This window comes from Myxine glutinosa, chromosome 2, assembly GCF_964187855.1.
Source record: "Myxine glutinosa chromosome 2, kmMyxGlut1.1, whole genome shotgun sequence".
NCBI lineage: Eukaryota > Metazoa > Chordata > Myxini > Myxiniformes > Myxinidae > Myxine > Myxine glutinosa.
Window position 1 is genome coordinate 98,693,661 of NC_136262.1, and position 72,089 is coordinate 98,765,749.

The 72,089-nt window shown below is 43.1% G+C and overlaps 3 protein-coding genes across 9 annotated transcripts in view; 1 reads left to right on the forward strand and 2 right to left on the reverse strand.

Annotated features, from left to right (window-relative positions):
* LOC137421530 (immunoglobulin superfamily DCC subclass member 4) overlaps positions 1-1,208 on the reverse strand; it is a 178,498-nt gene extending 177,290 nt beyond the window's left edge. For all 5 annotated transcript variants that reach the window (XM_078771338.1, XM_078771340.1, XM_078771337.1 and 2 more), the window contains exon 1: positions 842-1,208. In XM_078771338.1, coding sequence (XP_078627464.1) covers positions 842-899 — 58 coding nt within the window. In that variant the 5' untranslated portion in view covers positions 900-1,208. The remainder of the gene's footprint in view (positions 1-841) is intronic.
* A 13,749-nt stretch (positions 1,209-14,957) lies between these two features.
* GLMP (glycosylated lysosomal membrane protein) lies at positions 14,958-44,715 on the forward strand. The gene is made up of 6 exons (XM_068107672.2): positions 14,958-15,234; positions 22,347-22,616; positions 27,980-28,153; positions 37,147-37,362; positions 40,808-41,070; positions 41,167-44,715. Exons 1-6 carry the CDS (start codon positions 15,145-15,147, stop codon positions 41,339-41,341), a joined length of 1,188 nt encoding a protein of 395 aa, XP_067963773.2. The 5' UTR covers positions 14,958-15,144; the 3' UTR covers positions 41,342-44,715.
* LOC137421528 (GDP-fucose protein O-fucosyltransferase 4) lies at positions 44,487-52,084 on the reverse strand. 3 transcript variants are annotated; one of them, XM_068107671.2, is made up of 6 exons: positions 51,837-52,084; positions 49,200-49,531; positions 46,042-46,373; positions 45,523-45,876; positions 45,113-45,384; positions 44,487-44,958 (listed from the first exon to the last, which is right to left on the reverse strand). In XM_068107671.2, exons 2-6 carry the CDS (start codon positions 49,327-49,329, stop codon positions 44,838-44,840), a joined length of 1,209 nt encoding a protein of 402 aa, XP_067963772.1. In that variant the 5' UTR covers positions 49,330-49,531; positions 51,837-52,084; the 3' UTR covers positions 44,487-44,837. The 3 variants fall into 3 exon arrangements, with proteins under 3 accessions (XP_067963772.1, XP_067963769.2, XP_067963771.1); XM_068107668.2 differs by having other exon boundaries at positions 44,487-44,968; positions 46,042-46,405; XM_068107670.2 differs by having other exon boundaries at positions 46,042-46,405; positions 51,837-52,072.
* Positions 52,085-72,089: the final 20,005 nt, after the last annotated feature.

Consider the following 72,089-nt stretch of genomic DNA (forward strand, 5'->3'; position numbering starts at 1 on the left):
TTTTCTGTGGGCGCGTCTGCCGCTGATGATATAACCAGTTATCTGGTACTCATTTTTCCGACCTCGGAAGGATGACAGGCCGAGTCAACCCCACCTGGTGTTAATTGAACGGGATTCGAACTCACGACTTTGGGATCCCAAGCCCGCCACCCTAACCATTAGGACAGGTCTATGGTATAAAGTAATGTCCACAAAGTTTGGTGATTCAGCCCGACTGCATGAATGAGCTAGTTTCATCAGCGCTCGTGCTGGTAGACCCTGATGTGTGGATGGAAGTTTGCAATATGACAACATTATACAGTTCAGTCGCTGCACAAGCAAGATGCTGCATTATAGAGCATGCCATTCATTGGAAAGTTCAGTTTTAGCTGGCTATCCCAGGGGTGTGTTCACTTACCAACCAGCCAGCGAGCGCTTGCCAAGCCAGCCGTTCCTTATCAACGGTTTTGAATGGAGTGCTTGCTTTGTTTGAGTGGTTAAACCACTTGGCGAGCTCTCTATAGGAAGCTTGGTAACCGCATACACCCCCAGGTATATCACGTGAACGTTAAATATGTTTACCTTTGGAAGAGGAGCATTGCTTTGGAACAGTACCTTGATAAGACCTGATTATAAAAATATGCGATATAAAGTCACAACAACCACAACAACAACTCCGTACATTGTTGTTTTCCCACGTTTTGGCGCAAAAACTCGTTCAGAGATCAGATCAAAACGGACTGACCACAGGGTCCTGGCCCGACTCATTTCAGGTACTTTCGGGACCTCACCGTGCCGACGGTCATCGGTCTGTTAATGAGGACCTAGCCGGTAACCAACAGGTAACCGAACAGGAACCCACCTGCAGAAACGGCGAGCATGAGCAGAGGCACCACGAGAGCACGGACTTTCGTCGCCATGACCTTCTATTCGTCCTGCTCCACGTACGGGATGATGGAGCCGGATCCGTGGAATCGACGGAAATTCCAAGCTCAGGGCAAGTGATCCATATGTCCCCAATCACGCAGCACGCCAAGCACGGTTTGCATCCGCACGGTTTGCCAGCCGCACGGTTTGCACCCCGCACGGTTCCCTCTCGCTGCACTCTGCGCTCGCGGCACGTTGTGCACGTTTCACTCTCGAGCCAAGAACATTATTCGGTCGCTACACCTACTTGAACGCTCGATGGACTTTATAAATATAGGGAGAAGGGATTAATTTTGCTCTGCCCCTCCCCCGAATTTGTATATCCTCTATCCCCCCCACCCCCCACACCCTTTACCCGCGTCGTGTCCTCTTCCACAACCCCCCATATGTGCCCCCCACCTTTTCCCCAACATCGTTCCCCCCCCCCACCCCCAGACCTTTCCCCACCCCCCCACCCCTAGACCTTTCCCCACCCCCCCCACCCCTAGACCTTTCCCCACCCCCATCTTTCCCTCGCACCGCTCCCTCCTTGCCCCCCCGCCTTTTCCCCGCACCGTTCCCGTCCTCCACACAATTCGCACACATGGTGCTCAACGCCAGCCAGAGGATGTTGTGCGCATCACACCTGGACGTGCATCTTGGATCACCTTTAAACTGAGGGTCCGTGCGTCTTGGGATCAATTATAAACTGAGGGTTTATGCGTCTTGGGATCAATTTTAAACTTAGGGTTTATGCGTCTTGGGATCAATTTTAGACTTAGGGTTTATGCGTCTTGGGATCAATTTAAAACTGAGGGTTTATGCGTCTTGGGATCAATTATAAACTAAGGGTTTATGCGTCTTGCGATCATTTTTAAAATGAGGGTTTATGCTTCTTGGGATAAATTTAAAACTGAGGGTTCATGCATCTTGGGATCTATTTTAAACTGAGGGTTCATGCGTCTTGGGATCACTTTTAAGCTAAGGATTTATGCGTATTGGGATCAATTTTAAACTGAGGGTCCATGCGTCTTGGGATCAACTTTAAACTGAGGGTTTATGCATCTTGGGATCAATTTTAAACTGAGGGTTTATGCATCTTGGGATCAATTTTAAAATGAGGGTTCATGCGTCTTGTGATAAATTTTAAACTGAGGGTTCATGCGTCTTGGGATAAATTTTAAAATGAGGGTTCATGCGTCTTGTGATGAATTTTAAACTGAGGGTTTATGCGTATTGGGGTCACTTTTAAACTGAGGGTTCATGCGTCTTGGGATCACTTTTAAACTGAGGGTTTATGCGTCTTGGGATCAATTTTAAACTTAGGGTTTATGCGTCTTGGGATCAATTTTAGACTTAGGGTTTATGCGTCTTGGGATCAATTTAAAACTGAGGGTTTATGCGTCTTGGGATCAATTATAAACTAAGGGTTTATGCGTCTTGCGATCATTTTTTAAATGAGGGTTTATGCTTCTTGGGATAAATTTAAAACTGAGGGTTCATGCATCTTGGGATCTATTTTAAACTGAGGGTTCATGCGTCTTGGGATCACTTTTAAGCTAAGGATTTATGCGTATTGGGATCAATTTTAAACTGAGGGTCCATGCGTCTTGGGATCAACTTTAAACTGAGGGTTTATGCATCTTGGGATCAATTTTAAACTGAGGGTTTATGCATCTTGGGATCAATTTTAAAATGAGGGTTTATGCATCTTGGGATCAATTTTAAACTGAGGGTTTATGCATCTTGGGATCAATTTTAAACTGAGGGTTTATGCATCTTGGGATCAATTTTAAACTGAGGGTTCATGCATCTTGGGATCAATTTTCAAGTGAGGGTTCATGCATCTTGGGATCAATTATAAACTGAGGGTCCATGCGTCTTGGGATCAATTAGAAACTGAGGGTTTATGCGTATTGGGATCACTTTTAAACTGAGGGTTTATGCATCTTGGGAACACTTTTAAACTGAGGGTTTATGCATCTTGGGATCAATTAGAAACTGAGGGTTTATGTGTCTTGCGATCAATTTTAAACTGAGGAACCGTGTGTCTTGGGATCAATTTTAAACTGAGGGTTTATGCGTCTTGGGATCAATTTTAAACTGAGGGTTTATGCATCTTGGGATCAATTTTAAACTGAGGGTTTATGCGTCTTGGGATAAATTTTAAAATGAGGGTTCATGCATCTTGTGATAAATTTTAAACTGAGGATTGATGCATCTTGGGATCACTTTTAAACTGAGGGTTTATACATATTGGGATCAATTTTAAACTGAGGGTTTATGCATCTTGGGATCACTTTTAAACTGAGGGTCCATGCATCTTGGGATCAATTTTAAACTGAGGGATTATGCGTCTTGGTATCAATTTTAAACTGAGGGTTTATGCGTCTTGGGATCAATTTTAAACTGAGAGTTTATGCATCTTGGGATCAATTTTAAAATGAGGGTTCATGCGTCTTGTGATCAATTTTAAACTGAGGGTTCATGTGTCAGTGGATCAATTATAAACTGAGGGTTCATGCATTTTGGGATCACTTTTAAAATGAGGGTTTATGCGTCTACGGATAACTTTTAAACTGAGGGTTTATGGGTCTTAGGATAAATTTTAAATTGAGGGTTTATGTGTCTTGGGATCAATTTTAAACTGTGGGCCCGTGTGTCTTGGGATCAATGTTAAACTGATGGTTTATGCGTCTTGGGATCCATTTTACACTGAGGGTTTATGCGTTTGGGATCAATTTTAAACTGAGGGTTTATGCGTCTTGGGATCAATTTCAAAATGAAGGTTCATGCGTCTTGTGATAAATTTTAAACTGAGGGTTTATGCATCTTGAGATCAATTCTAAACTGAAGGTTTATGCGTATTGGGATCACTTTTAAACTGAGAGTTTATGCGTCTTGGGATCACTTTTAAACTGAGGGTTTATGCTTATTGTGATCACTTTTAAACTGAGGGCTTATGCGTCTTGGGATCACTTTTAAACTGAGGGGGTTTATACGTCTTGGGATCAATTTTAAACTGAGGCTTTATGTGTCTTGGGATCAATTTTAAACTGAGGGTTTATGCGTCTTGGGATCAATTTTAAACCGAGGGTTTATTCATCTTGGGATCACTTTTAAACTGAGGGTTTTATGCGTCTTGGGATCAATTATAAACCGAGGGTTTATGTGTCTTGGGATCAATTTTAAACTGAGGGTCCATGCGTCTTGGGATCAATGTTAAACTGAGGGTTTATGCGTCTTGGGATCAATTTTAAACTGAGAGTTTATGCGTCTTGGGATCAATTTTAAAATGAGGGTTCATGCGTCTTGTGATCAATTTTAAACTGAGGGTTCATGTGTCAGGGGTTCAATTATAAACTGAGGGTTCATGCATTTTGGGATCACTTTTAAACTGAGGGTTTATGCGTCTTCGGATAACTTTTAAACTGAGGGTTTATGGGTCTTGGGATCAATTTTAAACTGAGGGTTTATGCATCTTGGGATCAATTTTAAAATGAGGGTTTATGCATCTTGGGATCAATTTTAAACTGAGGGTTTATGCATCTTGGGATCAATTTTAAACTGAGGGTTTATGCATCTTGGGATCAATTTTAAACTGAGGGTTCATGCATCTTGGGATCAATTTTCAAGTGAGGGTTCATGCATCTTGGGATCAATTATAAACTGAGGGTCCATGCGTCTTGGGATCAATTAGAAACTGAGGGTTTATGCGTATTGGGATCACTTTTAAACTGAGGGTTTATGCATCTTGGGAACACTTTTAAACTGAGGGTTTATGCATCTTGGGATCAATTAGAAACTGAGGGTTTATGTGTCTTGCGATCAATTTTAAACTGAGGAACCGTGTGTCTTGGGATCAATTTTAAACTGAGGGTTTATGCGTCTTGGGATCAATTTTAAACTGAGGGTTTATGCATCTTGGGATCAATTTTAAACTGAGGGTTTATGCGTCTTGGGATAAATTTTAAAATGAGGGTTCATGCATCTTGTGATAAATTTTAAACTGAGGATTGATGCATCTTGGGATCACTTTTAAACTGAGGGTTTATACATATTGGGATCAATTTTAAACTGAGGGTTTATGCATCTTGGGATCACTTTTAAACTGAGGGTCCATGCGTCTTGGGATCAATTTTAAACTGAGGGATTATGCGTCTTGGTATCAATTTTAAACTGAGGGTTTATGCGTCTTGGGATCAATTTTAAACTGAGAGTTTATGCATCTTGGGATCAATTTTAAAATGAGGGTTCATGCGTCTTGTGATCAATTTTAAACTGAGGGTTCATGTGTCAGTGGATCAATTATAAACTGAGGGTTCATGCATTTTGGGATCACTTTTAAAATGAGGGTTTATGCGTCTACGGATAACTTTTAAACTGAGGGTTTATGGGTCTTAGGATAAATTTTAAATTGAGGGTTTATGTGTCTTGGGATCAATTTTAAACTGTGGGTCCGTGTGTCTTGGGATCAATGTTAAACTGATGGTTTATGCGTCTTGGGATCCATTTTACACTGAGGGTTTATGCGTTTGGGATCAATTTTAAACTGAGGGTTTATGCGTCTTGGGATCAATTTCAAAATGAAGGTTCATGCGTCTTGTGATAAATTTTAAACTGAGGGTTTATGCATCTTGAGATCAATTCTAAACTGAAGGTTTATGCGTATTGGGATCACTTTTAAACTGAGAGTTTATGCGTCTTGGGATCACTTTTAAACTGAGGGTTTATGCTTATTGTGATCACTTTTAAACTGAGGGTTTATGCGTCTTGGGATCACTTTTAAACTGAGGGGGTTTATACGTCTTGGGATCAATTTTAAACTGAGGCTTTATGTGTCTTGGGATCAATTTTAAACTGAGGGTTTATGCGTCTTGGGATCAATTTTAAACCGAGGGTTTATTCATCTTGGGATAACTTTTAAACTGAGGGTTTTATGCGTCTTGGGATCAATTATAAACCGAGGGTTTATGTGTCTTGGGATCAATTTTAAACTGAGGGTCCATGCGTCTTGGGATCAATGTTAAACTGAGGGTTTATGCGTCTTGGGATCAATTTTAAACTGAGAGTTTATGCGTCTTGGGATCAATTTTAAAATGAGGGTTCATGCGTCTTGTGATCAATTTTAAACTGAGGGTTCATGTGTCAGGGGTTCAATTATAAACTGAGGGTTCATGCATTTTGGGATCACTTTTAAACTGAGGGTTTATGCGTCTTCGGATAACTTTTAAACTGAGGGTTTATGGGTCTTGGGATAAATTTTAAATTGAGGGTTTATGTGTCTTGGGATCAATTTTAAACTGACGGTCCGTGTGTCTTGGGATCAATGTTAAACTGATGGTTTATGCGTCTTGGGATCAATTTTAAACTGAGGGTTTATGCGTCCTGGGATCAATTTTAAACTGAGGGTTTGTGCATCTTGGGATCACTTTTAAACTGAGGATTTATGCGTCTTGGGATCAATTATAAACTGAGGGCTTATGTGTCTTGGGATCAATTTTAAACTGAGGGTCTGTGCATCTTGGGATCGATTTTAAACTGAGGGTTTATGCATCTTGGGATCAATTTTAAACTGAGGGTTTATGCGTCTTGGGATCAATTTTAAAATGAAGGTTCATGCGTCTTGTGATAAATTTTAAACTGAGGGTTCATGCATCTTGAGATCAATTTTAAACTGAGGGTTTATGCGTATTGGGATCACTTTTAAACTGAGGGTTTATGCATCTTGGGATCACTTTTAAACTGAGGGTTTATGCGTATTGTGATCACTTTTAAACTGAGGGTTTATGCGTCTTGGGATCACTTTTAAACTGAGAGTTTATACGTCTTGGGATCAATTTTAAACTGAGGGTTTATGTGTCTTGGGATCAATTTTAAACTGAGGGTTTATGCATCTTGGGATCAATTTTAAACCGAGGGTTTATTCATCTTGGGATCACTTTTAAACTGAGGGTTTTATGCGTCTTGGGATCAATTATAAACCGAGGGTTTATGTGTCTTGGGATCAATTAAAAAAACTGAGGGTCCATGCGTCTTGGGATCAATTTTAAACTGAGGGTTTATGTGTCTTGATATCAATTTTAGACTGAGGGTTTATGCATCTTGGGATCAATTTTAAACTGAGAGTTTATGCATCTTGGGATCAATTTTAAAATGAGGGTTCATGCGTCTTGTGATCAATTTTAAACTGAGGGTTCATGTGTCAGGGGATCAATTATAAACTGAGGGTTCATGCATTTTGGGATCACTTCTAAACCGAGGGTTTATGCGTCTTCGGATAACTTTTAACCTGAGGGTTTATGGGTCTTGGGATAAATTTTAAATTGAGGGTTTATGTGTCTTGGGATCAATTTTAAACTGAGGGTCCGTGTGTCTTGGGATCAATGTTAAACTGATGGTTTATGCATCTTGGGATCAATTTTAAACTGAGGGTTTATGCGTCCTGGGATCAATTTTAAACTGAGGGTTTGTGCATCTTGGGATCACTTTTAAACTGAGGGTTTATGCGTCTTGGGATCAATTATAAACTGAGGGCTTATGTGTCTTGGGATCAATTTTAAACTGAGGGTCTGTGCGTCTTGGGATCAATTTTAAACAGGGTTTATGCGTCTTGGGATCAATTTTAAACTGATGGTTTATACCTCTTGGGATCACTTTTAAACTGAGGGTTTATGCGTCTTTGGATCAATTTTAAACTGAGGGTTTATGTGTCTTGGGATCAATTTTAAACTGAGGGTTTTTGTGTCCTGGGATCACTTTTAAACTGAGGGTCCGTGAGTCTTGGAATCCATTTTAAACTGAGGGTTTATGCATCTTGGAATCAATTTTAAACTGAGCATTTATGCATCTTGGGCTCAATTTTAAACTGAGGGTTTGTGCGTCTTGGGATCAATTACAAACTGAGGGGTTATGTGTCTTGGGATCACTTTTAAACTGAGGCTTTAAGCATCTTAGGATCAATTTTAAACTGAGGATTTATGCATCTTGGGATCAATTTTAAAATGAGGGTTTATGCGTCTTGGTATCAATTTTAAACTGAGGGTTCATGCGTCTTGGGATCAATTTCAAACTGAGGATTCATGCGTCTTGGGATCACTTTTAAACTGAGGATTCATGCGTCTTGGGATCAATTTTAAACTGTGGTTTTATGCGTCTTGGGATCAATTTTAAACTGATGGTTTATGCGTCTTGGGATCAATTATAAACTGAGGATTTATGCATCTTGGGATCAATTATGAACTGGGGGTTTATGGGTCTTGGGATCAATTATAAACTGAGGGATTGTGCCTCTTGAGATCAATTTTTAACTGAGGGTCTGTGCGTCTTGGGATCAATTTTTAACTGAGGATCTGTGCGTCTTGGGATCAATTTTAAATTGAGGGTCTGTGCGTCTTGGGATCAATTTTAACCTGAGGGTTCATGCGTCTTGGGATCACCTATAAACTGAGTGTCGTGCGTCTTAGGATCAATTTTAAACTGAGGGTTCATGTGTCTTGGGATCACTTTTAACTGAGGGTTCATGCGTCTTGGGATCACCTTTAAACTGAGTGTCGTGCGTCTTAGGATCAATTTTAAACTGAGGGTTCGTGTGTCTTGGGATCACCTTTGAAGATCATTGGAAGTTGCAACATGACGAATTTTAGGGTTACCACACTTCCAGAGTCCAAAATCCCAACCCACCACTGTTGAACTTTAAGACATGGATTTCTGAAATGCCAGATAATATATTGTTACGTTGGTGGGGGGTGGAGATGAAATACCTTCGGAAAGTTGGCCTCTTTAGCATGGACCATGTGACGCGAAGAAGCCCACCACGATGTACATAAGTAGGGAATCTGTAGAGAATAAGATCGTATATGTGTCTCCATTTGAGGGGTGGAACTATGCTAATTAGGTAGGGTTTAAGGATAATCCCCCGTGTGTAATATTGCCCTCCTGTGATTTTCCCGTTTTACCGAATCAAAAAGGGCCCCATTACAACAACAACCACGATTGCCGAGAGTACCCGAACATTCCATCGGGCAAGTAAACCCCGCCCAGCCGAACATTTCAGAATGGTGGCTCCACTCCGCCTTGATGACTCATAACGGAGAAACCACGCCCCGAGCTTCGTGACTGGTTAAGGAGCCATGGGATGATGTAATGGGACATCAGGATTGGTCAGGGAGAAAGGAGGTTGCATCCCCCCTCCCCGCGCTCTCTCTTGGTCCTGGTGTGCGTGACGAACGGTCACATTTTTTGACTCTCCTTGGTTCTGGTGATCAGATCGGGCGGTCGCTTTTGTTCTTTGTCCCTAGCTTGGCTGTTCCTGGCTCGTGTGTGATCGTGAAGAGGAGGAGGAAAAGCGCACTCTCTGTCTCTCTCTTGTCGGCTTTGGGATCGAACGGGGGACGTTTTGCATCTGTTAAAAAATTAGATGGGGTTGGGGAAGGGTTGCCAGACAGTCCTTTCAGAGAGAGAGAGAGAGAGAGAACCAGTGTGAGAGTTGTCTGGATTGAAAGACATATTCCAAGTGTTTGGCCACCTTGTAATTTTGTCAAGGTCTGAAGAGGGGAGAGGTTGCTGCCTACCTGTAGGAAGGATGAGGCATGCCACTGCAAAGGTTGGAGTCATGAGCAAATAGTAGTGTCCTTCCTGAGTTATGGTGACCAAAACTGTACACAATATTCCAGATGAAGCTTCGCTAAGTTCCTGTACAATGTTAAAACAACCTTTAATTTGGACGTTAAAGATCTCACGACATACTTAAAGAGAGGAGACCATTGGGTGTCGGTCTCATGATCGATTTCCTTCGCTGCTTGAAACGCAGCACCTGGCGAGGTGCGGCATATTGTACACCGCTCCTTTCCTATGCCATCTCCAGGCATTGCAAATCGTCATTGCTGGGCACCGAAAGGGGCTCGGCAGTGACGCACGCTGAAAGAGAGTACTCAGTTTTCACTCTGGTTGTTTGTTTTCTTGCTTTCTTGTTTGTTTGTTGTACACCGCTCCTTTCCTATGCCATCTCCAGGCATTGCAAATCGTCATTGCCGGGCACCGAAGGGGGCTAGGCAGTGACGCACGCTGAAAGAGAGTACTCAGTTTTCACTCTGGTTGTTTGTTTGTTTGTTTGTTTGTTTTCTTGTTGTACACCGCTCCTTTCCTATGCCATCTCCAGGCATTGCAAATCGTCATTGCCGGGCACCGAAGGGGGCTTGGCAGTGACACACGCTGAAAGAGAGTACTCAGTTTTCACTCTGGTTGTTTGTTGTACACCGCTCCTTTCCTATGCCATCTCCAGGCATTGCAAATCGTCATTGCCGGGCACCAAAGGGTGCATCTTGGGCTGCAAACAACAGTGACGCACGCTGAAAGAGAGTACTCAGTTTTCACTCTGGTTTCTTGTTGTACACCGCTCCTTTCCTATGCCATCTCCAGGCATTGCAAATCGTCATTGCCGGGCACCAAAGGGGGCTCGGCAGTGACGCACGCTGAAAGAGAGTACTCAGTTTTCACTCTGGTTTCTTGTTTGTTTGTTTTCTTGGTTGTCCGGGCGATATCTCAGCCATCCTTCAAGCTAAGAAGCTGAAATTTCGGCACAATAGTGAGCAAGTCCTTTGTCAAAAACGGTATTTTTTGTTTTTTGATTAATCAATTAATTGAGGAGTTATTTAATTATTAGCGTTTAATTAAGTACTTATTTAATTAATTAAATTTCATTTCTCTTCTGACCATTATTAACTCAGGCACCTTTTGAGTTAGGAAGCTGATATTTGGACATGCCAATGACCAGGTGATTTGGCTGCAAAGGATATTTTTGATTTATTAATTAATCAATTAATCGATTAATTATTTAATTATTCGATTAATGACCCAAAAAATTTTTTTTTTTAAGTTACAGATTCTGATGAAATAGTGGTAGTTTATGTGTTCTCTGACCAAATTGATTACCAATTTAATTTTTTTATGATTATTATTTATTTATTTTCATTATTAATCATTTATTTATTTTCTTTCTCATTTGGCCAATATCTCAGGCACCTTTTGAGCTGGGAAGCTAATATTTGGACATAAGTGACCAAGTGATGTGGCTATCAAGGATATTTTTGATTTATTGATTAATCATTTCATCTATTAATTATTTATTGATTAATCGATTAATTATTTATTGAGTAATCAATTAATTATTTAATTTTTTATAAATGACTTATTTAATTAAATTTCTAAAAGATACATCTTCGGATGAAGCACTAGTGGTTTAGTTATGCGATTAGCCAATTGATTATGAAAATATTTTGTGATAATCTTTTATTGATTTTAATTATACAATTAATCAATCAATTAGTGTACACCTCTCCCTCCCAATGCAGCCTCAATGAGCTGCACTGCGGTATTGCCGGGCGCCGGAGGCGCCCCAGCAATGCCGCGCTGCAGCATATTTAATTATTTGGCATGGGGCGGTGTACTTTGAATGTATGTGTACTTGTTTGTTTGTTTTCTTGCTTTCTTGCTTGTTTGTCCGGGCGATATCTCAGCCATCCTTTGAGCTAGGAAGCTGAAACTTCGGCACAATAGTGAGCAAGTCCTTTGTCAAAAACGGTATTTTTTTTTTTGATTAATCAATAAATTGAGGAGTTATTTAATTATTAGCGATTAATTAAGTACTTATTTAATTAATCAAATTTCCTTTCTCTTCTGACCATTAACTCAGGCACCTTTTGAGTTAGGAAGCTGATATTTGGACATGCCAATGACCAGGTGATTTGGCTGCAAAGGATATTTTTGATTTATTAATTAATCAATTAATCGATTAATTATTTAATTATTCGATTAATGCCAAAAAATTTTTTTTTAATTCTGATGAAATAGTGGTAGTTTATGTGTTCTCTGACCAAATTGATTAATAATTTAATTTTTTTATGATTATTATTTATTTATTTTCATTATTAATCATTTATTTATTTTCTTTCTCATTTGGCCAATATCTCAGGCACCTTTTGAGCTGGGAAGCTAATATTTGGACATGAGTGACCAAGTGATGTGGCTATCAAGGATATTTTTGATTTATTGATTAATCATTTCATCTATTAATTATTTATTGATTAATCGATTAATTATTTGAGTAATCAATTAATTATTTGATTTTTTATAAATGACTTATTTAATTAAATTTCTAAAAGATACATCTTCGGATGAAGCACTAGTGGTTTAGTTATGCGATTAGCCAATTGATTATGAAAATATTTTGTGATAATCTTTTATTGATTTTAATTATACAATTAATCAATCAATTAGTGTACACCTCTCCCTCCCAATGCAGCCTCAATGAGCTGCACTGCGGTATTGCCGGGCGCCGGAGGCGCCCCGGCAATGCCGCGCTGCAGCATATTTAATTATTTGGCATGGGGCGGTGTACTTTGAATGTATGTGTACTTGTTTTCTTTCTTGTTTTCTTTCTTGTTTGTTTGTCCGGGCGATATCTCAGCCATCCTTTGAGCTAGGAAGCTGAAATTTCGGCACAATAGTGAGCAAGTCCTTTGTCAAAAACGGTATTTTTTTTTTTGATTAATCAATAAATTGAGGAGTTATTTAATTATTAGCGATTAATTAAGTACTTATTTAATTAATCAAATTTCCTTTCTCTTCTGACCATTAACTCAGGCACCTTTTGAGTTAGGAAGCTGATATTTGGACATGCCAATGACCAGGTGATTTGGCTGCAAAGGATATTTTTGATTTATTAATTAATCAATTAATCGATTAATTATTTAATTATTCAATTAATGACAAAAAAATTTTTTTTTTTAAAGTTACAGATTCTGATGAAATAGTGGTAGTTTATGTGTTCTCTGACCAAATTGATTAATAATTTAATTTTTTTATGATTATTATTTATTTATTTTCATTATTAATCATTTATTTATTTTCTTTCTCATTTGGCCAATATCTCAGGCACCTTTTGAGCTGGGAAGCTAATATTTGGACATGAGTGACCAAGTGATGTGGCTATCAAGGATATTTTTGATTTATTGATTAATCATTTAATCGATTAATTATTTATTGATTAATCGATTAATTATTTATTGAGTAATCAATTAATTATTTAATTTTTTATTAATGACTTATTTAATTACATTTCTGAAAGATACATCTTCGGATGAAGCACTAGTGGTTTAGTTATGCTATTAGCCAATTGATTATGAAAATATTTTGTGATAATCTTTTATTGATTTTAATTATACAATTAATCAATCAATTAGTGTACACCTCTCCCTCCCAATGCAGCCTCAATGAGCTGCACTGCGGTATTGCCGGGCGCCGGAGGCGCCCCGGCAATGCCGCTCTGCAGGATATTTAATTATTTGGCATGGGGGCGGTGTACTTTGAATGTATGTGTACTTGTTTGTTTCTTGGTTGTCCGGACGATATCTCAGCCATCCTTTGAGCTAGGAAGCTGAAATTTCGGCACAATAGTGAGCAAGTCCTTTGTCAAAAACGGTATTTTTTGTTTTTTGATTAATCAATAAATTGAGGAGTTATTTAATTATTAGCGATTAATTAAGTACTTATTTAATTAATCAAATTTCCTTTCTCTTCTGACCATTAACTCAGGCACCTTTTGAGTTAGGAAGCTGATATTTGGACATGCCAATGACCAGGTGATTTGCCTGCAAAGGCTATTTTTGATTTATGAATTAATAAATTAATCGATTAATTATTTAATTATTCGATTAATGCCAAAAAATATTTTTTGTTTTTTAGTTACAGATTCTGATGAAATAGTGGTAGTTTATGTGTTCTCTGACCAAATTGATTAATAATTTAATTTTTTTATGATTATTTATTTATTTTCATTATTAATCATTTATTTATTTTCTTTCTCATTTGGCCAATATCTCAGGCACCTTTTGAGCTGGGAAGCTAATATTTGGACATGAGTGACCAAGTGATGTGGCTATCAAGGATATTTTTGATTTATTGATTAATCATTTCATCTATTAATTATTTATTGATTAATCGATTAATTATTTATTGAGTAATCAATTAATTATTTAATTTTTTATAAATGACTTATTTAACTAAATTTCTAAAAGATACATCTTCGGATGAAGCACTAGTGGTTTAGTAATGCGATTAGCCAATTGATTATGAAAATATTTTGTGATAATATTTTATTGATTTTAATTATACAATTAATCAATCAATTAGTGTACACCTCTTCCTCCCAATGCAGCCTCTATGAGCTCCACTGCGGTATTGCCGTTGCCGGGCGCCGGAGGCGCCCCGGCGATGCCGCGCTGCAGCATATTTAATTATTTGGCATGGGGCGGTGTACTTTGAATGTATTTGTACTTGTCCAGAATTCGTTGTCGTTCCTCGCTCTGACAACGTTTCCAACTTGCCGTGGTTGTTTTGATGTCCCCAAATCGTGTGTGGAAAAACAAAGAGGAACCTGTAGTGCAGCCTCCGGAAGATGATGCGACCAAGCAGCAAAAGGAAGGAGGCAGGAGGGTGATTCATCGATGTGGGTGCCTTCCCTCGGATGCACGTTAAGCTGGTTGTCCCATCTGCCAGCATTTGTTGGTGCACGGTTAAAAAAAAAAAAAAAAAAAAAACAACAACAACGGTGTCCTTCATGAAGAGTAGGGAAGCTATCGCCGGCGCCATGAACAAATAATTAGAAATTCCTGCCCAAAATACTTAGTCGAATGCGATTCGTGAAAGACTTCCCACGGCCAACCTGACATGTGGGAATAATTATGACTGAAATGAAAAAGAAGAAGAAAAATAAAAAGAAGAAGAAGTATTAACGACAAGATTATGGCGGTGTAGCTGAGGGCAGAACAAGATCGTATTTGAGGTGTCGTTATTTATATATTTTTGTTTAGAAGAAGATTATCCTTTTGGAGAAGTTGCTTTTTTGTTTAACTTCGAAATAATCGTGTTAATTTCTTTAGCATCGCTGTTATATATCGTGGAATTTAAAAAAGTTATTTAACACCGTTAACTTATTACAATGTCCCACTAATATGTTAGGTACATTAACGTCTTAGATTGAAACACAACCAAGCAAGATCAATTTTTTATACACTCAGAAAAAACAACAACAACGACAACGAGCAATCATCATCTCACGTGCTGCTAATATAATACGTTTCCCCCCCATCTGAGTCACTGTTTACCCGCTGCTACTTTACGATTCCTCTCCGTCTGGTGTATTTCTCTTTTCTTTTCTTTCTTTCTTTTTTTTTTGTTTTGGCTTCCAGCCGTCCAACCATGAATCGCCCTGTCTGGCTTGATGTGGCGATCTGCTTGGTTTTTACTGCTGCGGTGGTGCAGTCTAAACAACAGGGTTTTCGCAGGAACGTGAGTACCGTGTCGTACCGTACCTTGTCGTGACGTGTGACGTGAGACGTGACGTGACAATTTGTAAGGAAATGGAACTTCACCTGTAAAAGGAGAAGTGTCACCCATGTAGGTCGTGGTCGTTTGTGCAAATAACTTGGAGATATATATATATATATTTAATGAGGCTTTTGGGCCCAACATACCTGCGATTTGTTAGCACCATATTTCATGGAGTGGAGAGGACAGTGGGACAGGAACGGGCACATCAGTGTTTTCAGTTTTTGGGGTTGAGAGGTTTGGAATGAACAAAAACTGACGGTGCATTCACCTTTTAATGAGACCTTCTCATTGACGTCGCAATTACTAAACGTATATCCAATCACCGATCCATATCGAAGGTACCTCCCAATTTTGCCAATGTCCATGTACCCATCTATCCCCAATCATACCAATCTCGCCAGGGGAGGGGGTATCATGTATTAGCTCTTCCATGAGCCTCAACTCTATGCATACAAAACTAGAGCAATGCGTCTGTCGCCAATATGCCTCCACGTAGTCCCTGTCTGGGACAATGGGTAGATGCCCTCGTTCACTTTCCTAAAAATTAAAAAATTGTGGTTTAAATCCCTTCAGTTGTTTTGAAGTATCACATTTGTACCACAGGACAGGTTTCACATCGACCGGTGAAGCGTTTTCAGAGAAGGGATTTTTTTAAATATAGGATTTCAAGCTAATATGGCTGCCATACCACTTGACATATGACATAAAAACATGTACACTCTGCATATGTATGGGTAGGGGATCATGTTTGTGAAGTTTTGTTTTGAATGGATAAGGATAGTTCTTATATCCAAGATGGCTGCCAAACCACGTGAGGTACATCATTTTCAAACTATATGCAACAATGGTGTTACATGGCATTTGTAAAATTGTGCATTGATAGGGTAAGTGGTTTCAGAGATATAATTCTTTCATATGGGCTTCAATCCAATATGGCTGCCAAACCATGTGACCTATGATGTCATAAATTTAATATTTCAATGCAAATGGGTCAGAGATCATGTGTATGCAATTTCAGATTTTTTAGGACAACGCATTCGACTAAAACATTTTTGGCTGGTATACCACTTCACCTATGATGTCGTCATTATCGATATTTTGTTCCCCATGGGGAGTACTTGACAATGTGGCAAGTTTCAAATTTTTCTATTCAGCGGTTCCTGAGAAATACTTTTAAAATTATTTGCGTTTAATCCAATATGGCTGCCATACCATGTGACCTATGGCGTCACAATTGTCGTAAAAACATTCTGCATGGGTGTCACTACTACCCTGAAAGTTTAGTCTCAATTGGACATGTCATTGCTGAGAAAAACAAGGTTTAGCCCGTACGGACGGACAGACAACCGGAAAACACAATGCGGTCGTTTGCCGCTGCATTTGCCGCTTTGCCTCCTCAACCTTGGCCTCGTGCTCGTCTCTTCGCTCCTGTCTGCCCTCTGCATGGTCCCGGCTCTGCTCCTGGCTTCACCTGCTCGGCTCCTTCGCTGTTTCCTCGGGCCCACTCCCGTGGGTTGTGTCGATTGTTTCGCCTCCTCACCCTTGGCCTCGTGCTCGTCCCTTCGCTCCTGCTGGCATGGCTCTGCGGTACTCCGCCGCAAGGCTTCTCCTGCTTAAAACCCGCTCCACCCCATCATGCATCTCTGCAATCAAATCGAATGGACTCCTGCGTCGACCCAGGTACATTCACCGTGGCTCCGGTCGTAAGTTTGTTTATTTACAATCGGGTCACTCCATCCCCATCCTCTGGTCGGCTCAGCGCACTCCCACTCATCGTCCCAACACACCTGGTCACAAAATCGCACCTCCTGTCTGCGAACCCTGGCCAAATCACCTGGATTCATACCCGCCGTACAAAACAACATCAAGCTCACCCTGTTCAATACCCGGTCCCTCAACAACAAATGCCTCATCCTGAACGACTACATCCTGGAAAATAAACTGGACTTTCTCTGTCTCACTGAGACCTGGCAACAACCACTGGACTACTACACGCTCAACCTCACCACACCCAATGGATATTCTTACATCAATAAACCACGCTCGGAGGGCCGAGGTGGTGGAATTGCCGTTATTCACCGACAAGACATCAAGACCAACCTCATCTCCATCTCATCTGCTCCATCATTTGAACACCTGGCTTTTAAACTCTCTGGTCACACACAGTCAGTCATGGCTGTTGTCTACCGCCCTCCCAAACCACACCCATCATTCCTGTCTGACTTCTCCTACTTTCTGACCCAGCTATGTTCCCTCTCCCCCTCAATCCTCCTCCTTGGTGATTTCAATATCCACATGGACTCCACTGACTCCACGCTAACCACTGAGTTCACTGATTTACTCACCTGCTTTAACCTCACTCAACATGTCAACTTTCCTACCCATAACCGTGGTCACATTTTGGACCTTGTCTGCTCTACTGGACTAATTTTGCACCATCTCTCTGGCTCCGACCTCACTCTCTCTGACCACCTAGCCATCACTCTGACCATCAACATCCCCACCCCAGCACCAAGGCATTATCGCACTATCAACTTCCGTAAGCTAAACGCTCTTTCACCTGCCTCATTCTCATCGACCCTCTCTGAAAAAATGTCCACTTCTCCCTTCGTTGACCTCCACACCCCTTCTGACCTCACTGACTACTACAACCACACTCTCTCCTCCTGCCTTGACCAACTTGCGCCTATAAAAACCAAAACAGTTTGTTTCACCCATTCTGCTCCCTGGTTTACCCCTGAACTCCGCCTGATGAAAACTCGTGCTCGCCAACTTGAAAGACTCCGCAATAAAACAGGTCTCACAGTTCACTCCCAGGCCTACAAGGACCACATACAACACGATAAAGATGCCCTCTCCCGCGCCCGCTCCGCCTACTACTCTCAAATTATCCACTCTGGCTCCGGAAACCCAAAAGCACTCTTCTCTACAATAAACAAACTCCTCAGCCCCCTGAACACCACCACCCAGTCATTCACAATAGACAACTGCATCTCCTTCCTTTCATTCTTCCAACGCAAAATTGAAAACATCTACAACAGCTTGACCACCGCCGCACCCGCTCCCCCTCAAACCACCTGCCCCCCCTTATCCTGCCATCCCCTGTCTCAATTCTCCCCAGTCTCCCCTACTGACCTCTCTGAACTCCTCATCGGAATGAAAACTGCCACCTGCACTCTTGACCCCATCCCCTCCAGCTTTGTCAAGGCCTCCCTTCCTGCTCTCTCTCCACTTATCATTGCAACAATAAACTCCTCCCTGTCTACAGGCATCGTCCCACCAACCCTCAAAATTGCTGCTGTTACCCCCATTCTGAAAAAACCTGGACTAAACCCTGACACCCTAAATAACTTCAGACCCATCTCCAACCTACCCTTTCTGTCAAAGGTTTTGGAACGCGCTGTAGCCACTCAACTCAAACATCACCTCTCTGCCAATAACCTGTATGAAACATTCCAATCCGGATTCCGCTCCAACCACAGTACTGAAACTGCTCTCCTCAAAATCACCAACGACCTTCTCCTCTCCTCTGACGCTGGCAACCTCAACATTCTCATCCTCCTCGACCTCAGCGCCGCCTTTGACACCATCGATCACACCATCCTCCTCACCCGACTTGAAACCACCTTTAACATTACCGGCACTGCCCTCTCTTGGATTAAATCATACCTCTCTGACAGACGTCAGTTCATCTCCATCAATAACTGCAAATCCCCCACTGCTCCCCTCCCCCAAGGTTCAGTTCTTGGCCCCCTCCTCTTCATCCTTTACCTGTCCCCCCTCGGTCACTTAATCCGCCGTCATGGTCTCCAATTCCACTGCTTCGCCGATGACATCCAGCTTTTCATCTCCACCGCCACCCACTCTATCCTGACAAACTGCATCACTGAAATAAAATCCTGGCTTCAAATCAACTTCCTCAAACTTAACTGTGATAAATCTGAAATAATCATCATTGGCCCAAAAACGCTCACCAAGTCCACCCATAACTTTGCCCTCAACATCGACGGTTTCCCAGTATCCACCTCCCCTCACATCCGGAATCTTGGCATCATCTTTGACCAAACCCTCTCCTTCGACAAATACACTAAACAGATCACAAAGACAGCCTTCTTTCACCTGAAAAACATCGCCCGTCTCCGTCCATCCCTCTCCTCCGTGGCTGCAGAAACCCTCATCCACGCCTTCATCACTTCCCGTCTGGACTACTGCAATAGCCTCCTTTATGGTTCACCCTCAACAATCACCAATAAACTCCAATACATTCAGAACTCCGCTGCCCGTCTACTCACCCATTCCCGGACCCGTGACCACATCACCCCCATCCTTTACAAGCTTCACTGGCTCCCCATCTCCCTGAGAATCCAGTACAAAATCCTCCTCTTGACCTACAAAGCCCTCCATAACCTGGCCCCATCCTACCTGGCTGACCTCCTCTCCAGACACACTCCCACCCGCAACCTCCGCTCTGCTGGTACCAACCTCCTGACCCCCCCCATCCGGACCAAATTTAGATCCTGGGGGGACAGGGCCTTCTCCATCGCTGCTCCCACCCTCTGGAACTCGCTACCTCACACCATCAGAGACTCCTCCTCACTCACCACATTCAAAACATCACTCAAGACCCACCTGTTCAACACTGCATTCAACATTTAACCCACAGCATCTAACCCCTGACTATCTCCTCTCCTTCTCCCTCCTTTGTGCTTTGAATATTTCCCTATTGATTCTTCTTTTTTTGCAATTGTCTTTATGTTTTGCTATGCATTATGTTTTGCACTCTGTCAAAGCGTCTTTGGGCTTCCTGAAAAGCGCTATATAAAATAAATGCATTATTATTATTATTAATGCCTCCAGCCACCTTCGGGGGTGGAGCTATAAAAACGTATGAAAAAGTACATTGATGATGACTAATGGTTTCGTCCTGCATGCGATTTACGTATAAGCTTCCCAGTTGAGCCTCCGATAAAGGTAAAAACAAACGGAAAAAGCAAAATGACACAATATATGGCTGAATTATGTCATGGTATCAAGAACGATTACATGCTTGTAATACCTTTATCTCCCTCCTCAACAAAAGGTGGATGGAGGTTATGTTTTCACCCCTGTCTGTTTGTCTGTCCGTTTGTGAACAAAATATCTCAACGTTGTGGACGGATTTGGACGAAATTTGGCAGAGAGGTAGGGTATGTCACAAGGACGAAATGATTAGATTTTGGTGATGTCCCCAAAGCATTACTGCAACCCTAACTTTTAACAACTCGTTATTGGAAAAAAAAAAAAAAACGTGAAGAATGGCAACTCATTACATTTGGATCCTAACTTGCCGTGTGATTAAAAACCCATTGAATATAAAAGTTTTCACATTTTTCACATACAAAAGTATTCACAAAAATAGCTTTGCCACAAACTTGGAAACTAACATGTCCACATTATTAATTATATCCTGCGCTTCTTATTTTGTATATTGCATATGGCTGTGGCCTGCGGGTAGAAACGTTTTGTGCGGGTGAAGCTGTCCTGTTGATGCAGTGCCCCCCCTGTAGGTTGGAGCAGGTATTTCTAATTTGTTCCAGGGTGCCGGCAGTAGTTCGCCTACTCTTCACGATGGACACCGCAGGATCTTTAACGTGCACAAAATAATGCTAGCAGATGGGACACCCAGTTTAACATCCCTACAATGGTTGGAGACATTGATGAAAATTTCCCTGCCTGCGAAGCACCAGTGTTACGTGCTCCTCCCCGACCCCCTGGTCACGGTGTACCTCCGAGCCCTGAGAGGAGTCACTGCAGAAAAATGTGTTATTCTGTATGTCAAAGATCAATGGAGAAGCCACCCCAATTGTTACTCACAAACAAATATTGTATTGAGATCACACAAGAATAACAATACAACAATAATATGAATCAAAAGTACAATCAATATCCTATGATGGTACCATCAGTTTTATAATATATAACTCACTGTGCTCCAAGTGAGTGAAACAAGAACATCCCCAATGTCTCTTATTCCCGGCTTCAAGCCACAGTTGATTCGCTCCAGCGATCGCCAGAACGATGTCCAATCGAGATCAGAATCCCGTCGGCTGGCAAGAACAGTCCCGCTGCCAATGCGGGGGCACAGGCGCCCTCAAGGCGACTGTGAAATCCAAAGGCGCCCTCCAGGCGACTGAGAGATCACACCCTCGGGTATGGACGAATTAACCTTCAAAAAGCCACGTCACACACACGCCCCAGATCGACGTCTGAATGCGGTGGAAATGGTCGAAAAGAGACGAAACAGTGAGGGAAGCACGTCCTGCGCGAGTCAAAATGGCCGACGACCCGTTCTTGAGATGTAACGGCCCGGCGATAATTCTCCTCGGAATCCACCGCCAAAAACCTGGCACGCAGCGATGACAACTCTGTCGCAGGAATCCCTTTCCCGGAAACCCGAAAGTTCGCTAGTGACTCTTGCTCGCCAACGTTCGCTCCAGACCGCAAGTAGCTCGGCTACTTGTCCAACTCACTCGCTCCACCCCATTTTCCCCCCTCTTCTTCCTCTTCATCATCCGGTTCCCGTTCCGGTTTCCTGTTTCTTTTAACATTAACATTTTTACCTTTTGAAAACAGTTCATGGACAATAAACCTTTTGAAAACAATAATAGTACATGGAATCAGAAATATTTCCAGTGGATGCAAACTACCACAATGGAAGTGACAAATCCGTAACACCAGGATGACAGTTTATAGCGGGGCCAAGATTCAAACCCAACCGATGCGACTCGGAGACGAGTGTGCATGCCACTAGATAATGTTGCTAGCCCATCCTGGACTTCCTTGCAATTTTCTAACATCAACAGCAAATGGTTGCGATACGGCATACAATAATTAAAAACATGGTGGGATAAGGATTAAAGTTGACACCATGTTTTTTTGCATACGTAATATGTAGATGTGTACCTGGGGTGCACATATCGGCATATGTGGATCTCAGCACAAAGTGAGGCCTTGCTTTACTCTGCTTTCTTTATCTGTTCCTGACCCCTGCTCTCAGCTACATATCATTTTTCTGTTGATCCTCTCCGCAGATCACACTTGAAGTTAACCCTGGTTGCAAATATAATTTTGGACATGCAAACCTGGTACATCTACGAGCTGCAGGCCCACACGACACTCTCCATTACGTTTGGAGCACAATTGGTGTTCCAACGCTGCTTATCATCCATTCTCTGAGCAATGAGAGCAAGCTGGTCGTGAACTGGGCATCTAGTTGTGGATTCTCGAACCAAACCCCAGAGGCTATCACCGTGCACCCTGAAAAGGATGTGGACATCTCCATGGCTCTAGCGCTGACCAAGGCAAGAAACACTCCTGTGATTTTACATTGTGCTAGCAGATTTGCTCGGTTTTGGAGGGCTATGTTAATGCCGTTGTCATCATATAAGCAATGTGTTGAGCTTGATGGGTTTTCTGTGCATGCACAGCACAATACACGTTGCACTGTGCTTTAATATGGAACGAGCCGTGCCTAACCCATAACTTCGCTGACGGGATTAATCAAAGAGCATGTTGCACTTCACAAACATATTGCACGTCTATCTGTGAGTTGGTTCGATGACGAGAACAAGCCAATTCGATTTTGGTTCATGACCGGATCCAGTTCCGAACTATTGATGACGTACAAAACGTAAACTGTTCATCGTAGCGGAGGTTTGTGCTCTACCAAATGCTGTTCTAGTTGATGCTGGCTTTTCTCGTCGTGGCTGTGGTGGTTGTTTGTGTGCTCTTGTGTTCTATAATCTATTTTCCTATTGCTTTGAGGTATTACTATATATAATTTTGTGTGCTCCTTCCTTTTCCGTCATGCTTTATTCAAAAGCTGTTGCACCGTTGGAACCACTATACTACATTAAAGCTCCAAGTCCTGCTTCTTCCTCTTCCCTCCCAAGAAGATGGGCATTTCAAAATGGGAAATGTAATAATTAAAGACAAATTGAGTTCCAAGTAAATCCATTAATAGCTTTCCAACAGTACCATTTTCCTCATCCACAAGAGCAGGAACGCTTTGGAATAAAGTGTGATGAGCATGTATCTCTCTCTCTCTTCTCTCTCTCACTCTCTCTCACTCTCACTCACACACACACACACACACACACACACTTCTCCTTTTAGTAATATATTACGTAATTAAATGAAGTCGAACTGAGTTCCCCCTAAAAATTCAGCAATGCCACATTGGTGTCCTCAGCAAGGACATTAATATAAACTGCTTGTTACATTTCCTTAAGTTCAACTACTCGATCTGCCATGATGCAGGCTGGCAGGATGGCCTATAGGTACGTGCACTCCCCTCTAAGCTCTCTTGCATGGTTTGAATCCCGCGTAGCTATAAACTGCCACCCAGTGTTTCACAGGCAGGGTGATTCATCAATGTGTGTGCCGTCCCTCAGAGATGGCATTAGTTGGTGGACGTTAAAGATTCCATGGCGTCCTTCGTGTAGAATAGGCGAGCATTCGCTGGAACCATGAACAAATTACAAATTCCTGCCCTAACCATTAGAGGGCATTGCATAAGCATTACTGCCATGGCCTCAGCCAATGATGCAACCCCGCAGCCTTGTTAGTCAGGTTCACTATGTTGACAAATATAATTTCGTTCAAAATTTTGGGAGATTAGCAAACCTATACATTTTTGGAATCGGAGCATGGAGAATCCGAAAATCAATGTTGGCATTTGCAGAGACACAGATTTTGGATTTTCAAAATGGCCGCCATAAAATACATATTTTGCGCTATCTCGGCTTCTACTCGACCTAGAAATGAAATATGCTAATCCTGTGTTTTCTTTGCAAGTCCTTTGAAGTTATAGGTATGGGTTTATAAAGCAAGAAAGCAGCCTTGTTAGTATCAGATTGAACTATAAGTCCTATACACAGGATCTACTAGGTCTATACCGTTCAGGAATATGCTTTTACAGATCTTCATCACTGTCCTGAGTGTCATTTTCGCAAAGGTGTCTACGCAAATGTAAACATTAATTTTTGGATTCCTCATCGCTGAATATTCCAAAAATGTATAGTTTTGCTAATCTCCAAAAATTTTGAACGAAAAAACATGAACACACTATAGAGATAGAGAGCCAGGATGCAAATACTTGATTTTCTCTGGTGGGAAAACTACCAGTTACATTATTCTTGTATTAATAATAGTAACTTTTTTAAACATTTATTCCGCTTGACAAGTAGCTGATACTTGTAAAGTTTGACTTGAATAGCTTTGGCAGTTTCAGAGAAGTACTTATTTCTTTATTTTCCTTTGATCCAACATGGCTGCCCAGACCATGTGACCTATGATTTATTCAAAACACCCTGGTATTCCCAAGCTTTGGGGAACATGTGTGTGAAGTTTCAACACGACCTGTCCAGCCGTTCTGGAGGAGTTAATTTTTAAAGGTGTAGTCTTCAAAAAAATGATACCTGCCAGACCATGTGACCCATGAGCTTAAAATGTACATTGTACACCCTATATTTTCCAAGTCCAGTAGATCATGTGCATGAAGTTTCTTATCAACCTGGTCAGACGTTCTGGAGAAATTGAATTTGAAAGTTTTTATATTCAATCCAATATGGCTGCCGACCCACGTGACCTATGTCGTTATTTATTTTACATTCTCTTCTAGTATTGTTGTGGAGAACATGTATAAAAGTTTAATTTTTCTTTGTGCTCTGCTCTCATTCAGTCACTTGCTCTCACTCATTCCTTTTTGCCATATTATGCACAAACACTTTGTGGTGAGGATAAATGTAGAAATCCCTTATTCTGTGGTTTCATCAACCCCTAAAACTCTATTGAAGACTCATAGATACATTTGATTCAAAACACCTGCTGAAAGGGTAACTCGATTGAGGATGGATAATTCCTTCTCGATTCCTTCTTTCTCTTCTCCAGGTCTTTCCCTAGCTCCAGATAACTTAAATGCCAATTAAACTCCATCACCTGACACCTGCAGAGATTGTCCCTTACAGGCCAACACCATAGTCATAACGTCTCGTCTTTGTTGGGAAAGAGACTGACTTGAGTGTTCTCCTGAAAATGACTTGTACAGGGTGCTCCTCCTAAATTAAATTTCTTGTTACCTCCGCCACCAAAGGTGGATGGAGGTTATGTTTCACCCCTGTCTGCCTGTCCGTTTGTCTGTCTGTTGTGGACCGTATCTCAAAGTTGTGGACGGATTCGGACGAAATTTGGCAGAGATGTAGCGTTGTAGCGTATGTGACAAGGTTGAAATGATTAGATTTTGGTGAAGATCCGGGTTCGGATCCGGCTACTAGAATTTTTAAAGTGATTCTTCACCATTGGGAGATTGGGCCAAAAACTATACATAGCAGTATATCTCAAAAAGTTGTGGACGGATTTGGACGAAACTTGGTGGACCGGTTGGGTGTCTGACAAGGACAAATAGATTCGATTTTGGTGAAGATCTGAATATGGATTCGGATATGATAATTATTTAATTTCTCAAGTGATATCAATTTGGTTTCAGACCAGGTCATTCTACTCTGGACATGCTGCTTTTGCTGTCTCAACAATGGATGGAGGTCCTCAATGCCAAACAGGAAATCAGAGCTGTCTCCCTTGACATATCACATGCCTTCGATTATGGTCTGGCACCCTGCTCTGCTCACCAAACTCTCCTCTTATGGTATCCATGGAAATCTCCACGGATGGCTTGCGGACTTCCTCTCTCGTCGTAGTCAACGTATGGCTCTGAATGGATTTCTCTCATCTCCCCTTCCTGTTCAGGCTGGAGATCCCCAAGGCAGTGTTCTGGGCCGTGCTTTTTCTGGTCTTCATCAATGATCTCTCTGTGTCTTTGCTAATGACTCCACTCTCTGCCGCTCCATTCCTCATCCCTCAGATCAGCAGTCTGCAGCCTCCTCACTCTCTGCAGACCTGGACAAAATCACAGACTGGGCAAACAAGTGGAACATGTCTTTCAATCCTGACATCTCACACTCTCACGAAATCTCTCTGAAAAGACCGACTGGACAACCCTCCCATCTACTTTCTGAACAATCCTCTCCAAGAAGTTATGTCAGTTAAGCTTTTGGGTCTCTCTATCTGCCATGATCTTACCTGGGAAAACCACATTTCCAACCTGGCCTCCAAAGCCATTTGCCGACTGGGCATCCTCCGTCGTGCAAAGTCCTTACTTGGCACACCTGAGCTCCTCACCACATACAAGGCTTTCATCCGCAGCTCAATGGAATACTGTTCTCCCCTCTGGGCGGGTGCTCCTGCCTCACGCCTAGCTCGGCTTCACGCTGTTGAAACCAAAGCTTTCCGAATCATTGGAATCTCCCGGGATGAAGCTAACTCTGAGGGCCTTTCACTTACTCGCCGCAGGCAGGTCGGTGGTCTTTCTGTCTTCTACCGACTCATTTTCCGGCCTAGCTCCCCCTGCTCTATCTGTGCTCTGTCCCCCAAATATTCCTACAGGTCGCACAAGATCTGCCAGTAACCCTCTTATGATGAAACTGCCAAAATCAATGCTCTCTGCTCACCTTCACTCTTTCATTCCTCTTTTCTCCTACCTCTAGAACAAACTCCCTCACTCTCTTCAATCCCACTCCTCCCTCCAGGTCTTTAAAACAGCTGTTCACCACCATCTCTTATCTTCCCCCATCCAAAACCTTGATCTTTTCTACCCCCGTTCATTCACCCCAGATCCTTTTTTTTTTAATACCGACTTCTTTACCGGAAGTCCTAGTAGTGTCCATGTGTTTTATACTTCTCCCAACGCCCCCCCCCCCACCTCCCATTCCCATGCCTCCTTCCCCCCTCCCCCCTCATTCCCATGCCTCCTCACCCCAAGCCCTCTCCGTCCCACAGATCTCCCGATGTCCATGTTCTCTACTGTTGTACTTGTGTGCTTCCCTCTCTCGCCCCATCTTGTCTCCAGCTCCCTTTATTATATGTTTTATGTGTCGGGTTTTTTTTGTCATTGATGTTAGCTCTTACATGAGTCTCGATCTTGTATACAAAATAATAAATAAAAAAGTGATTCTTCAACATTGAGAGATGGGGCCAAAAACTATACAAAGCAGGATATCTCAAAAAGTTATGGATGGATTTGGACGAAACTTGTTGTACAGGTTGTGTGTGTGACAAGGATGAATCGATTTAATTTTGGTGAAGTTCCGGATCCAGCTAGTAGAATTTTTTAATCGATTGTTCACCATTGAGTGATATGGCCAACCAGGCAGAGGTATGCTCTCTACTGAGTGCCGTTCTAGTTTTTAATGTAAATTTTAAAAATAGCTAATAGACATACAAGCACGCAGTTTGCTCCATCTTAAAGCCTAACTCGAAGAGTTTTTCTTGACATGTCAGTATACTTCCAGATGTCCACCATTAGTGACCCTCAGAACATCCGATTTTGGTCCACGTTCGTCCCAACACATCCATGGTCACACATTTTTTGCAGGTTGTAACATTTTTCGAGGTTACTCTACACACTAGAGAGACACCTGCAAGAAAACTGCAAATAAGAATTCCTTGAGTTGGATGGGCTACGAGCTGGTGCAAACGGCATGATTGTATGTTTACCAGTTATTATTTTTTTACATGCATTAAAATAAGAAAGCTCATTTTGGGAACACACTGCATTTGCATGTGTTGGAATTGACTGGTTCCTGCGTTTGCCTTCCTTGCTTTACAGCTTTTTGAATTTGATGATGCTAACACGACAGGAAATCTGACTACTGCAACCAGGGTATTCCCACCGTACCTGCTCGAGGACTTTCTGTGGGATGATGTCACACACACGGTGAATTGCTCGACCCACACAGCCACATTTAGTGGACACCTGAAGAACGCCTCCTTAAACATCACGGTGAGTCTGGCTGGTGGTTAAATGGTATCACTTTGGGGATTTTTTTTCCCCTGTATACATAGTCGAGGCCATGTATAGATCGGGGGCACCTCTGGGGACACAAAGGTGATCCCGGGGGAGGAGGCTGTTTCACAGCATCACTTGGTTGTCTGCGACATAAGGGGTGAAAGGTGCGAGGAGAGCTCAGGCGGGTAAAGTACCAACCGAGAGTGGAGGTTGAAAGAGGACACTGAGGGAGGCATTAAAAGAGAGGCTGAGTATGGTGGAGGATGATGTGGTTGAGCTTGAAAGTGGTTGGATGTCAATGAAAGATAGTCTGCTGGGAGCCGTTGGTGAGGTATGTGGATGGACAAAAGGACCACCGAGGCACTCGGAAACATGGTGGTGGGATGATGAAGTTGGAAGGAGGATTGACGAGAAGAGGAAGAAGTTCAAGGAGTGGCAGAAGGCGAAGGACACGGGGGTAGAAGAGACGGAGCATGAAAGTTATAAGGCAGCCAAGAGGGCTGCAAAGAAAGAGGTAGCAAAGGCGCAGGAGGCATGTAGGAAAATGATCGGAGAACGCTTGGAATCAGAAGAGGGTCAGAGAGCGGTATTCAAGATTGCAAAGCAGATAGCGAAAGAGGTGCAATGTGATAGGGGTGAGTTGCTTGAAGGATGAAGTGCGACAAATCATTGTGGACTCAGATGGAATTAAAGGAAGATGGAAAAGATGTATGGAAATGCTGTTGAATGCAGAGAATGAATGGGATGGAAACATAGAGATTAACCCAGTTTTAGGACGGGCAGAGAGGATAACCGAGAAGGAAGTTGAGGAAGCGATAAAAGCAATAAAGAGTAGAAAAGCGGGTGGGCCGACGGGAGTTGTGGGAGATATGTTGAAGGCAGCGGGAAGTTGGGGTGTGAAGAGAAAGACAGACATCTGTAATCTGGTGGTGAAAGAAGGCCGCATTCCAGTGGATTGGGAACTGAGTACCCTCGTCCCTCTATACAAGGGGAAAGGTGACACTGGAGTGTGGCTCGTATAGAGCGACAAAGTTATTAGACAATGGAATGAAGGTATTGGAAAGGGTGTTGGAGAACAGAAGAGGATAAGGAAGAAAGTGGATATCGACAAAATGCAGTTTGGATTTATGCCAGGAAGAGGAACGACACTCGCTTTTTATTGTAAGGCAGGTGCAGGAGAAGTACATGGAGAAGAGGAACAAGTCGTTTCTTGGGTTTGTTGATCTGGAGAAAGCAATCGATAGGGTTCCACGCGAAGTAGTGACATGGGCATGGAGGAAGCTAGAAGTGGAGGAATGGTTGATCAGAGTGGTGAAGGCAATGTACAAAAGAGCGCGCACAGCTGTAAGGATGAAGGACGGGAACAGTGGTGAGTTTGAGGTGAAGGTGGGAGTGCATCAGGGGTCGGTACCAAGTCCACTACAATTTGTAGCTGTGATGGAGGTGCTGGCTCGGAATGTAAAGGAGGGTTTACCGTGGGAGTTGTTGTATGCAGATGATCTGGTGTTGATTGCGGAAAGTATGGATGGACTGAAGGAGAAGATGAACAAGTGGAAGGAATGTATGGAGACAAAAGGTCTGAAGGTGAATATAGGAAAGACGAAGGTGATGGCAAGTGGTAAAGCATGTGGTGAGGTGGAAAGAACTGGGAAGTGGTCGTGTGCTGTGTGCAGGAAGGGTGTCGGAGTGAACTCGATTCAATGTACAATGTGCGCTGAGTGGGTTCATCAAATATGTAGTGGTCTGATAGGGTCATGAACCAGTGTGGCAGCTACATTCAAGTGTAAGGTGTGCACAGAGGGAGCTGCACATTGAGGAAATGTCGAGTTGGATCTTGGAGATGGCGTGAAGTTGGAAGGTGTGAAAACATTTTTCTACCTAGGAGACATGCTGCATGGAGAAGGTGGATCAGACCAACGGTTGCTCGAGTGAGATGTGCATGGAAGAAGTTTCAGGAACTGAGTGGTGTGCTGACGAGGAGGGGAGTGTCGTTGAAGCTGAAGGGAAAGGTGTATGCTGCCTGTGTGAGAAGTATTGTGATTTATGGGAGCGAGACGGGTAATGAACGTAAAGCAGCAACGAAGGCTGGAAATGGTGGACATGCGAATGGTTCGGTGGACTTGTGGAGTATCGTTGAGAGAGAGGAAGACAAATGATGAATTGCGAAAGATGATGGGAATAGAGCCTGTGATGGATGCTGTGAAGAGAAACAGGTTGAGATTGTTTGGTCATGTGTTGAGGAAGGATGAAAGTGACTGGTTGAGAAGAATGATGGAAATGAATGTAGAAGGCAGTAGAGGACGGGGAAGACCGAGAAAGACTTGGCTTAAGGTGGTGGAAGAAGAAATGCGGGCAAGGGGGTTAACAAGGGGAGATGTAAAAATAGGGCAAAATGGAGAAGATTGTCATGGGGACCGCAAGGCTAACCCCTGCCTGAATAGCAGGGTAAATGGCCTGAAAATGCATGTTGTTGTATACATAGTCGTGGCTCATGTAAGAGCTAGTATACTGAACGGTTTAGGACATAACCGGACAAAATGAACAGTTGAGAAATGTGGGAAACACCAACAGCAGAGTTGAAGGCCAATATATAGGGCAGACTTTGACAAGCAACGGGTGTGGGGAGAAATGAGGGGCAGGAAAGGACAAGATGGACACATAAGGAAACTCGGAAGGGAAAAACTGGAAGTTTGGAAGAGGAAGGAGAAGGGTGGGGCGTGGAGGTTAGCGAGGGTAAAAATGACCATGGTTTTGGATTGGGTATGATCTGAGATGGTGGTGCACGGCTGTCTTGAAGACCTGGAGGGAACAATTGCCGTACAAGTCGATACGTTTTCCTGGAAGTCTGGGCAACGGATTGTACTCAGAATTGATTTATCTATATTTTAAAACATCGAATTCCACAAATGAAACAAATTGTAAGGTTTTTTTTTTTTTCTGAAATAAATTGTACAATTGGGAATTAAAACACGACACTACTACAGCAAGTTTCCACTGAGCATCGTGCATGCATTCACAGAAAGTGCGACATGAAGCAAAATGACGTTAAGCAGATGATGTATTCCTATAGGCGTAGTGTTATAGTGGGGACTGGTGGGATGCATTCCCAGGGTACATCTTTGGTCACACGAACGTAACTTAAACCTCACTTCACTGCATATTAGAGACAAGTATATTTGTCTCCCCCACCCCCTTATCCTCCCCTTCCCATGCCTCCCCCTTCCCTCCCCCTCCTCCCCCCATTCCCATGCCTCCTCCCCCCCAAGCCCTCTCTCTCCCACAGATCTCCCGATGTCCCTGCTCTCCATCTTGTCTCCCGCTCCCTTTATTATATGTTTTATGTGTCAGTTTATCTTTTTGTGATCAATGTTAGCTCTTACACGAGCCTCAATCTTGTATCCAAAAAAAAAAGAAAAAAGTATTGAACAAATCAATAGAGAACATGAATGAAATACAAAAATGGACAATTAAATGAGCAGTTACAGGGTTAATCACCAAAATGTAGGACCCAGATTGCTGGTCTGGATGGGAGAGGTGCAGATGAAGTGAAGAGGTTACAGGGAGGGAGATCAGACAATGTATCTGGAACGGACTGCTCGGATAATTTGTGGGCTGGAAAGGCTAATGGAAGGTTATCCCGGAGCGATACAGCACTGCCCTCGCCCTGATCGGGATTTCGGGTGAGTTGTGCGGACAATCTGGAATTGAAGAATCTCGAATTGAGCTATCGAGCAGGCCACGTGAAGAAGTCACCGAGTCGCTGTGAGATTGATGATATGAGTGCCAGGAAGTGAGTATCTGTAAGAAGATCAATATTGTGTTTTGAGAAAACCAAAAAGTGCTAATTGCGGCTGCAAAGCTAGGTGGACAAACATTGAGTGTTTTACAATAAGTGTCACCTGTTCACTTTTATTAAGGAGCAGTGAACTGTGGCAAAATGTAATGTGCTATGAGCCAGTGCTGATAATGATTCTGCAGCTTGCTTTAAATAATGAACCTTCATATGATAAAAAAAAGAAGTTGAAAAACTATTTACATTCCGAAGTCGTCCCACAAAATAATTCAAATCGTAAACACAAAACAACTCATTGATATTCATGACCCTGAAAATACCGTAGCTAGCGATTGCATTGTCAGGGAGGTATTAACACCTCTATTGTTTTGACTGACTGTTTTGCGAACTACCGTAGTTTATTTTGCTTCATCTTGTTCTCCAAATTGATTTAGCTATGAATGAATGAAGGAAAGAAAGTGGGGGAAATTAGCCAATTTGACTTGTACTCCATTAGACTCGTACACCAAAAGATACAACTACCGTATTTTCCGGTCTATTGACCGTGACTATGTATTGATGTGCCCCACTGTTTTTATCAAAACAACAACAACAGGCATTTTAAGGTCATTTTCCCTGCTAGAGCGGAGGTTAGCCTTGCGGGCCCCATGACAATCTTCTGCATTTTGCCCTATTTTCTGCATCTCCCCTTGTTAACCCCCTTGCCCACAATTCTTCTTCCACCACCTTTAGCCAAGTCTTTCTCGGTCTTCCCCGTCCTCTACTTCCTTCTACGTTCATTTCCATCACTCTTCTCAACCAGTCACATTCATCCTTCCTCAACACATGACCAAGCCATCTCAACCTGTTCCTCTTCACAGCATCAATCACAGGCAATATTCCCATCATCTTTCGCAATTCATCATTTGTCCTCCTCTCTCTCAACGATACTCCGCACATCCATCGAACCATTCGCATTTCCACCCTTTCCAGCCTTCGTTGCTGCTCTACGTTCATTACCCATGTCTCGCTCCCATAAATCATAACACTTCTCACACATGCAGCATACACCTTTCCCTTCAGCTTCAGCGACACTCTCCTCCTCATCAGCACGCCACTCGGTTCCCGAAACTTCTTCCATGCACATCTCACTCGAGCAACCGTTGCCGAGTCTGATCCACCTTCTCCATTCAGCATGTCTCCGAGGTAGCAAAATGTTTTCACACCTTCCAGCTTCACGCCATCTCCAAGATCCAACTCAACATTTCCTCCATCTGCAGCTCCCTCTGTGCACACCTTACATTTGAATGTAGCTGCCACACTGGTTAATGACCCTCTCAGACCACTACATTTTTGATGAACCCACTCAGCGCACATTGTACACTGAATGGAGTTCACTCCGACACCCTTCCTGCACACAGCACACGGCCACTTCCCAGTTCTTTCCACCTCACCACATGCTTTACCACTTGCCATCACCTTTGTCTTTCCGATATTCACCTTCAGACCTTTTGTCTCCATACATTCCTTCCACTTGTTCATCTTTTCCTTCAGTCCATCCATACTTTCCGCAATCAACACCAGATCATCTGCATACAACAACTCCCACGGTAAACCCTCCTTTACGTTCTGAGCCAGCACCTCCATCACAGCTACAAATAGTAGTGGACTTAGTACCGACCCCTGATGCACTCCCACCTTCACCTCAAACTCACCACTGTTCCCGTCCTTCGTCCTTACAGCTGTGCGTGCTCTTTTGTACATTGCCATCACGACTCTGATCAACCATTCCTCCACTCCTAACTTCCTCAATGCCCATGTCAATACTTTGCGTGGAACCCTATCGAATGCTTTCTCCAGATCAACAAACCCAAAAAACAACTTCTTCCTCTTATCCATGTACTTCTCCTGCAACTGCCTCACAATGAAAAGCGCATCTGTCGTTCCTCTTCCTGGCATAAATCCAAACTGCATTTCATCTATCTTCACTTTCTTCCTTATCCTCCTTTCCAACACCCTTTCCAATACCTTCATTCCATGCTCCAATAACTTTATCGCTCGGTACGAGCCACACTCCAGAGGGTCACCTTTCCCCTTGTATAGAGGGACGAGGGTACTCAGTTCCCAATCCACTGGAATGCGGCCTTCTTTCACCACCAGATTACAGATCTCTGTCATTCTCTTCACACCCCAACTTCCTGCTGCCTTCAACATATCTCCCACAACTCCCGTCGGCCCTCCCGCTTTTCCACTCTTCATTGCTTTTATCGCTTCCTCAACTTCCTTCTCAGTTATCTTCTCTGCCGGTCCTAAAACTGGGTTACTCTCTATGTTGCCATCCCATTCATTCTCTGTATTCAACAGCATTTCCATATATCTTTTCCATCTTCCTTTAATTCCATCTGGGTCGACAACGATTTGTCCCACTTCATCCTTCAAGCAACTCACCCCCATCACATCACACCTCTTTCGCTATGTGCTTTGCAATCCTGAATACTGCTTTCTGACCCTCTTCCGAATCCAAGCGTTCTCCAAACATTTTCCTACATGCCTCCTGCGCCTTTGCTACCTCTTTCTTTGCAGCCTTCCTGGCTGCCTTATAACTTTCATGCTCTGCTGTTTCTGCTCCCGTACCCTTCGCCTTCTGCCACTCTTTGAACTTCTTCCTCTTCTCGTCAATCCTCTTTCCAACTTCAACATCCCACCACCATGTTTCCGAGTGCCTTGGTGGTCCTTTTGTCCATCCACATACCTCACCAACGGCTCCCAACAGACTAGCTTTCATTGACATCCAACCACTTTCAAGCTCAACCACATCATCCTCTACCCTACTCAGCCTCTCTTTTAATGCCTCCCTTACTGTCACCTCTTTCAACCTCCACACCTTCATTCTCGGTTGGTACTTCACCCGCCGAGCTCTCCTCGCACCTTTCACCCTTATGTCGCAGACAACCAAGTGGTGCTGTGAAACAGCCTCCTCCCCCGGGATCACCTTTGTGTCCCGGAGGTGCCCCCTATCTCGCCTACGCACCATCAGGTAGTCAACGGTTGTCGTCGACCCACCTGACGTGTATGTAACAAGCTTATTGTCCTCTTTCTGGAACTGAGTATTACAAATCAACAAATCAGCTCCATCAGCAAACTCCAAAATCCTTTCACCTTCTCCATTTCTCACACCATATCCGTAACCCCCATGAACTCCCTCAAAACCGTCCATACTCCTTCCCACATGTCCATTTAGGTCTCCTCCCACCACAACAACTTCCTCATCTTTCACGTTTTCCATCAGCTTCTCTATCGCACACCAGAACTTGTCCTTCTCTTCATCGCTTCGACCAACCTGCGGAGCATATCCCGAGATGACGTTCACCAAGAGCTTTCCAATCATCATTTTCACCATCATCAACCTATCACTCACTCTAGTCACACTCACCACACTGTCTACAAACTCCTGAGAAAACAGGACACCAACACCATTCACGCCCTCCGGGCACCCTTGCCACACAAACTTGTATTTCTGTCCCTGCCTACCCTTCACCATTCTCACACCACTTCCCTTCCATCTCGTCTCTTGCACACAACATATGTCCACTCTTCTTCTGACCAATACTTCCACCACTTCTCCTGATCTCCCTGTCATTGTCCCTACATTCCATGTCCCAAACCTCAGAAACCGATCTCCACTTCGGGCTGCACCCTGCCCATATGTACTTGTGATTGTGATCTATAGGGAGGCCCCATCACCCTCCCCCATCACCCTGCCATCACCCTCCCATCACCCTGCCATCACCCTCCCATCACCCTTTATTGGACCATTTGACTTCTATAGGGTTGGTTTTCTAAGGCTTATATCAAAAGATTAACTTATATCAAATAAGTCTTTTAAGATGGAAACGCGATGACGTCACCGTGTCACACGGCATGAATGATTCCATTGTGCATGCTTTCGTTTTATTTCCAAATTAAAATCTGTTTTCACTTTTGCCGTAAAAATGACATCAGTGCAGCGAGTGTGGTATCTTATTTGGTGAAATTCGGTCGATTTGAAGTGGTGAAAATAAAATGCCATCACCCTGCCATCACCCTCCCATCACCCTTTATTGGACCATTTGACTTCTACAGGGTTGGTTTTCTAAGGCTTATATCAAAATATCAATTTATATCAAATAAATCTTTTAAGGTGAAAGCGCGATGACGTCACCACGTCACGCGGCACGAATGCGCGCCTGTGTCGTTGGAGGTATTGACTTATATAGGGTTAGTTTTCTAAGGCTGTAGGCCGCACCTCATTTTGTCGAATAAAGTGGTATTCGGGTGGTTCCGGTATTTGGGACCGCAGGGACGGAAAGTGCAGGTACGGGGTGCTTGGCACTCCCCAGCCGGCCCGCTCTGAAGGTTCGGATCGGGACACCGGGATTCATTCCGGTCGCCCGGTCGGCCCGGAGGTGGGGGTGCGGGGCCTGTCACGGAATGTCAAAACAAACGGCCTGCCGGGGCCGCCGAAAAGTCGGGCGTGAGGGGCGCGTCCACTAATGGAACGCCTCTCGCTTCCCAGATCGAGGGCCACGTGGTCAGGAGAACCTCGTCCCTTCTGGTTGCCCTGCCGTCCCACCGGGAGCGCTGGCAGGGTGTACTTCAAACTAAGCTTAAGTGTCAAGTGTTAAGTTCCTCCTTGCCCTCGCAAGGGAAAGGCTAGGGTCAAGCTCTTCCAAATTTCCAAACACTAGAAATCGGACGTCTCAAATTAATTAATCATTTGTTAATACATCTCAGTCGCCCGCGACCTCTCTAGCGCGGGCGTCGAACCAGTACGTTCTACGTTTGGAGCACTCCCAACGTTCAACTTTTTTGCCATTCAAAAAAGCGCAGTTAATACACCGGTAAAAAAGCTATTCTGTACATTCCAGAGCCTGCAGTGCTTGGGTGGAGGGCTTTCATCCACCAGGTAGGATCTACACCATAATTTGCCGTTTGTTCGTCTCTTTGGAGATAATGAACGAACTTTTCCCGCAAGGCTCTGTGTTAATTATAGCATTTGGTGAATAGTACTTTATACTTAAAATCAACATCCGCTTCACTCGAGTAAACCGATGCCCTGGATAGACCCATTTCATGTTTGACCTTTTTTTTTTTTTAACGTTTGGATTAAAAAATGTTTTTGTTGTTGCATTAAATCTGACCCTCATTCAATCGGAGGAGAAATTGTTGTCTACAGGTGAAAGGCTTGGAAACAGATGGCCGTGATGCCAGTCTACCTCACCTTCTCCACAATGCAAACTGTTCACAGTTTGAGGTGTGCATCAGTGGATTTGAACCACAAGGAAATTATACGCGCTTTGCCATCGAGTTGATGCTCTTCAACCAAGTGAATAATTATTCTTCCGACGTCGTCAAGTCAATAGATGATGAATACACACCGACCATCTTTAAGGTAACACCAAAGCAGTATAATTAATTCTGAATCCTTGCACCAAGTATGTTTGTCGAGTGATATTGATAATAATTTGTGCAAATTGTGGGGTCAAGGGGGAGGGGAGAGATAGGAGAGATTCAAATAAGCAGTCTACCATCTAGCATTTGAGTCTGTTTATCTGTTTGTTTGTCCGCACAGAATAAATATGATTACCTCTGCAACCATTGGTCCGATTGACAGGAAATTTTCACCATAGGTGCAACTCCACCTGTATAAATTTTTAATAATTATGTCATAGGTCACATGCTACAGGCGCCATCTTGGAAAAAACGAAAAACTTTGCACCTCTATGTTAGAAAGTGCTGCGTAGAAAAATTGAGACATGGCTCATTGTAAAGAACTCTCCATGGGGAATAACATGTTAATTATGATGTCATAGGTGCCTCCATTATGATGTCATAATTCGACACGTACAAAACTTCAATCAATATGAAATTTTAGGGTCATCTCGGGATAAATTTGTGGAGAAAAAGAAAAAATGAGGGTGACTGCATCGGTCATGTGGTGAGGCCACCATCATGGAAAAACCGAAAAACTTTGCACCTCTATATCTCCGAAAGCGCTGCACAGAAAAAATCGAGACATGGCTCATAGTTAGCCAGCCAACCCCACAAAAAGTGCCGAAAAACTGGTTTGATGGCATCTCTGTTACAAGCAAACTAACTACCCAGATGTATTCGTTAGGTATCCGGGATCATCACCTGGGTGGATGTCAGTTTTGTAAGTCGTCATTTCCGGTATAAAATGACGTCATTCAAAATGGGTATGCTATATGGCAAAGCAATAATCATGAGATTTTGTAATTTTGACTGACAAAAGACGCGTGTTTGTGCTGTATGTATTATCATTTGATATATATGTATATGTGTAGTATATGTATGTGTGTAGTATATATTTGTATATGTGTATGTAGTATATTTGTATATGTATATGCACTTGGAATGTATATGTAGCCACATTGCTCGTACTTTCGGAGAATGTCGTTGGCAATACTTGTCTATTCGGCGTACTGTCAATGCCGATCCTATGTCCAGCTGCATGAAAGAGGTTCACCAAGTTCTCAGACCGCGTAGCTTGGTGAAGGGCGAGACCAAGTCCTATATGCTTTGGTGTCATCTTTTTGCTCTGACGCCGTGAATATAATGTCTTGAGCAATGCTACAAATCTTTGTGTGTATTCCTTCATTCATAGTCTGCTCCTCCTCATCTGTGTATCCCAATACCTCTTCTCCTCCAAAGAGTACGCACAGAAATAGATACAATTATCTCTGTAACATGGTCATTGTCGATTCCATGGCACTCTCTGGTGTGTCCATGTTTGTCCCGAAGATCAGCACGTAGTTGTAATGCTGTGTGTACGATTTCCTCAAGTGGTGTATCTTCCAGAGCCCATGGTTGTTGTGTGTCCTCTGATGCTTGGGAGGAAGAATCTGATTCTTCATTGACAGCTCTTTGGAAGTGTCGAGGCTATGGTCATTGTCTTCAGATCACTTGGGTACAACAGCAGCGGCGACTTTGGATCAAGAGGACGGACAGTGCAGCAACTCGGGCCACTAACCTTCTCAACACCATCATAGAAACTCTGCCTTCTTGATGCATACTTGTCAGGAATGTGGTGTCCACTCACAGAACAAAGGTCTTCATACCGATGCCACACATGAGACATGTCGTACACATGCCCACTTGATAGTCCCTGTATAATATCCAAGCAGATCTCATCTAAGTGTATGTCATTAACATCGCTGGTTCCTGATTGGCTCCGTTTTTCAACAGCTCGCTGAAAGTTTATCCAACAGTTCAGATGATACTTGCCTTCGGCAGCACATAGGTCTCCTACAACACCCGCCAACCTATCGCTCATGGTGACATCATTGACAGCCATGTTGAGTACCTTCTGAGACATGCTCAGTGCTCACGGTAGATATATTCCGTATATCTTCTTTTCTCTCATCAACTTGGTAAAATATACACCATTCCCAGTTCATGGACGACATGGACGACATGGACGACATGGAAGATCTGGATTGGCGCGATTGTCCCTCGCACACTTCTCCGGGCGTTTCCATGGGATCGATGGTGCCTGTATTTGATTTCTGGCATAGTCGTTCCAGTTTAGTTTCAGTACTAAAACTCCCATATAGCAGGATTTATGCCAAACAAATGTACCGTCAGACTAATCGTTGTCATTCAGATCAGCCAACCTTTGCACTATTTCTGATTCTGGCAAGTCCACGTCTTTTAAGCCGACCAGTTCATTAACAACCTCTCGAATTGGCGTCTTTCCCTGCTCTGTGCTCTGTCGTAGTTTGGTCTCTCCTTTTCGTGACTTTTTCTCACAGAATAGACACGAATTTCCTGATGAAACGGGACCCTTCCGCATGGGTTTTAAAACTGCTACGGGTTCCATGTTTCATCGATCCTCATAGAGCAGATTTAAACCTGTGGAAAGACAAAAAATAATACTGGTGAAGTCATTTAATTAAAACGTGTTCTAAACAAATGTTGTATATTTATTTACAAGACTGACGCAAATATATCAAACAATAACCATTCGGAATATAAACATTTTGGATTTCACAAATTCTTCCAGCAACCTGCAAATGATCTAAATTACCATAATAAGTAATCTAATCAGCAGAAATGTTAAGCTCCTATATTTTTTGCCGTTTCCCCCATCCTGCAGGATTAACATACAATCGCAGGGGAGGGGTTTCTTTTGGAGATCTCCAACACAAGTGCGAAATATTCATACAAAAACGTTTTTTCCGATGCCCCTGCTTTTGAGAATTATATTCATTACTTTACTCACAAAAAACAATTTTATACTCGCAGTAGAGTGTTGAATTGAAAAAAAAACTGTCAAAAAGATGATTTAATGGTAGTTTTGGCCGCCATTTTGTTTTTTCGCTTTTTGACACTTTAACGGCCAAAGCCAAACTGACGTCCACCCTGGTGATGTTACATAGGACCCATAGAACGTGCCTGTCTAGTTAGTTTGTAACAAAGATGCCATCAAACGACACAATAGCCTGTGTTGGCTGGCTGACTATCATTGTAAAGAACTTTCCATGGGGAATAATATATGTTAATGACAGTCTTAGGTGCCTCCATTATGATGTCATAATTCGACAACTACAAAGCTTCATACGATGAGAATGAAATATCTTGGCCATCTAGAGATAAATTTGTGGGGAAAAAAATATATATAATGATGACGTCATCGGTGACGTGGTTAGGCTGCCATATTTTAACACAAGCCTTAAAAACCACTAAAAACACATCCTGGTGAGGGTCTGCAATCTCTGATTGCTCTTTCCTGTTTTGTTTTTGATTTAATAGATTTTGGTCCCTTTTATTATTATTATTGTACAATATTTACTGGAGTATTAAAATGTACCGCACAGGTCTTATCTACAACCCTCCGAAATGAAGACTCGCAGACTTACATACAGTGGAAGCCAGTTTCTTACAACAAGCGCTTGAAGAATCGCGAGGCATCGGTTCCCTGTAAATACTATGGTGGTTCTTCGCCAGACAAGAAACAAGAGCCCAACAGAACCATCGCTTACATTTTCTACAAGGGAGTCCTGAGTCACGTGCAGGCATTCAACATCTCGTTTGGAATTGGGAAAGAGGACTTTTATAACGTCACTAATTTTATTAGCTGGTGAGTCTTCGCTTCTCAAATTTAAATAGCAGTAAATGTATGCCATGTTTGCATCGGCACTTCCTGTCTCATAATCCCTCGTTTATATTTTGACAGGACTGCGCTGGTTGGCTTTGGCAAACCCCCACTGGAATCCATATCCGAGCTGATGTTCATATTGATCTTCGTCTGCCTGGGCCTACCTGCCCTGTTGTTGTTGCTCAGTATTGTACTTGCTTTGTGGCACCAACAGCAGTGGCATGGCTACCTTCCCATTGGTGAAACGCACTGAGTGTCTCCAGCCACGGCTCACACTGCCTTTTTGTTGTGCACTTTTTTTTGTTTTTTTGGGTTTTATTATTTTGGGCTTTAACCACAAGTAATGGATTCAAATTGGTTTAATGAAGAGCTTTTGGGTGAGAATGGGTTGTGGGTTTGCTACGTCGATCAATAGTTTCTTAACGAACATGTCCCATATGAGACAGACCAGGCCGGGCTAACACAGCTGAGAATATCTTCTTCATACGAGGCCTCACCAAAGCAGTACAGTGGACCAATGAACACACTTTCTTGGTGTTTTGTTAAGGTTGTGAACCCTCAGGTTTATAAATAAAAGGGTTTGAGAGTGGGTCTTTGGAATGATGACCTCTAACAATGTCGAACTTTAAGGTTAATTTGTGGTAATTTTAATACACAATTTGGGATATCTTCTTCAATATTGCATTCTTCATCTTTGTCATTTTGGTTGCTAAGGAAGCCTTCTTCTTCTTATCGTGTCCACGGACAGTCTATACATGGCCCAGCCAAAACTGGACACATTTATGTACCTTGTTGTTGAATTCGGCAAGATCTGCAACAGTGCAGGGTTCCTCTAGCGATGGACATTGCAGGAGATGTTGCATGGTCTGTGGCTCAGTGCCACATTCGCAAATTGTCGGGCTGGTTGTATATCCCCATTTATTTAGTGACACCTTTGAACGACCTACACCAGTCCTAAGTCTATTGAGGCACTTCCATGTTACCCAGTTGCAATTAGCTCCTGGGGGAAGGCTTTCATCAGGTAGAATTTCCATCGCTGGGGGTTGTTGCAGAATAGCAAGTTGCCGGTCTTTCCACAAAGCGATGCAGGCTTCAGATGGGGTTGAGTGTAATGAAACAACACTGTTCATGAAGCTCGTCCTTGACTTTAGGCGGCTGAGTGTAGGTGTATGACCATGCAGAGAGTGCCTCTCGTGAAGCCATCACAGCAGATATGACCATGACGCCATCACAGCAGATATGACCATGAAGCCATCACAGCAGATATGACCATGAAGCCATCACAGCAGATATGACCATGAAGCCATCACAGAAGATATGACCATGAAGCCATCACAGCAGATATGACCATGACGCCATCACAGCAGATATGACCATGAAGCCATCACAGCAGATATGACCATGAAGCCATCACAGCAGATATGACCATGAAGCCATCACAGCAGATATGACCATGAAGCCATCACAGCAGTAACGGTGATGTCTGAGACCGATGTTCATACAAGTATGAAAATCCACACGACCAGCGTGCACTGCCCTTGCTGGGCCTTGGAAACCACTGTGCTGATCTCGTTCTTATCTTTATTCTTTTCTCTTCTGTATCTTTGTCTTGTGTCTGACCATGGGAACATGTATTCTGAATGGGTTGTGGTAATGCGTATCCTTATTTTGTGAGATTCTTTGCGAAAGCTTGTTCAAAAACCCATTTTAAAGCTAAAAGTGAAGAACATTATGATCAAAAAAAAAATTGCTTTTCACAAGCCAACTCTCCCTACATTTTCCAATGGGTTGTGCAAAAAAGTTTCAAAATCCACTTTAGGCTAGCTCTGCGACTTCATGATGATGGTTGTGACGGCGGTGTGCAATCGGTTAAAAATGGAAGAAAATGCTTTCTACTGCAATGACCTGGTCACTCGATATTTGTTGAGTCCGTTATTGAATGAAAAGTGCGTTCATATGAACCATGTGTTGAGATGTACCATAATCTGTTACAGAACATAGGTGCTGCCAACAATTTATTGTTAAATGTTATGCTGAGTGGTTTGCCATTGCCTTCCCAGCATTCAATGTGGGCAGGAATTTGGAATTTGTTCAGGGTGCCGGCGATGGCTCACCTACTTTACACGAGACACGGATTTTTTGACATGCACTAATAATGCTGGCAGACAGGACACCCGTTTAACGACACCCGTTTTATCCGAAGGACGTGTGCACTTTTGATCGATAAATCATCCTGCCTGTGAACTACCAGGATGACAGTTTACAGATGGATCGAGATTCAAACAGAGGTGAGTAGTATGGGCTATACGGTGTATAATAATAAAATATAACCACCTTTAGAGGCCATTTCTCCCCGCAAACCGGGGGTTGGCCTTTTTCGGGAACCGTGGTTGTTGTTGTTTTTCGGTCCCCTTTTTGAAGGGGACCGAAACCACGGTGTATGCCTGCGTATATATGAATATTAAATATAGTTTTCAGACAAAGGAATGCAACTGCATCTCCCTCACCTCAGATACTCTTCCATAAGTGCAGTTATGGTTCTGGAACATTCTATGCTCTGATTCACCATTAGGTGGCAGTCTCGTAATCTTAAATCGCTTGGTTTGGACATCGGAATAGGTGAACTTGAGCACAGGCTGAGAAAAACAGTGTACAATTTACAAGCTTTTAATTTGTTGATCATTAAAGTATTGGGTATTATTTAACCCCTGTTTTCCATGCTTTGAGTTTATACAAATGTTTTTGGTTTTTTAAGGGTACCAATTGTTTGCATGAGATGTGTTGTAAATGATTTTATAACCTTTGGGAAACGTTTGTCCAATCTATTTTTGTGGTGAATGTTCTTGGAAAAAAAGAAAAAGAAAAATATTTTGAATTTTTTTTTTAAATACGTTAATTATTTTCATTAATTAATTACTTCGTTATTATCCTTTTTTTTTTTTCCCCTTAAATAATTTTCATGTCTTGGGCCCACCATTATTCCTTGGGACAATTCCAGGGTTAACATCGCTTGATCTACCAATCGCTTTTCCATGAGGTCATGTGACCACAGTCTGCCAGCATTTTTCATATGCAGATTGTGAGTGAGCCTCTCCTGTTTTAAAGCAAACCTCAGTTGCTTTATTCCCGTAAAGTCCAACTTTTTCCCCTTTCGATCCCCATCCCTTACCACCGTGCTCATTTTTCACACCTGCATTGGCTTGGATCGTATTGGTAGCAAAGGCCTCTATTTCCTCCATGGATATCCATTTGGGGGGTTTTTTTCTGCCAATTATTGCCCTCGCTGCAATTTATCCTGCCAGCTTTTAACCTCATGCTTGCACTTTATTTTCAATAATCCCAATACTGTTGAAATTGTGATGAATTGCAATGCAATGCAAAGAAGAAAAACCACTGAATAACCAAATATTTGATTTCATTATAGCATTGATAGAGAAAAGTACAAATGTGTGCAATCTTAATTCTGTTATATACAGTATATCCATTGTATTAAATGCTGTAAAAATTGGTGTGTAAATGTTTGCTTGTAAACAAAAAGGGAGCACCTTCGCAAGGTTGATTTTTGTATCAAAACGATTGTTGATAAAATGGGAATAATACTGAGATATAAATAAATTATTGAGCTAACCCCACTTGTGTACAGTGCACTGTGTACGTCAATGACTTTTGAACATCAAAGGAGAATAGTCTTGAATGTCGGTGTTGCCAACGCCCGCCATGATGGCACTGATGCCAGGCCACTGCTTTTCTCATATGCCCATGTAGTGCCAAAGTCGTGAGGGGTCCGACTCGTTATGAAGCAGCATAGACACCAGGGCATGGGCTTGGTCCAGGCTCTGCCAGTAGTCGTTAAGCCAGTGAAGACGCCACCTGCACACACCTGTTGTAATATAACTTCCAGTAGAAACCTCTGAATCGTAAGACATCCAAACAACAAAAGTTCAGCAATTAAGTTGCACATTTAAAGTTTTGGTTCAATCACATCGTTGTTGCATTGTCTACGAGTTTTAGGGATCGTTCTTACGGGTCATCCTCTGGGATCTCCTGCAGCTCCCCCAATCCTGGTGTCGGTTCTGGACAGCCCATGTGGTTATAGGCTGCAGTACGCACGGGAGGGATGGGGTTCGCTTGTGGTGATGTCTGATGAAGGCGCAAGGCCTGGGCCCTGCTGTTGATGTCGTCGCACACGAAGCATTCAAAACCATTCATGTAGTTGGGCTTTTCAAAGTCGTTGACGCCCCACTTGCGCCGTTCCATCTCGGACACAAGGAATTGGTTTTTGATGCCATGGGGGCTCTGTAAGGAAGAACATGGGTTATCCTTGTGTCTGCAAGTATAATCTTTAAACAAACAAATTTATTTCATGAATTGAGAACAACTTTTAATCTCGATGCTTTGTATGTCCGAGTTTCCAGAAAGAACAATTGCAATCACCTTGAAGGTTAAAAACTTCTCATACTCTTGATCATTGGTGTCCAGCATCAACAGGTACGCGGCAAGCGCCTGTGGCGTAGGAAAGTCATCCACAAGCACGGCAGACATGTCCGCAGGAAGCCAGGTGCATACACGGGCAGAACCGCGATACACTGGTACGGAGCCCAGGTGCAATGGCCTCCACAGTTTCTCTGTCATATAGTCATTGCAATGGGCATTCTCAAAGGCCAGCTGGAATTTGTAGCCTGCCAGCAGATCCAGACACTCGGGGTCTTCGCCGATGGCAGTTTGCGTGTCTGCAAGACGTTCGCTTGGGAATGCTCTGTTCCGCAGACATTCGCCGTACGAGTCGACCTGCATGGAGACCAGAAAGTCATGTCAAGGAAGGTGTGAATTACTGGTAATATGAAATCTTCCCTTGCTTGAAGATTTCATATGAACACCGTTTTATAAATGTGACAAGGGAGGATGCAGGACTGGAGAGCATCGACACCGGTCACCATAGAACAAGTAACAAACCGGTATGTAATTCATGAGCTCACGGACGTAGCGGTCACGGTCCGACGCCACGTCGCAGTGGGACTGCAGGTACACAACAGGTGCCCGACCGGCGATGCGTAGCTTGTTCTTCTGTTCCAGTGGCACGGGAGGCCGGCGGAGGTAGTCCAGGCTCGGCAGCCACTGTGTGGCCAGCGGGTAGTCAGATTCCTGGCGAAAGGTGGCTGTGTAATTGAAAAGGCGCAGCACGGGTAGATGTGACAGCAGGTAGTTATTCATGGGTGATTCTTCATGGAACAAGGCCCATGCCTGGTGGGGTAGGCGTGGTAGAGGAACCTCGTAGGCGCGGAAATCTGTACCATAAAAGAGGATAGCCTTGGTTCGCCTGTGCAGTCATTCACACACGCCATGTAAAGCTTGAAATCGGTTGGGATTTAAAGGAGCATGTTCACACACATGAAGGCAACATCGTTTGAGGAAATAGATACTTTTTACATTCATGCCAAGGATTATTCAATGAGGAACAAACGAACAGTCGATTTAATTTCAACTTGGGATCCAGGCATCACGAGTTAAGTGCTTAGATGGGAATAACAAACAGGCAAACTTTAGAAGAGATTTACATGGAAGACATGAGGAATCAATCAGCAATCATTGTCTGATCCGGATAGACAATGTATTAAATCCATCCCTGGGATTACATGACTAATTTATGTTATTCCAACAGTACATAATACGTAATTAAGAGTTCATGGACTGTTTTTGGGTGTCATTTTTAGTTGAAGAAGACGTTTTGCTCACAAATATACAAACATACATACAACTAGAACGGCACTCGGTAGAGGGCACACCTCCGCCAGGCTGAACATTTTATGTTGGGTAACCCACTGATAGGCCTGATCTGAATTTGGACCTGAATCAAAAACGAATCGGCTTATTCTTGTCACCTAACCAACTCATCCACCAAGTTTAGTCATAACTCATCCACAACATTTTAAAATATGTTATACATCACTTTTCGCCTGATCTCTCATTGGTGAAGAATCACTTAAAAATTAAATAATTCTCGTATCCGAATCCATATTCAGATCTTCAAAATCGAATCGATTACTCCTTGTCACACACACAACCTCCAAGTTTCGTCTGAATCCGTCCACAACTTTTTGAGATATCCTGCTATATATAGTTTTTGGCCCCATCTCCCAATGGTGAAGAATCACTTTAAAAAATTCTACGAGCCGGATCCGAATCCGGATCTTCACCAAAATCTAATCATTTCGTCCTTGTCACATACACTACGTCTCTGACATATTTCGTCCGAATCCGTCCACGACATTTTGAGATATTGTGTTCACAAACAAACAGACAGACATGGGCGAAAACATAACCTCCATCCACCTTTGGTGGCAGAGGTAAATGTATTACAAGCATGTAATCGTTCTTGATACCATGACATAATTCAGCCATATCTTGTGCCATTTTGCTTTGGTCGTTTCTTTTTACCTTTATCGAAGGCTCAACTGGGAAGCGTATACGTAAATCTCATGCAAGACGAAAGGATGTACAAGGGAACGAAGGAGATTTGGTTGGTCCTGGAATGTCGGAAGAGTTCAATGTGAACATCGGTTTGAGACGAAGCGCTTTCAGCCCCCTCCTGTTTATCATGGTAATGGAGCTGGTAAACAGGAAGGTAAACATGAACGATATTCTGGGAGGATATTTTATGCGGACAATCTGGTTGTTGTGGTGAAGAGTGGCCTCTCTCTGGAAAAGTAGTGGTAGCAGAAACGTGGGTTTAAACTGGGATTAGATATGGGAACATGGATGTTGACGAGACGGAGCTTTGGTGTGGATGGGAGATTGTAGTGATTGTAATATCTATGAAAATCTCATCAAAGGTGAATGTAGTTGATATTGTACACCGCTCCTTTCCTATTCTATCCCCAGGTGCTGCATGACGTCATCACCGGGCACCGAAGGGGGCCTGGCGATGACGCGCGCTGAAAGGGAGTACTCGGTTTTCACTCCGGTTTCTCGTTTTCTTGTTTGTTTGTTTGTCTAGGCGATATCTCAGCCATCCTTTGAGCTCGGAAGCTGAAATTTCGGCACAATAGTGAGCAATGCCTTTGTCAAAAACATATTTTTTGTTTTTTGATTAATTAATTAATTGATCAATTACTTAATTATTATCGATTTTTAAAGTACTCATTTATTTCCTTTCTCATCTGGGCATTATCTCAGGCACCTTTTGAGTTAGGAAGCTGATATTCGGACACGACAGTGACCAAGTGATTTGGCTATAAAGGATATTTTTGATTTATTAACTAATATATTAATTATTTAATTATTCAATTAACCTTTTTTTTTTTTTTTTTTTTTAGTTGGATTCAGAAGAAACGGTGGTGGTTTAGGTATTATATTAGCCAATTAATTAAAAATTTAAGTATTAACCATTATTATTTATTTATTTTCATTATTAATCACTTTTTTTTCTCATCTGGGTAATATCTCAGGCAGCTTTTGAGCAAGGAAGCTAATATTCAAACATGACAGTGACCAAGTGATATGGCTATAAAAGGATATTTTTGATTTATTGATTAATCAAAAAAATCGAATTTATTATTTATTGATTAATTAATTAATATTTCCGATTAATGACTTATTTAATTTTCAAAAAGTTACAGCTTCGGATAAAACACTGGTGGTTTAGGTATGCTATTAGTCAATTGATTAAGAAATTCTTTTACGATTAATATTCATTGATTTTAATTACGCAATTAATCAATTATTGTACACTTCTCCCTCCCAATTCCGTATCTATGTACTGCACAGCGGTATCGCCGGACGCCGAAGGTGCCCCGGCAATGCTGCGCGCTGGAGGATGTTATTTATTTACTTGGCATGGAGGTGGTGGACTTTGAATGTATCTGTACTTGTTTGTTCCTTCCTTTACAACCTTCGTTTATCCCCCACCACACACCCCTTCCCAAAAAATAGAATACACATGCAAAGGTGTTTGCATGTTTCTCATTTTCCAAAGTGATTAAACCTTCCAAAACACCACACGACATTGCATTTTTGAGTGAACAATTAATGATGCACAGTATGTGTGACTTGGTAGGTCTGCCATATATATATATATATCAGGGTTTATGTATTTTTCACTATGTACAACTCACTTGAATAGGTGCACCTTCTTTTTCTTAGTGACAAGACAGGCGCCTTGTGGGCAATCGATACGTTCCGTCGATCCGGGAAAATGTGGGAAGATCCCATCATGCCACCAGAGTAGCAGTGGAAGCTCAGCATTCTTCCGAGGGTCACGAAATCCCACCGGTTGCATTGGTCGATGGATAATAGGCGTGGCTTGGCGCATGTCCAGCGCGATGAGTGGAGACGCTGGTTCGAACGCGGAAGGGGCTGAGCCAGGCTGCCAGGCAATCGTCAGTGGGGCATCGAGGATAATCGTGATGACAGGCAATGTGATGAAGATTGCCAGGTATCCATGTTCCTGAGATGCAAATTGGACAGAAAGAAATACAGTATCAAGCTCAGTCGCTCCTTTCCCAGCAGTGATAACGAGCTGTACAGCCATTTGGCCCAAATTAAAGATCTCATTCATTAAAACATGGCAGACTTTTTAACGACATAAAATTAACTTGTCAAAATAACAATCAGATTGAAAGCTTGCAGTTCAGAATTTAAATCCTTTTTTGTTTGCCTGGCTCATGCACTAGGCCATTTTGGGCAGTATATAGCCAGGTTGTTGCTTGCGAGCAATGCTAGGTTTTTCCTTGGCCAATCTGAACGCTTGACATCCTACAAGGTCTTCATTCAGAGCTTGAGGGAGTACTGCTCTCCGTTTGGACTGGCGCCCCTGCCTCACACCTTGCCTTTCTTGAAGCCATGGAAAGTAAGGCCCTCAAAATCATTGGGATCTCCTGCGACCAAGTCTCAGCCTGTCACTCTCACATCGCAGATAGGTCAGTGGGCTGTCTGTATTACACCGCATACTTTTTGGTCTTGCACCCTCTGCCCTCTCCTGGCTGTCCCTCTGAGGTTTCTGCAGGGCACACATGGTCTGCCAGTACCTCTTGTTAAATTCCTAAAATCCAAGCTCACTGCTCACCTTCAATCATTTGTTCCTCTTTTCTCTCACCTGTAGAGCGAAAGTACCCAATCTGTTCAGTCCCATTCTTCCCTCCAGGCCTTCAAGACAGCTGTTCACCACTACCTCAGGTCCATACTCGTGATCTCTTCTACCGTTAAATCTCACTTGAATCTCTTCAACTGTTCATTTTTTTTTTACTTCAAGGTAAACATACTTCCATCTCCATCCATAGTCTAGTCTCCATAGATCTAGTCCCACATTCCCAAGCAATCCATTTTTCCAGGTTATTGTGAGGTTATTCCCTTTTCCCAACCGCACCACTTCTTGTTTGTTAATTATCTGCTGGTTTGTCGCTTTTCTGTTTCCTCCCCACTTTCCCCTTCCTCTTCTTGCTGTTTTTCATTCAGCTTGTGTGCAACTTGTTCACCCCCATGTGTTCTCCAGCCCTTGATCTTACTCCTACTCTGCTGTTGGTGTTTCCCCCTTTTAATTTTGTTTCCTTGCATTCTGCTCGAGCTCTTCCACGAGTCTTGATCATGGATACAAGAAATAATGTCTGGAAGGATTGGGAGGAAGCTTAGTTACATACACCTGTGTCGAGTCTGGGTTTGAATCCCGACCCAGCTATAAAGGCTCATCCTGGTGATTTGCATGCAGGGCGAGAAATCAGTGTGCCCTGTTCCTCGACGTAAAACTGGAGGACCCGCCTGCCAGCCCTGGTTGTCGGTGCACACTAAAGACCCCATGGTGTCCTTTGCAAAGAGTAGGTGAGTTGTTGTCAGCACCCTGAACAAATTCCAACTTCATAGCTCTTCAATGTCAAGCCATATAGTCAGCCGGATCTTGAAATAATTGACCAAAAAATGCACCCCAGCTCACCTGCAAGGTGGGCATAATTGGGGACATTAAGATTACGAGTAGTTGTATGTCTGAAACAACGGTGGGGATTTGTTTTTTTTGTTAAAGCCACGGTCCCATAGAGCCTGCGTTGGTATACGATGGGCTTCGATGGCCCACGATCACTCTGAACAAGTCGGCATGAACTGATGATGATGAAGTGACGGCTGATGGCTGGGGTTTATATACCCCCAAAGTAGCTACAAGGACGCACGATGATCCTGCGTCCTCGCAGGGTTGTCGTACGTTGGTCTACGACTGTAGGATCGTAGACCATCTTTTGAACATTTCAAAAGATGATTTTCCAACCTACGATGGCCACAAAATCGTACGTCGACGCAGGATGGGCTCCACGATCCTACCATCGTATACCAACGCAGGCTCTATGGGACCATGGCTTTAATGGGTGGGAACGAGTATTCCACACTCATCAACTCGCACAAACACACATAGAAACATGGGGCACACACGGACACACACACACACACACAATGTCTCACGAGAGGGTAAAGACTACAAGAGGCTATAAATTGGTAGTCCTCCAAGTACAGCACAATGGTTGTGGTCTCAGTGATGGATTATCAAGGTGGTCATGGGACATCATTTCGTTTTAAAGACCAATCTTTTGCATCGATCACTAACACTATCTGGTGGTTCTTATCTCTCCACCCGTGAAGTGTGCAGTGTCGCATGAGCGAGTCTCTCCGTCCAATTCAACTGTCTGGTCCCTTTGCAATGCAGTGACGTCATGTGATTAGTAACGGGACCATCGCGATACAGTTACCGAAAAATCGAACACATCACTTACTGATGGACATATCTTCATCCTGGGCACGGCGCAGCCAGCAAAGAACAGTTTCGGGCCTTTAAATGAAAAGACGTTTTCAATACTTTCACTTGAATACAAGTAGTCATGTGGGAATTTATTTACTTTCAAAGGGTTGAACTTGACGAATGGAAAAAATAATGAACGCCGCAGAGCCAAATACACCACCCAGTTAGTTACTCGGGAAGAAACGCACACATCTTTATTTTTATTTCTTCCTGCCTAACGGTGTTTATATATTCAGACAAAGCAAGAAAGCTAAGAAATTACAATTTAAAAAGAGGCGGGCGAGCCTCGACTACTGAACTATATCGGCCAATTGTAACCTGATTCAATGCTGCAGATCATTATACTGCCATGGCCATCATAAACTAGACAAAAAAAACATGATATAGAACACTTCTAACGCCTAAAAAGAAAAGATGGTAACAAACGACTTAATCTATCATTGCTTTATAACCTATATGATGAACGGATACATGTTTTTAAATATAAAATTATTTCATCAATTAAAATTTCTGTTTAACTTTAAGTACCTCCGCCACCAAAGGGGAAGGGGATGGAGGTTATGTTTACAACCCTGTCTGTCTGTTTGTTTGTGAACAAAATATCTCAAAAAGTTGTGGACGGATTCGGGCGAAATTTGGCAGAGACTGATGGACATATCATACGATGGACGTATGTTACAAGGACGAAATTATTAGATTTTGGTGAAGATCCGGATTCGGATCCGGCTAGTAGAATATTTAAGTGATTCTTCACCATTGGGAGATGGGGCCAAAAACGATACACAGCAGGATATCTCAAAGTTGTGGACGGATTTTGACGAAACTTGGTGGACCGGTTGGGTGTCTGACAAGGACGATTCGATTCGATTTTGGTGAAGATCTGAATATGGATTCGGATATGAGAATTATTTAATTTTTAAAGTGATTCTTCACCATTGGGAGTTCGGGCTAAAACCAACATATAGCAGGATATCTCAAAAAGTTATGGACGGATTTGGACGAAACTTGTTGGACAGGCTGTGTGTGTGATGAACAATCGATTCGATTTCGGTGAGGATCCGGATCCGGCTAGTAGAGTTGTTTAAGTGATTCTTCACCATTGAGTGATATGGCCAACCAGGTGGAGGTATGCTCTCTACTAAGTGCCGTTCTGGTTACTTCGTGTTTCCTTTTGACATTAAACAACTACGTCAGAGAGTGTAGGAGTTTCAGCAATAATTATTTTAAGGGAGAAATTTCCAAAAGGCTAAACGCTTGATTTGCAAATAGAGCGGTATCCAGAACAATGATGCGTTCTATATAACGTGCAGGTGCACACTCAGGAGGATTTACCTAGGAAAAGTCGATTCGCAGCAGGAATATGACGTCATTCTGACTCATCGTGTTCCTTCGGCTCCCGAATGAATGAAACTTTCTAAGCGAGAAATTTCAGACTGTTCCAGCAGAAACTCAAACGGTACTCGGTCGAGAGCATACCTGCGCCAGGCTGAACATTTTACGTTTTGTATCCCACTGATAGGTCGGATGTGGATTCGAACCTGAACCAAAAATCTAATCGGCTCGTTCTTTCCGGGTTACCAACTCATCCACCAAGTTTTGTCATAAATCATCCACAACTTTTTGAAATATCATGTTCCATATCGTTTTTGGCCCTATCACTCAAAAAGTTATGGACGGATTTTGACGAAACTTGGTGGACAGGTAGGGTAAGTGACAAGGAAGAATCGATTCGATTTTGGTGAAGATTCGAGTCTGGATATGAGAATTTCTTCAGTGATTCTCCGATCACCATTGAGAGATTGGACCAATAACGATATATAACATGATAATTATGTCAAAAAGTTGCGGATGGATTTTGACAATACCAGGTGGATAAGTTGGGTAGGTGACGAGATCAAGGCGATTCGATTTTGCTTCAGGTACAGATCCAGATCCGGTCCTATGGTGGGATACAAACCGTAAACTGTTCAGCCTGGCAGGGCTGCATACCGAATTCCGTTCTAGTTGCCCATGAATTCATTCATACACGGAATAAGCCTCCTCCTGCATGTAGGAAACTGGCTCGATAGTAAAATAGGGGTTACGTTGCCAGCTACCAAAGGGTTCTCTGCCCAATTCCTCTTCCACCGCAAAATTGTACAAGCTTCCAAAAAACGCTAGACTGGCAAGTGATCTCCAGCCCGGCGGGCTGGGAATAGGACTTGGGGTCACTGAAGTCACCACCTGTAACACTCTTAGTCAGGAGAGACATTTTGGGACCCTGGTTCAATTCTAAATTCCTGCCAAATTCCACCATGCCACCAAATTCCTGCCCAAGCTACTGCTGGGAGAAGGAAGGGAAACCATCCAGCATGAATCTTGCCACGAAACTGCTTTGGTAGAACCAATGCGCTGTATCACAGAGTATGGTACATCGGATCTGATATAGTTCGAACTCATTGGTTCATACATACATACACACATACACACATATAGAAATTTGCCTTCTTCAATATAGCAGGATTGTTGTGTTGCTAACTCCCGGTTTACCTTTCAATCCGTATTTATCCTTTAAAGCTTTTCACTGTAATTTTTTTTCCTTTCCTCACAAACAATTTGACAAGGAACTTCAATGCAGGAGTGAGGGATAAGATGCATCAAGCCTGGGAAATCCAAGCACCTTGTCCCCAATACTCCTATATGCCTGTTTAATTCAATTTTAAAAACTAACTACTCCTTGTGCTGTCACTACCTCTGCAGGGAGACTACTCCACTCTCCTCTTCTTTACTCTGAAACTGTCACCCCCAGACCTATCACTGTAAATTCTGCTGAAAAACTAATCTGCACTTATTTTGTGGATACCCTTCATTATCTGAAACATCTCTATCTGATCCCCTCGTAATCGCCTTCTTTCTAGTGTATAAAGTCCTGTATCCTTCAGTTGTTCTGCGTGGATTAATCGAGCAAGGCCCGGGATCAATCTAGTTGCCTCCACGTTGAATACAACAACAACAACAGGCATTTTAAGGCTATTTCCCCTGCAAGAGCTGGGGTTAGCCTTGCGGTCCCCATGACGATGTTCTCCATCTTGCCCTATTTTCTGCATCTCTCCTTGTTAACCCCCTTGCCCGCATTTCTTCTTCGACCATGTTTAGCCAAGTCTTTCTCGGTCTTCCCCGTCCTCTACTTCCTTCTACATTCATTTCCATCACTCTTCTCATCCAGTCACTTTCATCCTTCCTCAACACATGACCAAACCATCTCAAACTGTTTCTCTTCACAGCATCCATCACAGGCTCTATTCCCATCACCTTTCGCAATTCATAATTTGTCTTCCTCTCTCTCAACGATACTCCACACATCCACCGAACCATTCGCATTTCCACCCTTTCCAGCCTTCGTTGCTGCTCTACATTCATTACCCATGTCTCGCTCCCATAAATCATAACACTTCTCACACATGCATAACACTTCTCACCTTTCCCTTCAGCTTCAATGACACTCCCCTCCTTGTCAGCACGCCACTCAGTTCCCGAAACGTCTTCCCAAAACGTTGAATACTGGATATATATATATATATACTAGCAGAAGTGCCCGGCGTTGCCGGGCGGGGGAGGGGAGGGGAATGGGGGGAGGGGGGAGGAGGAAGGGGAGGGGAACAGGGGGAGGGGAGGGGAGGAGAGGGGGGAGGGGGAGGAGGGTGGAGGGAAGGGGTGGGGAGGGGAGGGGGGCAGTGGAGGTGGAAGGGGAGGGAAGGAGGAGGGGGTAAGGGGAGGGGAAGGAGAGGAGGGGGGGAGGTGAAGGGGAGGGGAAGGGCAGGGGTAAGGAGGGGAGGGGGAAGGGGAGGGCCAGTCAACAATGACGTTGCAGTTCTCATGGTAGGTGAGCAGTACAACAATCGCGACATCATCCTGCATCTTCGCGACAGCACGAAACAGATTTCGGAGACTCGCCGATCCTATGACGCGGCTTGACGCCCTCCAGTACCGGCATTGCCAGGTGGGGGGAGACCAGTACATTCCCAACCCGTGCATTCGCCCTCTCGACTCAAGCTCACTCGGACAAAAGCCTCGCACAAATTACACCGTGATATATGGTGCGAGTCTGGCGGCGAGGATGGAACATCATGTGATCGCTCTGTGCGAATCAGCGAGCTGTTCTGGCACAGGCTGCGATTCAGTGTATAATGTTCCTCGCTGAAATGCGCGACGTTAACTATGAATAAAAAATATGGATCTCGTCATCGGAGGTCATTTTTAGGTAGGCCATGTCCTTCCCAGGCCCAATGGCCATGTCTATGCCAAAAATCAAGTACGTGAGCCTCTCCGTTTAGGAGTCTTTAGGTAACACACACACAAACTGTGTTTTATTTATATAGATGGCAGCTATATGGCCTTCCTCGGATGTGGTGACCAAAACTGAACACAATATTCCTATTTCTTAAGAAAATAGACAATTTGATAGCCTTCCAAGTTGTTGTTAACATGTTATATTAACCCTGTTAACATTTTGCCAGTTCGGTAGAAAATGGCCATTTTATATAGTTTGGGAAAAAAACAACAACTTGACTTTAATAGAGTCAGGATAGCATAACATAAAAAAATTCTTTTTCTATTTCTTTTTCAATGTTTTTCAAAGGACATATTTCTCTGTGTGATGATAAATCCAGGTGCTGTTTGCTTGGCTCTAGCGTGTCTGCCAGACGCATCGCCATTACATTTGCCTCTCACACAGACAGGTAGACAACTAAATGATCTATCAGATTGGTGACCCCAAAGACAGGTCAAAATGATAATGCTCCGAAAAGCGAACAGTCCTAACCCACAACATCTTCCTCCCTCGGCTCTTTTGGACACAGTGGAAGGAATTATAAGCCATCTGCAAACCCATTCAATCGCATACACATTCCTCGTTGCTTTTGGCTTCCCACAAGCACTTCCCGCCATTGCTAGTGCAGAAATGGTCTCAGGAATGAATGAGCATACGAGGTAATGTCTGCAAATTACGACATCAGCAAAACATGTCATGTCAATAATGTTTCCAAAAGTGTGGTTGGGTTCTGCTGTGAATATTTCATCTTAGACACAGTGCTACCAAAAGTAATGTGACACCCCTTCCCAATTGTGGAAACTGTACATATGTGAGTTTGATTTGCAGAACTGTATCAGATCAAAAGGATATTTTGTCTCTTTATCGCCATTCAGACATTTATGTCGAGGGATGAGGTCGTTGTGGATTGGAAGATTGGAAGACCACCCTTCATAGACCATCAAAACTTGTCCTAAGATGAAAGATAACTCTGTGATAGATTGTTAGTCCGAACGGAGGTGTTTTGTTACATGAAAACTCCATGATGGAGAAAAGAGTTCAGGGAGAAATCTTGATGCCAGCAAAACACAGGTGCGTCAATATATATATATATATATATATATATATATATAGATATATATATATATATATATATATATATATACACATATACATACACACACACATCATAGTTTTTTAATCTGTGATTACAGCAGCTACACACACAACCTTCCCATAACTTCAGACATGTTAAACTTCTCCATAAAGTTAGAGGCAAGTTAAACCTTCAACAAAACATCAGAAACACGTTAAACTTCTCCATAAATTCAGAATCAAATTAAACCCTCCCATAAAATAAGAAACACATTAAACTTCTCCATAAAGTCAGAGGCAAGTTAAACCTTCAACAAAACATCAGAAACACGTTAAACTTCTCCATAAATTCAGAAGCAAGTTAAACTTTCCCATAAAATAATCAGAAACACGTTAAACTTCTCCTTAAATTCAGACAAGTTAAACTTTCGCATAAAATCAGAAACAAGCAAAACCTTTTCATAATTTCAGAGGCAAGGTAAACCCTCCCATTAAATCAGAAACACATTAAACGTCTCCATAAGTTCAGAGGCAAGTTAAACCATCCCATAAAATCAGGGACACATTAAACTTCTCATAAAGTCACAGGCAAGTCAGAGGCCAGATGGCATCAGCCCACGATTCCTAAAATCCAGCTCTGCCGCTCTATCTCACCGTCTCTCTGTTCTCTTCGCCCTCTCTTTTGCTGAAGATCATCTGCCATCAGCTTGGAAATCAGCCAACATCACCGCTTTACACAAAAAAGGTGCAAAAACAGATCCCAGCAACTACAGACCAATCAGCCTTCTCCCAATCATCAGCAAAGTCATGGAATCCATCATTGCTTCGGATATGAAATCTTTCCTCTTCTCCAATGCCTTGATCTCTGATCATCAATTTGGTTTCAGACCTGGTCACTGTACTTTGGACATGCTGCTTCTGCTTTCTCAACAATGGATGGAGGGCCTCAATGCCAAACAGGAAATCAGAGCTGTCTCCCTTAACATATCACGTGCCTTCGATACGGTCTGGCACCCCACTCTGCTCACCAAACTCTCCTCTTATGGTATCCATGGAAATCTCCCCTCATGGCTTGCGGACTTTTTCACCGGTCGCAGTCAACGTCCTGAATGGATTTCTCTCATCTCCTCTTCCTGTTCAGGCTGGAGTTCCCCAAGGCAGTGTTCTGGGCCCTGTGCTTTTTCTGGTCTTCATCTATCTATAATTCCAGTAATCTCTGTATGTGTGTGTGTCTGTGTGTTTGTCTGTGTGTTTGTCTGTGTGTTTGTCTGTGACCGCTGTTTCTCGACAACCACGGGTCCGATATACTTGAAACTTGCCAGGTATATTGCTGGGGACCTGAGGATGTGCCTTTTCAAGGTTTCATATTAATCGGAGAAGTAGTTACCGAGCTATGGCGATTTATTTACTAAACTCCGCAAGCCGTTCGCTTTGGCTTTGCGAATGGACCAAACCATTTCATGTAAATAGAGGGGGGGGGATTGTCACCGTACTCGCAAGCCGTTCGCTTTGGCTTTGCGAATGACCCAAACCATTTCATGTAAATAGAGGGGGGGGATTGTCACCGTACTCGCAAGCCGTTCGCTTTGGCTTTGCGAATGGACCAAACCATTTCATGTAAATAGAGGGGGGGGATATAATTTTAGATATATATATAGTACGGGCACGCCCTAGTCAATGATAATAATAATAATAATAATTCATTTATTTTGTATAGCGCTTTTCCAGAAGCCCAAAGGCGCTTATCCCGATCTCTCCGACTCTCTGGAAAATCCTCTCTATCTCTTTGCTGATGACTCCACTCTCTGCCGCTCCATTCCTCATTCCTCAGATCGGCAGTCTGCAGCCTCCTCACTCTCTGCAGACCTGGACAAAATCACAGACTGGTCAAACAAGTGGAACATGTCTTTCAATCCTGACAAATGTCACACTCTCACTTTATCTCTCCGAAAAGATCGTCTGGACAACCCTCCCATCTACTTTCTCAACAATCCTTTCCAAGAAGTGCTGTCACTCAAGCTTTTGGGTCTCATTATCTGCCATGATCTTTCCTGGGAGAGTCGCATTTCCAATCTGGCCTCCAAAGCCAGTCACTGATTTGGCATCCTCTATTGTGCGAAGCCATTCCTTGGCACACCTGAGCTCCTCACCACATACAAGGCTTTCATCCGCAGCTCAATGGAATACTGTTCTCCCCTCTGGGCTGGTGCTCGTGCCTCACACCTAGCTCGGCTTCACGCTGTTGAAACCAAAGCTTTCAGAATCATTGGAATCTCTGGCGATGAAGCTAACTCTGAGGGCATTTCACTCGCTCACCGCAAGCAGGTTGGTGGTCTTTCTGTCTTCTACCGACTCCTCTCTGGCCTAGCTCCCCCAGCTCTATCTGTGCTCTGTCCCCCAAATATTCCTTCAGGTCACACAAGATCTGCCAGTAACACTCTTATGGTGAAACTTTCAAAATCAAGACTCTCTATATTCACCTTCACTCTTTCAATTCCTCTTTTCTCCCGCCTCTGTAACAAACTCCCTCACTCTCTTCAGTCCCATTTCTCCCTCCAGGTCTTTAAAACAGCTGTTCACCACCATCTCTTATCTTTCCCCATCCAAAACCTTGATCTTTTCTACCCCCGTTAATTCACCCCAGATCCACTTTTTTGAAATACAGACTTCTTTCCTGGAAGTCCGAGCAGTGTCCATTTGTTTTATACTTCTCCCACCCTCCCCCCCTTCTTCCCATGCCTCCTCCCCCCCAAGCCCTCTTCCTCCCACAGATCTCCCGTTATCCCTGTTCTCTGCTGTTGTACTTGTGTGCTGCCCCCTCTCTTCCCATCTTGTCTCCCGCTCCCCTTATTATGTTTTATTTGTCCGTTTATGGTCTTTTTGTCATTAATGTTAGCTCTTACACGAGCCTCGATCTTGTATACAAAAAAAAAGAAGAAATAAAAAAAGTTAAACCTTCCCATAAAATCAGACACGTTCAACTTCTCATAAAGTCAGAGACAAGTTAAACATTCCCATAAAATCAAACACGTTAAACTTCTCATAAAGTCAGAGACAAGTTAAACATTCCCATAAAATCAGGAGCAAGTTAAACCTTCTCATAACCTCAGAAACACGTTAAATTTCTTCATAAAGTAAGAGGCAAATTAAGTTCCTTCCCATAAAATCAGGAACACGTTAAACCTTTTCTTAAAACCCAAAACTTTTCTTACCTTCATGATTTCTGAAACCCACAAGTGTTTATTTTGAGGATGTTATTTAAGATAGCAGAACAACTATGAGAAGAACATTTGTTTGTTTGCAGCATATTCATTCAAATACCGTGAGAGAACAGAGGAGTTTTGTGAAAGAAATTGACAAAAAGGTCAAGTTTTAAAATTACTAGTCAAACCCAAATGACAACAATTTCCACACAATTACAACATCACTTATAAGAGCATACGGAGACAATAAACAGATAAATAATCAAATTAAGACTGAATGGGAATGAATGTACAGTGCTGCTTGTTTGTATCTAGCACGGCCGATAGCCTTTCCCAGGGTTTTCCTGTAACAGCATGTCATGGTGTGACCTTTTTTTTTCTTTTTTCTTTTTTGTATACTGAATCGAGGCTCGTGAAAGAGCTAACATTTATTTCACAAACAAATCAACCAGACAAACAAAATATACAAAAAGAGGGAGCGGAAGACAAGATGGGGAGAGAAGGGGAAGCACACAACCACAACATTTGAGAGCAGGGAGAAGTGTGGGAGGGAGAGGGCTTGGGGGGAGGAGGCGTGGGAAGGGGGAGAGGTATAAAACACAAGGGGACCGAAATTAGCGGGGGTAGAAAAGATCAAGGTTTTGGATGGGGGAGGATAAGAGATGGTGGTGAACAGCTGTTTTAAAGACCTGGAGGGTGGAGTGGGATTGAAGAGAGTGAGGGAGTTTGTTCCAGAGGCGGGAGAAAAGAGGAATGAAGGAGTGAAGGTGAGCAGAGAGTCTTGATTTTGGCAGTTTAACCATAAGAGGGTTGCAGGCAGATCTTGTGCGACCTGCAGGAATATTTGCAGGACAGAGCCCAGAGAGAGCTGGGGGGGCAAGGCCAGAGAGGAGTCGGTAGAAGACGGAAAGACCACAAACCTGCCTGCGGTGAGTGAGTGAAAGGGCCTTGGAGTTAGCTTCATCACGGGAGATTCCAATGATTCTGAACGCTTTGGTTTCAACAGCGTGAAGACGAGCTAGGTGTGAGGCAGGAGCACCAGACCAGAGGGGAGAGCAGTATTCCATAGAGCTGCGGATGAAAGCCTTGTAAGTGGTGAGGAGCTCAGGTGTACCAAGGAAGGACTTCGCACGACGGAGGATGCCCAGTCGGCGACTGGCTTTGGAGGCCAGATTTGAAATGTGGTTTTCCCAGGAAAGATCATGGCAAATAGTGAGACCCAAAAGCTTGAGTGACAGAACTTCTTGGAGAGGATTATTCAGAAAGTGGATGGGAGGGTTGTCCAGTCGGTCTTTTCGGAGAGACATCGTAAGAGTGTGAGATTTATCAGGATTGAAAGACATGTTCCATTTGTTTTGCCCAGTCTGTGATTTTGTCCAGGTCTGCAGAGAGTGAGGAGGCTGCAGACTGCCGATCTGAGGGAAGAGGAATGGAGCGACAGAGAGTAGAGTCGTCAGCAAAGAGATAGAGAGGATTTTCAAGAGAGTCAGAGAGATCATTGATGAAGACCAGAAAAAGCACAGGGCCCAGAACACTACCTTGGGGAACTCCAGCCTGAACAGGAAGAGGAGATGAGAGAAACCCATTCAGGGCCACACGTTGACTACGACCAGAGAGGAAGTCCGCCAGCCATGCGTGGAGATTTCATTTCAACCTGTCATGATTCTCATGAATTCTCACCTGATTCTCATGAATAGTGAAGTGAATAATGTCCAATATGATTTATATTAATTGTTAAAATTATGAATCAAAAGTTGATCAAAAAGTATGTACCTCTCTCAAGTCTTGTAAAGAGTTGTAATGGCGTTCGTCAATTCACTTTGGATATCAGTGAAAGGAATGAAATGCCATTGAGTTGAACTTTTTTACAGCTTCCAACATTTGGAAAAAAAACCTTCAACCGCAGAACAAGGAACTTGTTTGAGTTTTTCCCTCTTTATTCATGTATTGACGAAAACATGCCTTTTCATCACAAGCCAGGAAGTTACACCATGCCTGTGAATTCCATCAACATTCATCAGTTCAAATATTTCAATGCTCGGGTCATAAAAATATACTCGAACCTGTCTCCTTCCCCTAGCTCCAATGATTTCATTGTCTAACAATGCGTTCAGAGCGGGACAGCAAACTATCTCTGGAAAATACTTCACTACTAGTCTGGGGGAGGATGGGTGTGGGAGTGTGGTGGGTTATAGTGGAGGGGAGGAGTTGGGGAGGCAGAGCCATAGATTACTAGAGTTTGGGGAACTTAACAATAGGCGCCATGTTGTCATCCAACTGTTCACGTGCACGTAGAGTTAATTATTTAATATTGGAATGTACCTTTGAGACCATTTACATACCTTCGACCTTCACAGACTTTTTACTTTAGACCCTTTAAAGTTAAACCCTCAGACACTTTGAACCTTTACAAAACCGTTGTCTTTAGACCCTTCAAAAATTCAGATCCTTTAAACTTTAGACCTTATCAGACATTTGTCTTTAGACCCTCAGACCCTTGACATCCTAGACCCCTTAAGACCCTTAGAGCTTCAACTTTAAATGCTGAAGACCCCATTAGACCCTCAATACTCCCATTATATCATATAACACTTAAGATATTGTTATGAATTTTAGGGTAGTGATATATAGATTCAGGTAGATCTGCATAGGTAGGTGCTCCGATGATCGTGGGTAGCAAGAACCACTTCGATGTACATAAGTCAGGGACCTGTTTAGCCCGAATGTCGGATTAAGTGTATATTCGTCCCCATTACGAGGAATGGGGCGTGTTAACTAGTGTAGGGATTATGTTAATTCCCCTGTGTGCGAGACCTTGTGATCTATCCTTCGGCTCTTTTTGGCACTGCACCATAGACACGAGCCAGGCCCATTAGTACACTAATTATTGTCATCCAACTGTTCACGTGCACGTAGAGTTAATTATTTAATATTGGAATGTACCTTTGAGACCATTTACATACCTTCGACCTTCACAGACTTTTTACTTTAGACCCTTTAAAGTTAAACCCTCAGACACTTTGAACCTTTACAAAACCGTTGTCTTTAGACCCTTCAAAAATTCAGATCCTTTAAACTTTAGACCTTATCAGACATTTGTCTTTAGACCCTCAGACCCTTGACATCCTAGACCCCTTAAGACCCTTAGAGCTTCAACTTTAAATGCTGAAGACCCCATTAGACCCTCAATACTCCCATTATATCATATAACACTTAAGATATTGTTATGAATTTTAGGGTAGTGATATATAGATTCAGGTAGATCTGCATAGGTAGGTGCTCCGATGATCGTGGGTAGCAAGAACCACTTCGATGTACATAAGTCAGGGACCTGTTTAGCCCGAATGTCGGATTAAGTGTATATTCGTCCCCATTACGAGGAATGGGGCGTGTTAACTAGTGTAGGGATTATGTTAATTCCCCTGTGTGCGAGACCTTGTGATCTATCCTTCGGCTCTTTTTGGCACTGCACCATAGACACGAGCCAGGCCCATTAGTACACTAATTAAATTCCCCCCCCCCCCCCCCCCCCCCACAATAAAACTCACCGGAAGCCGGTTCGGAGCACTGCCGATGGATCCGCGGCCATATACATCACCAGCTTGTATGGCAACATCGAAACAGGCAGGCCGAGAGCCACGCCCACAAGGACCCCATTGGGCGGGAGTTGACCAATAGGAAGACACGAGGCAGGATGAAGCCCGCCGATTGGTAGAGGGAGGAGCGAGGAGAAGCGACGCGCTGATTGGCCACGGACTGATGGCATGAGGGAGAAGCGACGCGGCCATTGGTGGAGAGCTAAGCCTGTGGTGTTGGCCGGCAGGGATTGGAGGAGAGGCACCGAGAACGTCAGGACCCGACGTAAAAACCACGGCTGGCCGGCATTTTGTCTCTCTCATTTTGGATCCCTTCGTGCCCGGACCTCGTTCCCTACTGCCCTCACGATTCCTCTACCTCGACCTTTTGCCCCTCTCGCTCACCTCTGCCCTCGACTCTTGCTGACGGTGTTCCTTTGACAAGCGAAGAGCGGGGTCTCATCGAAGTGACTGGAAGACAAGCTGCACACCTGCCGCTCGCAACGGACGGTGGGGCCTGGATAGCGTGCGTGCGTGCCAAGGACGTGCGATCGTTCCCGCCAACAGCCTGGGACAGCGCCGTTCCCAAGGAGAACGCCATCCACCTCTGCTGATTGAGCTAAGAACCTACACATAAAATCACATCTCTTTATTTTCATTCCCGTTCTGCCATCCCTTTGTCTGTGTCTGGTTCTGTGCGTAGGAGCGCTCATGAGGGGGTTTTAGTTACCGTAGCGTTTTTCCTGCCCCGATATTTATTCAATAAACCCTTGTATTATTTTTCCCGAACAATTTTACAACCCGTCCTGGCTGAATTAATTTGCAGGGTGAAGATGCCTGCACAGGCCCGTACATATGAGTCGGTGTTCTTCTTCCTCCTCGTGTATCATCCGCCATCAATTTGAGTTGAACGCCTCACAGTAATGCTCGTTTCCATCCGTGGCTCACTCTCGGTCTTAACTGAGAGCAGTCACGTGACCAATAGGAAGACACGATGACGTCATGAGACGGCCGTTAAAAGAATGCGCTGACCGGATTTTTCTCTCTCTTTGACCTGGTTGGCATTCACTCAATCTGGGATTCAACCCATGACCTTATAAAAGGTCTTTGTCCGAGGTCACCGAGTCCAATCGGTGCAGCCATGCATCGATCGGTGAAGCCGTTTGTGCAGCACCCGGGAAAATAACATTATGCGGGAGTCCAAACCTGAAAATGCTGGAGGCCACAGCTGAAATGGGAAAAACAATATAGCCTATTTTACTCCAGGGGGTCCCACCCAAAATATCGTTGTGATCGGTTCAGCCGTTTTTGCGGTACCTTCAAACGGACGGACAGACAGACAGACGAATGGACATTTGGTGAATTTTAGTAAGATGAGATGTTAATAGGATGCACACAATGTAGCGCTTCACTCGGCGAAGGTGGGTAACAAGATGGCGCCTTGCAGTCATGTGATCATGTATCCTCCATTCAGGATCGTTTTCACTCAAACCGAGTTCGCTGGTATTTTATGGTTCTGGGGGAGGGGGAGATCTCATCAGCATGATGTACATTGTACACACAGGTGAGTGATGTATTAAAACATTACCATAACCTGTTAAAACTTATAGATTCATCATTTCACAATTACAACAAAACAGAGCATTTGACCGATAAAAAGTGCTGGATTTACTGGTTAGAAGGCCAGAAAGGCTTTTTTGTCATCGGATTTTCTCCACCAATTAGAAGCAAGCTTTCATAATTTACCCAGGTATTCACTGTAAGAAAGGTATTCGTTCTTTGGGATGATGACATGATTCGTTTTTTGGGATGACGTCTGTTTAACCTCATTTGCATACACATGTCGGCCATGACCGTGGTCGTGGCCCATCGCATTTTATGGGTTACCAATGCAAAAGTAGTAAGGTCGTGTAAGCAGTTTGACAACATTTTGCTGTCTGATTGAAAAAGGGGTCAAATGTGGCAGGGCACTCAAACAGGGTATTCACTCAGGGGCATTTCGACATTGAGCCCTGCTATGCAACCGAGAGATGTAGTCCACCAGCAACTGTCTCCTCCTCTCTTTTTTACGATAATAATAAGAGCTTTAAAAAAGTTTCTTTCGATTAATTCTCAATGGGGAGGCACACGATTCACTAACCTATAGGTTTGATAATCACATGTGTCATACAACTGTCATGTGATCATTAAAGGCAGAATTTAAACAGGGTTTACCTTTCTTTATACATTGGTGTACTAAAAATCAAGACCGATAGTCCAGAAACAGCATAGCTGGGCTTGTTTTGATACTTTAGTTGAAGAGGATAGTATGACCTGGGTGGGGATACCAGTTAGCAAATAATGTAAGTGTTAAATTTTTTGACTTCAGGCATGGACAGCTGGTTCGTGAATGACTTGGTAAAAGATAGGGGCAATACTCCTGGCGCTCACCTGGTAGAATAAACAGTATATCTTTGACCCCGGTAAACCCCCCTTAAACCTAGATATTTTAATGCCGTGAACAAACTTTAGTCACAACACAACAAATATAATTTGTGCCAAATTTGGTCGCAATCCCATCAGCGGTTTCGGAGAAGAAGTTTCAAGTGTTTACGGACTGACGGACGGACTGATGGACAACGCGCCATCGCATAAGCTCCCCGGAACTACGTTTCAGGTGAGCAAAAAAACGGCGAATGGCAAACGATAGAACAATAAATTCCACATTCCTTGCCACATCCAGTCGAACGTCAAGCATTGACAACAGGTTAGTGAAGGACTTGGACAAACATAGGGACAATATCCCTGGCAGCATAAAAAGTATACTGCACAAACTAAGGGTATTTTAATCCAATTTTAATGGTTGCTAGAAGACAGAGCAGCATGTAGAATCATACTAACATAATCATAAGACTTTAAACAAACAAAGAAAAAAAAAAATCTATTTTGGGGGGCGTCACACTTCCCCATGTTTCACGGAGATAACACCGTGAAACCACCAAAGACCCTCCCCCCAACCCCATATACCTCTGAAGACCCCAATTTTTCTAATGCCTCGAACGAACATTGGTACATCATGGGTGATTAAGGTTGTGGTGAAGTTTCATCGAAATTGCGTGTGGAGTTTGTGATAAGAAAGCAAATACTTATTTTGGGGGTCAATTTTTTTGGGGGTTATTTCGTGTAGGTGCGGAATGCATGGCTGGTGTTGCAAGTGTAATAAGGAACAAAGAAGAAACCACAAAGGCGACTACATACAGGGAAAGTTACCTTATACCCTAACGAATTAGCATAGCTCCACCCCTCGCATGGAGACAAATATACACTTACACGACATACGGTCTACCGGATTCCTACTTATGTAAATGAGGGTTCTTCTTCTTCTTCATCGTGACACACGGAGCAAGGTAATCTATACAATCTACCTGGACTAAGGTATTCCAATGCCTACCCCCCATAAACGTAACACAGCCCCCCCCCCCCCCTTAGGAGGGGCTGTGGGAAGTGAGCCATAGCCAACTTACCTGTTCTCCTTACCTTACCTGCTCTCCTACACCCCTTAAGCAACAATTCACATATTTACTCCGTCGATTCCTCCGTCAATTCCTGGGGCGGGTAGAAAAATGGTCAACACACAAAAACTATACCTTAGCCGCAAAACCTTAATAAAACTCAAATGTTTTTCCAAGATGGCATCCATACTATGTGACCTATGACGTCATAATTATCACAAAAAAATTATCGAGGTGGAGGCCCTCCTATAGTGCAAAATGTAGTGTCAATCGGACCAATGCTTGCTGAGAAAATGAATTTTACAAATGTAGACACATAGTACACCATACGTACGTACGTACGCCACACGTACGCACGCACCGATTGCTTAACGCCGCTTTTCGCTTCGCGAGTGCAGGGTAATAACAAAACTGTGTAGAAACGAACGAAGTTATTGTCAAATACTGACGCAATGTTCTTTATTCTGATGTCATCTATTTTCCTCCTCCTCCCACCAACCCTTCTCTTTCTGCTGTTCCTTTTGTTATGTTGCTTCCTGATCCATTCAGTGTTCTCGCTCTTCCATGAGCCTTGACTTTATCTACAAAGAAATAAATATATAAAAATAACATATTCATAACAGGGGGCGATAGCTCACCTCCTCTTTGTAAAGGACACATGGGATCTTCAACCCTTTGAGTACGGGATTTTTTTTTGGATAAAAATACCCCCGGTACGGAATTAATTTGGCATTTTCGTACGGGAATGTAACCACGTACTGACGATCTATTTATAGGTATAGTCGATGACGTATAGTAACGTCATCCGTACACAAAACTTTTTCGCGGGTTGCGGCACTGGACGTCATCCGTCCTCAAAGGGTTAAGGTCCACCAACCAATGCTAGCAGATGGGACACCCAGTTCAACACCCATCCGAGGGACGCGACACATGTTGATGTAAAACCTGAGATTAAAAAAAACGTCGGTGAACTCAGCAATTTCACATGAAGGTGAACCTCAGTGGGACGTAAAGGTAAATAACTCGCATTACAGAACAACCATGAAAGAGAAATCACAGATTGTAGACCCTCACCAGGACTTGTTTTGGGTGACAAATAAATGGAAGGATGTACTAAATGAAAGGTCGTCGATTGCAAAAGAAAGGTCGAAAATCGAAATGGTCTTGCTGTAAATGGTCGAAAGGTGGAAAGGTCTGAAGAAGGTCTAAATGGGTATAAATGGTTTAAAGGCTCTCAAAGGGGCTAAAGGGTGTGATTCTGAAGGGTCACAATTGTCTAAAGGGTCTTAAAACGTCAAAATGGTCGAAAGGTCAAAGGGGTCTACAGCGTATAACAATGTTTGAAAGTTGTGAAGGTCAAATGGGTAGAAAGGAGATGAAGAGTCTTTAGGGTTCTAAAGGGTCTTAGAGGAATAAGGGTTCTATCTGAGGGATGTAAGGGGGTCTACATGGTCTTAAGGTTCAAAAGGGCCAAAGTGGTCTTAAAGGTATTAGAAGTCTAAAGGCTCTTAGAGTTCTAAAGAGTCCTTCGGGTATTATGGACCCAGATGGTCTTAGGGGTTTTAGAAGGTTTTAAAATGTCTTTGGGGTCTAAAGGGACTTAGGGTTCTAAAGGGTCGAAGTGGTCTGAAAGGGCCTTAGAGGTATTAGAGGTCTTAAGGGTCTTAGCGGTTTTTTTAAGGGCCCTTTGGGTATTATGGGCTTAGAGGATTTTAGGGGTATGAATGGGATCTTAGTGGTCTTAAAGAATTTTAGGGGTTTTATAGGTTCTAGGGGTTTTAATGGGTCTTTGGGTTGTAAAGAGTCATTGGGGTGTTGCGGCCTGCGGGTATTAAAGGGGGTTATGGTTCTAAAGTGTCTAATGTAATTAATAAACATACTCACTTTCTCAGTTTCTGTGTGGACAAACAGACCCAAATGTAATACCATCTCCTCTGGCAAATGTAACTAGCGGAATTCACAAGCAATAAGGATAACATCCGATGCAGAGTGGGACGAACAATGTTCACTTTGAATACGTGGCCCCTTGATGCCTTAAACAAAGGACTCTCAGATGCGCGGATTTCACACTGTTGAAGAAACGTCCATGACGGAGTCATTGGCAAGAGCGCTCCGCATGCCAGACAGCATTTCCAGTCTCCGACCTCAACCTGTATATGACGCTGCACGGCGTGAGGGACTGTCTGTTCCCGAGGACATTCCCACAACGATTCCACGGCACAATCCCAAGGGGTCGCAACCCGTACAGGAAAAAAAAACATTTCAATTAACTTCGAACAAACACCACAGACACCATGATAAAAATAAATAAATAATGGACTTCCGTTACAATTACAAGGAACTTCCTGCGTATAAGTTGCCAACCTATATATAGTACCCAGGAACCCTAGGTTACCCCGGGTGCTAAGATATTAAAAATATAATAATAAATTCGATGAAAATAAACAAAAATCCAGTCAGACCCCTGGGGTGTCCCATTACAAATGAGCTTGCTGTCGCTTGCAAAGCAAGCCGTTCCTTATCAGCCATTTCGTTAGAGTGCTTGCTTGACTGCTTAAAAGGACCCAATCGTGAAATGTTTTGAAGAGATATCTTTTAGGGGATCCCTGGCGCATTAGTACAAAAATACATGTTTTTGGGAGAATAATACGCCGGATAATGGTGTTTTAACATCGGACTATTTTCACTTCCGTTATGCAAATGAGCTACTTCCGTCGATTTTCGTGACGTCACGGGGGCACAACGCTTTGACGGACGCGCTACGTCTGCGTTTCATCGCGTGTTATTCTAGCGTTCAAGATGCCGATGTGCCAAGCTTTTATCTGTTCAAATCGTCCAGAAATTTGACCACAGAACTCAGAAGGCGTTTTTTTGCATCCCTGACCCACGATCAAATCCTCAATGTTGTGCTTTGTGGTTAAAAAATAAAGGAACAACCAAATTCAACATCAAAACGTATGTTCATGCAAAATATATTGTTTCCAAAAACCACTTCGAGCCGTCAGCATTCGTATTTGATCAACTGGTTCACTACCTGGGAAACTAGATTGTATTCATAGAATATTTACCCTGCGCCGTCAACTTGGTGCGAGCCAACTCTTCTATTTTTGAAGGTTTTTTAAAACTTTGATCCAATATGGCTGCCAGACCACGTGAGCGATGACATCTTAATTTATATTCTCTAATATAATTGTTGTGTAGATCGCTCAATAAATTTCAAACTGATCAGACTAAGCATTGTCACTGTCAAATTATGACGTCATAGTTAAGGCACCAATGACGTCGTTGGTAACAACACCTATTCTCCATGTGGCGTTCTTTACAATGAGCCATGTTTCAATTTTTTCCATGGAGTGGTTTTGGAGATATAGAGGTGCCACGTTTTTCAGTTTTTCCAAAATGGCGCCTGTACCATGTTACCTATGACGTCATAATTATCATTAGATTATTCTACAGGAGGAGGCGCTCCCATGGTGAAAATTGTGTCCATCAAACCAACAGTTGCAGAGAAAAAAAAATTCATAGCGATCGGATGAAGCGTTATGCTGGTCGAATTATGATGTCACAATTAAGGTACGGGTGACATCATCATTAACATATATTATTCCCATAGGGAGTACTTGACAATGTGCCATATTTCAAAAAAATTTCATGGAGCGGTTTCAGAGATATAGACGTGGGGAAGTTTTTCCAAGATTTCACCCCTTACCACGTGACCTATGACGTCATAATTATCACTAAAATTATATAGGGAGAGGCGCTACAATGGTGAACGTTTTGTGTCAATCGGACCAACAATTGCAGAGAAAAAGTATTCATACTGATCAGATCAAGCGCTGTACTTATCGAATTATGACGGCATAGTTAAGGCACCGACCGATGACATCATCATTAACATATCTTATTCCCCATGGGGAGTACTTCACAATGAGCAACAACAACAACAACAACATGCATTTTAAGGCCATTTTCCCTGCTAGAGCGGGGGTTAGCCTTGCGGTCCCCATGACAATCTTCTCCATTTTGCTCTATTTTCTGCATCTCTCCTTGTTCTCTCCTTGTTCTCTCCTTCTGCATCTCTCCTCCTTGTTCTTTCTGCATCTCTCCATCTCCCCTTGCCCGCATTTCTTCTTCCACCATCTTTAGCCAAGTCTTTCTCGGTCTTCCCCGTCCTCTACTTCCTTCTACATTAACTTCCATCACTCTTCTCAACCAGTCACTTTCATCCTTCCTCAATACATGACCAAACCATCTCAACCTGTTCCTCTTCACAGCATCAATCACAGGCAATATTCCCATCATCTTTCGCAATTCATCATTTGTCTTCCTCTCTCTCAACGATACTCCGCACATCCATCGAACCATTCGCATTTCCACCCTTTCCAGCCTTCGTTGCTGCTCTACGTTCATTACCCATGTCTCGCTCCCATAAATCATAACACTTCTCACACATGCAGCATACACCTTTCCCTTCAGCTTCAGCGACACTCTCCTCCTCATCAGCATGCCACTCAGTTCCCGAAACTTCTTCCATGCACATCTCACTCGAGCAACCGTTGCCGAGTCTGATCCACC

Coding starts and splice junctions, on each gene's coding strand:
- LOC137421528 (XM_068107670.2), bottom strand. Junction 46,406..49,199: donor AAGAAGGTGCACCTATTCAA/GTGAGTTGTACA, acceptor ATGACTGCACAG/GCGAACCAAGGCTATCCTCT. Junction 45,385..45,522: donor AGAAGTTTTTAACCTTCAAG/GTGATTGCAATT, acceptor TCTTCCTTACAG/AGCCCCCATGGCATCAAAAA.
- GLMP (XM_068107672.2), top strand. CDS start 15,145: ATGAATCGCCCTGTCTGGCTTGATGTGGCGATCTGCTTGGTTTTTACT. Junction 37,363..40,807: donor ACACACCGACCATCTTTAAG/GTAACACCAAAG, acceptor TGTACCGCACAG/GTCTTATCTACAACCCTCCG. Junction 41,071..41,166: donor GTCACTAATTTTATTAGCTG/GTGAGTCTTCGC, acceptor ATATTTTGACAG/GACTGCGCTGGTTGGCTTTG.